The sequence below is a fragment of the Mytilus edulis genome, chromosome 4 (genome assembly GCF_963676685.1).
Source record: "Mytilus edulis chromosome 4, xbMytEdul2.2, whole genome shotgun sequence".
Classification (NCBI taxonomy): domain Eukaryota; kingdom Metazoa; phylum Mollusca; class Bivalvia; order Mytilida; family Mytilidae; genus Mytilus; species Mytilus edulis.
The window spans coordinates 78,516,630-78,588,718 of record NC_092347.1 but is presented as its reverse complement, the minus strand read 5'-3'; the positions used below and the strand labels follow the sequence as shown (position 1 = coordinate 78,588,718).

At 31.7% G+C, this 72,089-nt stretch overlaps 2 protein-coding genes across 4 annotated transcripts; both read right to left on the bottom strand.

The window, feature by feature from the left end:
- Positions 1-28,240: 28,240 nt before the first annotated feature.
- LOC139520645 (acetylcholine receptor subunit alpha-like) lies at positions 28,241-31,268 on the bottom strand. The gene is made up of 2 exons (XM_071313473.1): positions 30,155-31,268; positions 28,241-28,723 (listed from the first exon to the last, which is right to left on the bottom strand). Exons 1-2 carry the CDS (start codon positions 31,157-31,159, stop codon positions 28,544-28,546), a joined length of 1,185 nt encoding a protein of 394 aa, XP_071169574.1. The 5' UTR covers positions 31,160-31,268; the 3' UTR covers positions 28,241-28,543.
- A 9,529-nt stretch (positions 31,269-40,797) lies between these two features.
- LOC139520644 (acetylcholine receptor subunit alpha-like 1) lies at positions 40,798-61,126 on the bottom strand. Of its 3 annotated transcripts, XM_071313472.1 has the most exons (6): positions 60,794-61,116; positions 60,273-60,384; positions 49,798-49,842; positions 48,592-48,701; positions 46,736-47,711; positions 40,798-41,286 (listed from the first exon to the last, which is right to left on the bottom strand). In XM_071313472.1, exons 3-6 carry the CDS (start codon positions 49,822-49,824, stop codon positions 41,101-41,103), a joined length of 1,299 nt encoding a protein of 432 aa, XP_071169573.1. In that variant the 5' UTR covers positions 49,825-49,842; positions 60,273-60,384; positions 60,794-61,116; the 3' UTR covers positions 40,798-41,100. The 3 variants fall into 3 exon arrangements, with proteins under 3 accessions (XP_071169573.1, XP_071169571.1, XP_071169570.1); XM_071313470.1 differs by lacking the exons at positions 48,592-48,701; positions 60,273-60,384 and adding an exon at positions 49,013-49,122 and having other exon boundaries at positions 60,794-61,126; XM_071313469.1 differs by lacking the exon at positions 60,273-60,384 and having other exon boundaries at positions 60,794-61,124.
- Positions 61,127-72,089: the final 10,963 nt, after the last annotated feature.

Below are 72,089 nucleotides of genomic sequence, written 5' to 3'. Positions count from 1 at the left end.
ATTCTAACTTCGCGAGCTGAACTGGAGATCTTGAATATTCAAATTTCAATTTTTATTGTTTATATTGTTTATCTTTTCTATCAATCCCATGCACAAACACAAGCAATATTTCATTATACAATGTCATCCTGTTTATTTTTTTAACTCAAAATTGAAGAACACTGTCAATTTTCTTTTTATAATAAAATGTTTTAAATTGATAATTTTTTCTTTTTCACAAAATTTCATAAAACAACTAGTGTTAAACCAAATGTGGTATATTTGTTTTCTAATTGAATATTTTCCAAAACACAGGAAAGTTTATCTTTGTCATATATACATGTACATGTATCTGTATTATATATAATTATGTATCATTAAATATTGAATCTGATAGGTAAATGATATAACATGATATTCTGTTTTCATAAATTCAAAAGAAACATTCTCAAAGATTAGTTATTGATGTCTTGTAAATGACTTTATGCTTGCAGTTTTTCGCCAAATTCTGTTTTAAGTTGAGACATGGTAAGAATTTCTATTTAATACGATATAGACATTATATGAATAATATACGATATCCATTATATAGAAATTATACTGGCACCATATTTCATTTCATTAAACTATAGAATTTCAAAATTGTTTTACGGTTTCGATTTTGTGAATAAACGGTGAAGATGAATTGGCAACTTCAATAAAAAGAAGGCCTTAAACGTTACTTTAATATCCTTTCAAGAGAGGTTTCTTATAGGAAAAATAAAAATCGTTATCTGTTGAATACAGACAACATTTATACAACATTATAGTTGACACAGAAGCAATTTGCATGAAAATGGCTTCACTATTCAAATTGAAAGATCGGTTATATGCTGAGGTAAAACAAAACCAATTTGTTATCGTTTATCAAATACTGCACATGTTTATGGATAGAAAAGAGATAAAATTAATGATTTCTGTTCACAGATGGCTACACTGTTTAACAATTTTAGTGTTTTGCTGTATACAACATGTAGTTCTAATTGTATAAAGTCTTAGAAGAAGTGTACTACTTGAAAACAGTTTGTTGGCATAAACCAAGTAGAAGTACCTCGCGTAATAAGTATGCCGAAATTCCATAGAAAACAATTGAACTGATTGACGTTGCTACAGCACAATAAAAATATTTTGCAACGAGTTGAATATATGTGTGTTTATATTTTTTTTCAATGTTCAAATTATTCGAATGCATTAATTTGGGAGATAGAATGGATAATTGAAACGGGGAATGTGTCAAAGAGACAACCACCAAACAAAATAGCAGAAAACACCACAAAACTGGCAATTCGTCTTCAACGCAGTCAGTAACCCGCATCAGGAGGTTCGCTTCAAATAGCCCCTAAACAAGACTGTATACTAGTTCAGGATTATGGACGCCACACTAAACTCCGAAATACGTAAACAAACCAAAATGTAACCAAAAACAGTTGTATCTACGTTGTTCATTTTTATAAAACAATGGGCTAATTATTTTACTCGGTCTGTAAGCATGAGTTGATGATGAGAAATACTGCGAAAAGGATGAATAATTAAAAAAATGTTCCAGTTTCACTCTAGATGTATACAGTATGGAACACACGTTGTACATGTTATCCATATTTTATGTCGACTCGTGGTAAAAATTTGGTGAGGCAGTTGAATCTAAATCACAGTCGACGAACTTGTAAACGTTATGATATTGTTATAGAATGCTAATCATTGATTGATATCGACTAAAATATCTCGTTATTTTATCATAAGGAATCGTATTGTATGGTTTTATCCAATTTATTTGTTGGATGCAAAACAAATCTCCTCTGATTAGAGTTTTGATGCACTTCCAACAATATAAAGACTTTTAAATCCACCCCTTCTTCATAAGATTTCTTTCTTTGTAATTATTTATCTAATCAACAGGTTAATTAGGTTATTAACATTCCCCTATGAGATTTTTATTAAGTAGAATTTCATGACTTTGAAGACTTGCGTAATAATTTGTTTTGTTCCAAAATGCTTAAGATGTATGGGATCTTTCTTTTATTCTTTTTAGTTATCTTTGTCGTGGTGCGATGTTGACCAACATATATACATCGAACATATACGATCAAAATTGAAGGCAAATAATAATTTTAACTTTGAACCTTTCTTACATCACTATGTTATGCAAAAGGAGGCTATATGTCTGCATCCCGTTCGTCCCAAGTCGGTCAGTTATTCACGCTATTTTAAAGGAGTGGGGAAGTGTTGGTCCTCTTTGATCTTCAGAAACAATTAATAGATTAACAATACATGTAGATACAAATATACATTTACATATCTGATATATAAACGTTCCTCATGAGAGGTAACAGTTGAATTTTGCATATTCCCCTGGCTCTTTACTCCTCAGATATTCATTTGAATTTTACGGTTTTTCAGTTGTTTTCCAAATCTTTTTGCGTTATCAGTGATCCATGTCTTTGTTTGCTTTTAACCTATCGTTTAGTTTTGTTGCGAGGATTTACATTTCAAATTGGTGTTAATATCCCGTCAAATAAGTTTTCTTAGGGTAAATGTCTTTGAAATAAAAAAACAAATCTCTTCTTTTCGAACTTAAAATTTTTCCCTGCAATTATCCCCGGAGCCTCAGAGATAACATCAGGTGGGATCGGTCGGTCGGTGCCGGTCAGTTTTTGTTTCATGTGTAGTGTTTTATAGGCTTGTTTGTGTTTCAATCATTGTTCTTGTTTTCTCACTGCGTAATCAGTTTCTTTTCGACTTGTGTGCTTTCAATATCTTTTGAGATCTTCGTCCTCTTAATTCTATGCATCAACCTTCGTTTCACAAATACTACATGCAAAGTTGAAATTTAAGTAAAGCTATGATATTTGATGTCCAAAGATTTCCACAGAGATATTGTCCTGCAATTTAAATATTACTTGAATCGTCAAAATTTTACTGGTTTTATGACTTTTAAATATGTTGTTTAATTTTAAAAAAAATTTACATGGGGTATACACATTTGAGTACCTGATGGTTTTTTTCATATTCCAAGTTAATATACATATTTTTCCATTCTGATTTTTTTGTCAGAACGACTAAACCAATTCAACCTAATATCTTTATTTTGTATAATGTCTTTTCAAAATGACTGAAACTGCAATATTTATCAGTGTTGACTTAAACTTTTCATTTTTGAAAATAGTGGTTTCAAAATTATTTACAGCGAAGAAACGGACTTCTTTTCCCACACATATTTTCTTGTTACAGGTACCAAACATACCTGTTGGTACGCGTCTATTTTGAATACTATTGTTTGAGGGGTCGAATCGACACCAATCCTTATCATTAATTAATAAAGCATTACCAATTCACACTCGATCCAAGGCAATTAAAACACACCAACATAAGTACATGCATGTTATGATTTTGATATTAAATAAATTATAAATTTCCCACGACCAATTTCTATACTTTAAAACATTTGATATGTCTTATTTACTTTGCTTTTGATACTTAAAAAAAGTTTATACAATACCGTGAAGTACTAAATGAATTAACTATTTAAAGTAATAGATCACATGCGTTTGTGAATGCTGTCATAACATTCATTACATTCATACATTGTCAATGAAATCTTAGTACTTCATATAATTTCTTCAGAAGAATGTTATAGTATACTCGACAAATATCCCACCATATTTATACAACATGTCATTGAGACCTGAATGACATCCAATCTAAAGTACTGATTCTATATTTACACGATTTAAGGTGTCGTCTGCCTGGAGTACCATGTCTGAATTGTTACGATAATAAGCAGAATGGTACTCCAACCACTCAACTGAAAATAAGGGTACTTCAAATCCGATTAGGAAATATACGCTATGTATCTATTATTGTGTTAAAAAGTATTCGTATGGCTCAGGGTCTACAGAAATACCACACGCTAAGTAAGCAAAAACTCCCCATTGTATTTTTCAATATTAGAAATATCATCTTTTAAATGAAATAAACAGTGATTGTAAACATTAGTAATCTAAATTAAAAATATAAAGATATAAAAATCAAATTAAATTCGTGGTATATCCATGGTACATGGACAATGACACCTGCCTCATATTTTTTCAAAACATCGCATTTTCTAACCTGTACATATTTATTTTGTTGTATTGGGTACATAGGATGTAAAGAATTTAAATAAAACATTATAATAATTTCAATACCACAAGATGTTTTCTGTGTCCATTTTTAGGTCAAGTATAATAAATATAATTTGACCTAATATGTTGTATAATTAATTCGTAGCAAATATCAGTAAACCTGACGTAAAACTCAGTTTACATATATAATTTCCTCTTAATCTAACGACCATTAATGTATCAAAGGTCAATACTATGATTAATCATTCCGATATTTTTTAAATAATAAAGTGTACATCTGAATATGAAATCATAGAATTGATGTACATGTATATATCTAACTGTAGTATAATATTTCATTTTATAATGGATTAATATCACTGATGAGGTTCATTTGTTTTCCAAATAATTTTATTTCAATACGACTTGTTTGACATCTACACGTATATCTGTTATATCTTTTATCACTGACAATATCGTTGCACAACTGATTATACATTTATATTTTTTTTCTGTTAAGTTTGTTGGTTGATTGACATCTCTTTACTCAAATCTGTGATCAAAAATACATATTAAAGAGAAGCAAAAGATAGGAAAGGGACATTCAAACTCATAAGTCTGAATGAACCGACAATGCCAAGGCCAAAATAGAAAAATGTCAGACAGACAAACAACATACAAACAACAGTACACAAAACACAACATAGAAAATAAAGACTGAACATGACACATCTCACCAAAAACTTGGTAAGCAGATCCTGCTCCACATGTACGATCCGTCGTGTTTCTCATGTTTAATATTACGCAACAATATACAAATATAACCTTAAAATTATTAAGCATCTGGTTGTCAATTTTATATTTCTTCCCATTAGTATCTTCAATCTCTTTCTAACAAAATCACTGAATCATGTACAAATAGGAATCGCAAACCATAAACCAGTACGGGATTATATATTTTTCCTTTGTCTCAAAATCGGTAACAATTGATCCTCTAACGGATTTGTTTTAGAACTTGAATTAAGGAATAACAGTACTGTAGTTGAAGAGTTGACACCGTCAATTGTAGATTTGACGGTCGCAAATGCAGTTTTACTGGCGACGCGTAGCGGAGACAGTAAAACGGAGATTTGCGACCGTCAAATCAAAATTGACGGTGGCAACTCTTCAACTACAGTACTGTTAATCCGATTCTAATGCATTACAAAAAGAAATAAGACGATAAAACTTGAAAAAAGGTCTAAATTTGACATATAAAAAAAATCCACGAAACTTTATGAATGATTTTGGCGCAAAGACGTCATGGCTAAACGTGACGTCATACAAATGAAAACTTACAAACTGGAGATTTTTACGTTACCTGTACGATTCAAATTCGGATAAAATTACATTAAAACGGCGAATTCGAGGTAGGTGTTGTTTTATTATCGATTATATAGTAGTAATCGAACATTTGTTGATTCAACAATTCAAAATGGCGGGTCCATCCTTAGTTGCGACTGGTCAACTGTGGATTTGACGGCAACTTTTAGCCAATGAAAAAAATTGTTACATACAAATTGCATTAGAATGTTGATTTTACTCGTTTGTTCTAGAACTAACTGACAAAATGTGCTGTTTCCAAACAGTTATTCACCAGAAACCCTAAATGAGAATGAAATGACCTATAAGTCACTGTACAGCTTTGTAGTGTTGGCGAAGCCATGTATATCAGGGTTATTCTTATAAATATGTAGGATAACCATAACTACTACAAGAAAAAAATTCATTCCCTGCCAAACATAGCCTTCGCATAGCCTCTTTTCCAGTGCAAGTTCAAATTAATGTCTTTCATTCACGTGGATCGACGAGTTAAACATTGCCGAGTTATTGCATTACCGTTTATCCTAATGAACATCTTTGGTGACCCCTTTTGGTTTTATTCAAATTCAATGTAACCAATCTAGTTGCATAGTTGACCTGGGTATTTCACTTCAGTATAATGTTTAGATATATACATAATTGTACTAGGTTAACTTTATGAATTTGGTTTTTTCCAATTTTCAATACATTTCAAAGCAATGTACGGTTTTGGTGGGGATCGTGTTACTTTATCTTTAGCCTACTTGTGTATCTTATTTGTCTTTTCGTTTTCCGTGTTTTATATATTTTTGCAATGACGTCGGATCTCTCGACTTTTTAGTTTTTAGAGTCCCCTTGGTTTCCTCTGCCTATTTTGTGTCCCTTCTTAAATTACTTGTATATTACAATCTGCAAAAACTTTCAGGCTGTACATTATCTTTATCTCTATTGCATTATCTGCAATGTTAAAGATTGGAATTAGGACATTAGTTGATATTAACTTCTAGTAAAACAAATATCGTGCAGCAAACTACCGACTTGAGGTGCCGAGAAAAGTTATATGAATATTTAAATACGGCGTTTTCGAGAAGCAGCTGTGTGATTGTCTCTTTATTGTGCATATTATTAAAACAAAACTCTATGTAGCCTCCTATACTCACCCTTTTAAAAAGTCGAAGACATGGGAAATTAGGAACAATATGTCTGTGTTGACCATGATGAATTGATTAAAACATGTGTTTTGCGAACAACAAATAACTAGACAAGTTTTTCACTCTTTCTGCACTACGACTTCTGCTAATCAGCTTCATCTCTACAAAGGTCGTTGAACAAATGAATTGAGAAATGAACACACATACAATTCCATCACATTTTGTTTAATGCCATGGCTCTGAAGGAAGACTTTAATTAATATCGTGTTACTTCACTTGTAGCACTTTCTTATTAAAGATAGTGTAACCACCTGAGTTTGTCAAGACATCAAAGATACAACGTTTCTACTGACAGCATACAATACAATGATATATCTGACATATGTGGTATCTTTAACAAATATAGGAATTAGATAATTGGAATTTGCTGTAATTTAGATTACAATGATAAATCAAAATCACATGATCACGAAATGTACATTTCATATATTTCTACAAAAAAAAAGGAAAAGATAAAACTAGAAATATTATAGGATCAAGCAACTCAATGTATACAAAGTACCATCACAATCATATAGAACACCGAGGAAAATTCAAAAAGGAAAGTCCTTAAAAAAATGGCAAAAACACTAGTAATTAAAATTGGCATTGTAAGCAATATCATATGTCGCTCCGACTACCAAAGTCAAAATTAATGGCAAATCTTTTAAGTACATGCCAATTTACGTTACCCAAATTTAATTACAGGAACTTGTTATGCCTGTATCAACATTGTGCAATGAATATCTACGTGTAGTCCTGTTTCTTCTATTTTGAAATCAAAGAATAAGACTAGTCATTAAATTTGAATTTACAACGAGTAGCATTGCATTTGAAACTCGTGGTGCAGGATCTGCTTACCCTTTCGAAGCATTCCTGCATTTAGGTGGGTTTATGTTGCTCAGTCCGCAGGTTATTATTAAGTGTGTTGTATACGTTTTTGTCCTTTCGTCGTCTTTCGTTTCTGCTCTTTTCGATGGATTTTTATCAGTTTCTCTCGACTCAAGAGTTTTGAATGGTATTTGGAACAACCGTTATGCCGTTTTTGCAATGTTATTTAAGATCCTGTTTCCATTATTCACAAAATAACACATCATTGCATTTTGAAACCTAATAGTCAAATGCGTTTTGTTAAAATATACTTTTTCACTCTTTTAGTCTTTTGGAAAATTTTGTGTGTGCTGTATTTAGACCCTTCTTCAACGAAATTTGTTTACACGCACACGTATAAAAACTGCGGTTTTTATCCAACGCAATCATAGGTTTGGACGTTGTTTTCAATTTAAACACTAATGAGTGTTATAAAATTAGTTGTTACATTTTGTATATTATTCACGCAATATTTCTCTAAACAAATTAGCTTCTACGGGCGTGTGCATCTATCTAGGTGAAATCGGATGCATGACGAAAAATATCTTTGTAGCTTGAGCTACACAAAATTCGTGTTAAGTTTAACATATAGATTGATGGTTTATATAAAACATATTTTTGCCGTTTATTGTACATAACAATTTTTAAATCTAAACAAATAATTGTTTTAGTTAAATAGAATGGAATTCATGATTTATTCCTTTGGCTTTGGGTAGAACTGTTTTTCATCCCTCTCATTAAGTCCATCAGATTCAAGAGTACGTAGCTGATGCATCCAGAACCTTTCTCTCTGTTTTCTCCTTTCGGAGTCCCAATTTTGGTTTACCTCAATTATTTGAAAGGTGATATTATCAAAAGTATGTCCTGTTCTTAAGAGGTGTATCGTAATTGGACAGTTTCTTCCTTTTCCGGTGATTGTTAAGTCTGATGTCGAATTTAGTTTCTGTTTCACCAACATACTGCAGCTTGCAAGTTCCACAAGTAAGAATATAAATACTATTTTCCGTTTTGCAATTAGATGTAACATAGATGTTGTATCGCTGCTTTGTTACTGTGCTGCTGAAAGGAGAAAACAGAGAGAAAGGTTCTGGATGCATCAGCTACGTACTCTTAAATCTGATGGACTTAATGAGAGGGATGAAAAACAGTTCTACCCAAAACAATTATGCTTCCCTCGCATTTATATATATACAACTCGTCTAAACATCAACCCAACAATGTTAGATCTGTAAAATTTGCCTTTGCATATTTTTTGTTCTTCCCTCGCCAGGATTCGAATCCATGCTACTGAGATATCGTGACACCAAATCGCCTGCACTGTAACCGGCGCGCTAGACCACACGACCACCTGGGATTCAAAATGAAAAGCTATAATAACATCTTCATGCCTTATATATAATGTTCTGTAGTACGACGCTATATTAAAACTGACGTGGAAAGGTAACACCCGGCCACCGAAAGCTTCATTTTGAAGCAAAGGTCGTCGTGTGGTCTAGCGCGCCGGTTACAGTGCAGGCGATTTGGTGTCACGATATCTCAGTAGCATGATTTGGAATCCCGGCGAGGGAAGAACAGGCAATTTGCAAAAGCAAATTTACAGATCTAACATTGTTGGGTTGATGTTTAGACGAGTCGTATATACAGAATGTACACAGCCATGTATCACCATCACTGCTGGTGATCCGATGGATAAATCTGTTGTAGAGTGGTCACTGGTTCAGACGTACTTATAAATATAATTATTTCTGTGACTGTATCTTACATTACGTTGTAGGATCCTTTACTATAGATAATTAAGCTGATCAATAAAAATAACATCTTCATGCCTTATATATCGACGCTAGATTAAAACCGACGTGGAAATGTAACACCCGGTCACCGAAATCTTCATTTTGAAGCAAAGGTCGTCGTGTGGTCTAGCGCGCCGGCTACAGTGCAGGCAGTTTGGTGTCACGATATTTCAGTAGCATGGGTTCGAATCCCGGCGAGGGAAGAAAAACAAATTTGCGAAAGCAAATTTACAGATCTAACATTGTCGGGTTGATGTTTAGACGATTTGTTTATATATATATATGCGAGGGAAGAATAAAATATTTGCGAAAGCAAATTTACAGATCTAACATTGTCGGGTTGATGTTTTGACGAGTTGATATATCATAATGAATAATAAATGTAATAGAAATATACATCATTAAGGTGCAATTCCTTTGTTACACCCAATCATAAACAATCGAAGAATGAATCTATGGACAGGGGAATTGCGAAATGACATAAATTATCGTTATATTTGATCTGTCTTTGAAGCAGTTAATATAAATGTACATATAAATATTTCACTATAAACCATCATACAATATATCTTCTTTACAAGTTATGATTTATATTAATCTTGAAAGAATGGTCTACAGATAATAAACTGACTAATAATTAATTTGTATTGAATGGTAAAATATTGTGATCTGATAAACTGTCAGTTCTACAATAATGCTATTTATCTCAATTTATCCATCAATTGTCTTCATCGCAGATCAGTGGAGATAACTGTGATATCATCAATTTATATGAACAATGTAACTATTCATGTCGATATATTCATGTTTACTAGAAACAGATTATCAATACAGATTTACAGCAGTAATAGAGTTGATAAAGGATATTAGTCTGTATTAACTAATAACTTGTCCAAATGGGATCTTGACCCGGCAAACATCTGTCGTAGATCCAATCCTAGTTGTTTTACAGTAGATAGATTAATATAAACAATTAAATAGAACAAAAGGGGGGGGGGATCGAACAAACATGCAACACTCTATAAAAAGTAAAATAACAATAATAACAAACTCCAAGGAAAATTCAAAACGGAAATTCTGTATCAAATGAAAAGCTCCAACATATGAAACAAATGCAAACAATTGACATATTTCTGATTTGGTACAGACATTTTCTTATTTAGAATTTGGTGGATTGAACCTGGTTGTACAGCTATAGCGAAATAAAGGCAACAATCGTGTATCGCTGTTCAATAGTCGTAAATCGAATAAGCGAAAACAAAACCGGGTCTGAAACTAAAAACGAGGGAAACACATCAACTATAAGAGGAAAATAAAGAAAGAGACATAAGTATGGCCAAGGAAAGAAAAACACACGCTAAGCCATCTGCGACATTGGCATTTAACAAAAGTCCACCAAGGGCATGATGGTTTTTCTTATTCTTTGAAGTCAAAATCAAGGAAAGAAGGACATGATTGTGGGCAAGAAATAAAAACACACGCTAAGCCATTTGCGACATAGAAATTTCACTAAAGTCTACTAAAGTCAAGTCAAGTCAAGAACGGAAGGATATGGTTCAAGATAAGAAAACAAGAATATATCATAAAGTCATCTGCGACATAGCCATTTTCCAAAGTTCCACCAAAGACATGATGGTGTCCGTATTCTGTGAACTTGAACCCAAGGAAAGAAGGATATGAATCAAGCTAAGAAAAGAAGAATACATCATAAAGATATTTGCAACATAGATGTTTTACAAAGGTCCACAAAAGGCATGATGGTTTCACTAATACGTTTGAAAAGACGACTCCAACTTTACTATTTAGAAACCTTCATGTACGGCAACTCAATTTTCACAATCGGCATTTAAAACAAATGTGCTGGTTACCACTACTTTGTTTGTGTTGTATCTTATTAATTATTATTGTAAATGTTCAAATGTACCTTTCTGGATGATAAATTTAACAAGAAGTACTACACGTGCCATTTGTATATAAAATTAATGTATCCATCAAGTTACGTCAACACTTAGTCGTCGTGTTTCTTTTCGTTTACATTACTAACAATTGTTTAAAAAAGAAAATGTTTTCCCAGCATCTCCTCATTAATTTTTAGACAGGTATTTTGTGTAATAACTTTTAATAATATTCTGCGATTTTTTACTATGATTTTGTGTCCTAATTATGGATGTTGGTTCTCTCTCTCATCATGTATGTAATATTTTGTGAGAAGAAATCTATAATTAAGAGGGATTGTTTATTATTTCTGCCACCGCACGCTACATTGCATGATATGCACATTGGATAATATTCACTAATAGGGTTTCCTTTGAATTCATAAATGAAATATTGCTCCAATATATAAATGCACGGAGTCCCTCTAAACTGAACAATATTACAGTGATTTGATACTAACTATTTGGACATTGATATTTAGATTAAATATGTGCAACGTTCCACTAATAAAGGGACTAAAATCTTCAGGCAACCTTAATCTTTGTAATTCTTTTGTTTGGCTTCTTTGAACAGCATCTTGGAATTTTATATAAGATTGTTCAGTATTATGTACATTGTAGATAGGGGTTTGTAGAAAGAGTCGAAGCTTCTGCATGGTCAGTTGAAAGACATTACATTGAAATGTTTACACAATATGATGAATAAAAACGGACGATGACCTTGTATGTATACGGAGTTTTAATTAGAGGACATAAATGAAATTTTTGACAACAGATACAAACCAGAATACTGTTCATCTTGATTTGTTGTCGTTTTAATCCTCTTGTTAAGTACATGCTGTGTAATACAATTACAATCTGTGACCAATTTAGGCTAAGTTCCAGATCGATGGCTCTGTGTTATTTATGAAGGCATTCATTTTATTGTGAAGGTTCAGATCAGATGTTCTTTATAGAGTTATTGAATCTCGTTTGTCTTCGTTTGTTGTCATACTGAAGAAAGACAAATTATACGAGACGTCAAATAGAAAACTGTCTGTATAGTAGAATGCAACAAGATTGTTGTTTTTATGAGAATTCATAACATATCATACATTGAACCCATATAACCTTGTTTTTGGTCTTTTCAATGTAAACACATAAACTGATTGTTGACTGAATTGGAAAGTGATGTTTGTTAACGATCTACAATATCTGAATCAGATGTAGAATCATGAAGACATGTTCGCATTGTAAGTTGCTACAAACAATGCGGTATTAAACGCATGCTTAAAGATCTAGTATTATAACATATTACGACTTTAACGTTCTTTTGAGAATGCAACTAGTTGTAGCATTTTTTGCGAGAAGAAACACTACGAAGAAAAACAATCAAAATTTACCCAATTTTCTTTCGTTGTTTACTTGTTTATTCCAAGAAAAAAAGATGATATCATAGTTATACAATATCCGAAAATAATAATATCATATTTAAATACAGACCAACCCATTGTTTTCTTTTTCCGTCAAAAGGATTGGTATATTGTTACAGCGAGCGTCACTGTCAGTATTTTGTAGACGAAACGCGCGTCTACAGTAGAAAATTATAACTCTGGTGTCTTAAACGAGTTTTTTGATATGTAGTCTAGACAATATTCAAACAAAAGTAAAATAACAAAAAAAATACGAATTGCAAGTGAAATTCAAAACGGAAAGTCCTTAGTTAAATGGCAAAATCAAAAGTTCAAACACATCAAACGAATAGAAAACGATTGTCATATTCCTGACTTGGTGTGTAGAAAATGGTGGATTAAACCTGGTTTTGTAGCTTAAAACCTTAATACAATATCATCTACGATACTGTTCACCTAGTTTTTTTTAAGATAAAATTGAGAATGGAAATGGGGAATGTGTCAAAGAGACAACAACCCGACCAAATAAAAAACAACAGCAGAGGGTCACCAACAGGTCTTCAATGTAGCGAGAAATTCCCGCACCCGGAGGCGTTATTTGTTTTCTTGTGTTATGGGCAGATACGGAATATATCCTTTAAATCAATCTTAAAATAAAAGACAAGTGTTTTGCAGAAAATAAAAATTTACGGTCATATAAGTTTTAATCTGTCTTTCGGTAAAAAAAAAATCTATACATTATCCTTCAACATCTAAATGTCCCACTGCACATTATAACGCGTCCAGTAATTTTATTTGACATCGTAATTTCAAAGTTGACTTATTTCTATGAATCTTAAGTCGTTAGCCTGTAATCAGAAAATGATTTCTTAAATAAAGAAATTTGTATGCAAATACAAACGGACATTTCCATTCCTTATTCCTGACAACAGAATTATATAGTGAATAAAGTGTATAGTAAATAACAAAACCAACTGAACTCGACTTTGTAATTATATTTTGATTAGAACCCTGATAATTGCATATCAATATTTCAGATTCCACTGTGCCTTGTCAGTTACTTCTTATTACAGATTTGTCAGACCTCGGACATTTGTTGCCAGATCTACTGGGCATAGTATTTAAATTGAACATGAATAATAAAGACACATTAATTAGACAACGGGTGACTATATAATTTATACAGTTAGGTCTTCGGAATCTACAGTGCAAGTATATCGAGACAATAGACGCTTCAAATGTAAAATCAGTTTTAAAGGCAATTTCAAAGGATGAAAAGGGTAAAGATATCAATGGGAATTTAAATCATAAATCGAATAAAGACCACAGCATTGCCAACAGATAAAACTTTTAGAAATATATAACAATCTTCAAAGCCCTACACAGAAAACCAAAGATTGAAAAACAATAACCCCACAAAAAACTCTAGGAAGTCGAACTCAGTTACTCCGGAAGGGTTAGTTGATCGAGCTACACTATAATGACTTCGTGTAACTAGATGAAAACCTTGGTCCAATTCAGGGACTTTCCGTTTTGAATTTTCTTCGGATTTCAATATTTTTGTAATTTTACTTTTTCAGGATAATCTTTGATAATATCAGCCGAAGGTTATTTCGAGGCGAGGTCTGAGATATGTTCTACAATATTCATAAGAATACCATTATCTATGTCCTAAGATATATCGTATGCGAGGTCTTTGCATGGATATATAAAAGTTATATCCATTGAATTCTGGTTTTAGTCAAATTGCTGTTAACATATATTTGTATATTGCTTATTGATAAAATTAATCCACAAATGGGATGATTTAATGAACGCATGCATTTTTACAATCTATCAAATTGATAACTCCCAATACTTTTTACTTTGATGTATTTATTAATTTATACTCGTGAGTTGTTTTACACAATATGGTATAATCACTCTTTATTAATAGTTATGTGTGCAATTTTTATTTAAAAGTATCCTTTGGGAATAGCATATACATTAATAAATGTCGCATAAAACACATTAAACAAATGAACAAACAATTGAATTCAGCACAATTGCTCATCAATCAAAATTATTTGTTATTAGATATAAGAAGATGTGGTATGAGTGCCAATGAGACAACTCTCCGTCCAAGTAACACTTTGTAAAAGTAACCCATTATAGGTCAAAGTACGGTATTTTTTGTTTTCCTTTAAAAATTCGTACCCATCAATAAAACATGCTGCAACTACCAAAGATACTCATTAGACAATTATCGTTTTTTTCTAGGCAATTACAATAGGAAAAAATACAATTTAAATTATTTAAGAACAAAGGGAACATACTTGCAGTATTGTATTGCTTTTTTGTTAGTAATAGTTATCAAAGGTACCAGGATTATAATTTAGTACGCCAGACGAGCGGTTCGTCTACATAAGACTCATCAGTGACGCTCATATCAAAATATTTATTAAGACAAACAAGTACGAAGATGAAGAGTAACATCGGAAGCTTTAAAGCTGTAATTTAACTTTCTGCAAATTTCAATACCGTGTGACATATCGCCCTCAATATAGACAGAACTGTCAAAACATGCACTGAAAAACATCTGAATGTATTTAGATGCTACGTCTTGCAAAGAAACTATATCTTTTATTTCATAGCATTTATTATCTTGAGGATAGAAATATATATAGTAATTTTGGGAGGGGTGAATGTACATTCATTCAATTACATCTCCATAAGGTTCTGTGTACTAAACTCAAAACTGACATGTCTGAGGATCTTTCGGGGAGATTTCATCATAATTTTGAAATGCAATATCCATTCCACATATATGTGACAACTGACAGTTTTCATCGTATAACATGTGATTATTCAAGGCTAACGCCATACTTTTTAAGTTGTTTCGTCTTAAATCAAAATCTACAATGTTAGATCTGAAAATTTGCGCTTACAAATTTTAGTTTTTTCCTCAGCGGGATCTGATACATCATGGCAGCACCACTTGCACTTTGTCCAGCACCATATACCACTCGAAGAATTATAGGTTTTGCAGATCAGCTGTTTTTTCTGTCGTAAAGGTTGATTATATGGCCACACAAGGTTGTCAATATAATTGATTTTTACCCGACTGTCATACAAGTGAGAGTTTTCGCTAGCTTTTAAACCAGGTTACAAAGTATATTCACGAATTCTAATTTTCCCTATAAATGAATGCTGAGTCTAGAATATGACAGTTGCTTTCAATCCGTTTGGTGTGTTTGAGCTTTGGATTCTATCAGTTTTTTAAGGACTTCCGAGTTGAATTTCCCTTGAGTTCGGTATTATTGTAATTTAATATTTTGTTACACATATTCTGTATCTGATTGAGGTTTATTTTCTTTGAATAGCAGATCGAATGAAAATCTTGACAAACAGATTGAAAAATTCTTTTTTAGTTTCAAAACGATGGAAAAACCATGGGAAAAGAATTTCATTTTAAGTACGGTGTTATATATATACATCGTGAATAATCTGGAAAAAAATATAAAAATGTGAAAATATAACAGATTATGACAACAAATCGTACGTCTCAATTATATGGTCATTTGGTTTTTTTTAATTTCGAGTTACAAAACTTTCAATTTTTCGAAAAACTAAGGATTTTCTAATCCCAGGAATAGACTACCTTAGCCGTATTTGGCACACCTTTTTGGAATTTTTGGTCCTCAATACTCTTCAACTTTGTACTTGTTTGGCTTTATAACTATTTTGATCTGAGCGTCACTGATGAGTCTTATGTAGACGAAACGCACGTATGGCGTATTAAATTATAACCCTGGTACCTTTGACCACTACAATCGATCACATCTGAATTCTAATATATAAACGTGGGAGGATAGGACACTTCTTTCGTTCTCTTTCAGATAAGCTTTCGATATATTTTGTTATTATACTATCTACAATTCCGTTTTGTCAAAGTAGTAAAAAAAGTATTTCTCGAAAAAAATGGGTATATTTTGCATATCAAATTACATTGAGTTATTTTTCTTTTGCCTTATGTTTGCAAAACACGTATTAGTTTAAATCAGTTGTAAATAGATATATAGATAGAGCAGTATTTTCATTTACTTCCGTTAATAATAAAATCTTTCTACAAATTCTGAAATTTGTTCACAAGGTATTTAAATAACATCGCTCCTTATTTAATTTAGAGGAGTCTTATTGCCAAAGACGACATAGAAATTTATTCTCTATTTCCGGCGTTATTTAGTCTTAGATTAATAATTATTAGCTTTATTGACAGTCACGGATGTAAATAGCACCTTGTTATTTACGCTTGTTTCTCAATCATGTACGTTTGAATAAGTTTCCCGTAGAAAACAACACGTACCGTAAACAAAAAGCACATGTTGAAATTGACAAATAGCTATGAAAGATCGATTTATCGCCAGAAGAACCAATTAGAATGATCAGTATTACTTTACGCCATCTGCAAATCAATTGACTTTCATGAGCAAGTGATGAAACGGTGTTATAAAGCAGCTTTGAAATACAAGCGCGTTGTTTCGACTCAAAATTAACAAAATGTTAGCTTATTGATATTCTAATGTCAAACAATCTTAACGAATTTCTCATTTTGTTGCAATCTAATGACTGATCGTGTTAAAGGGCTTAATCCATAAAAAGCAATAGAAAATTATAACATGCCAGACTGAAAAATAGCTTATTTAAATACGTATCAACTTTTAAATAAATAATGATTTCTTATCGACAGTGCCGTTACATATCTCGGAAAATGTCAATTTTAGTATAACCCTATATAATCATGTATAAATTTAAGGAGAATAGTAATTTAAAGAAACTTTTTATTGAATATTCAAAATATTATGAATTTAATAATAAGCAATGAGTTATACATGTATGTTTATATAATCGTTATGTTTTTATAATTGTAAGAGATATATTACTTGATATGTTATAATGCTCTTTTACTATGATAGTTCATATAATTTATATAAAAGTTCTGTAAATCTTTCTTTAAAATTCTTTTTTCTTCACTTCTCATAGCAAGTATCAATCATCATATCTTATGTAGCAGATGAAATAAATACTGCAAACAAAAAGTGGAAAGGGAGGCAATTCATGTAACCACAACCATTTGAACGTTTTACCGGGCACCCTTTTGATTCTCAACTTCTGAAACTTTGCAACGGATTAACAAATTTTATTCGTAAATAACGAATTAATATTGAATTATGGGCCACTTTGGTTCATCTAGTTATACATGATTTGCATTTTAAAACATGAAATTTACTTAAAACGGAAACTAAATTGTGTGTATGTAGCATTGGTCTAAGTTGTATAATAACTATAAAGATTTATTGTGAATTGTGTTACATTTGCAGGAATAAACACTTGTTGTGAAATCGTTGAAGGTTTTATTTTTAGGATGAGTTACACTTACATATTTGAAGTTTGATCACCGCTACTTATCTATACTTGTCTTTGAGTAAAGTCGTATTCATTCTCTGGATGAATTTTCACGTGATATATGGAGTGTTAATTTGTTTTTTTGTGACGGCTATTTTTTTTAGCAGTAGCGCAAATTAAATGCCAGGAAATTCTGTTCCTTCTTCTCGTCTGTTTAGGTTTGATTGGTATTAAAGTAGAGATCAACTAAGGAATACTATACAGAACTTTAAAAATCTTACTCTATTTTCTTACTTTTAAAAATTATTTTGAAACATCTTATTTGAAAATTGAGGTAATGTTAATATTTCTGCGCTAAAATTCCAAAATATCATTGTAAATATAACGGAATTTGATGTTGTTAAGGGAATATTAAGCTTTTAAATGATCAAAATTAATGTTTGTCAAACTGCTATATAACCAGTGTAATTTTTCTGATAAAATGGTTGGTTCAAATTGTTGAAATTTTTATATTTTTGTCAAAGGGTCAAAGTAAATTCTTTGTCAACATTTTATGAAAATTAAACGAGCCAAATTAATTTTAGTGAGGGTGTTGGGTACCACCTTAAGCCAGTTATGAAAATATTTCGTTTAACAATTTAAAACGCATAAAATTATGTTACTGTGCTTAGATTAATTTCCACTTCCTAGAGCAAAGTTGACCTACAGTTACTATTTTTTACTTTATTCGGCCTTTTTAACTTTATTGGATTCCAGCGTCACTGATGAGTCTTTTGTAGACGAAACGCGCGTCTGGCGTATATACAAAAATTAGTCCTGGTATCTATGATGAGTTTATTGTCTCATTTGGTTTTAATAATCTCAAACTAAAACTAAGTGTGGCTTTCGCACCTACGTAACTTGATAGTTAAGCTATTTTATATAAGCTCGAATTGTGATCACGGAAATGTTATCTTTGGTTGCTTGTTATTTTTTATTAAGAAATAGTTATAACATCTTTGCTAGCCAAGGGTTACGATCCACTCCCGTTCTCTCCACCCTTGGCGGATTGAGATAAAATTTCGGAGACATAAGGTAAGGATTTTTATTGGTTGCAGTCGAAACTCGCTACATCCAATCAAAAAGCGCATATAACATGATCACGTGTAAATATAGAAAGTGTTTGTAAACAATTGCCACGTGTTTATTGTGCAACAAGTCTTTCCATCCCTAAACATACGACTATATTTAGTGACAATTTGAATGTTTTTAATCAACCAATAGAAGTTTCTGTGTATGTTTCATGCACAAATGCATGCATTTTGACGTATATTTTCGTTTCCGGCTTTACCAAGTGTGTAGCATCTAGACGCTACCGTATTTTTACCTCCAAATAGAAGAGTTCGACTGCTACCATTGGTCAAGAATAATATATTCGGAATGGGCGTAACTTTAATTTTCCGATAGATGGCGCAACATTGTTTTCACATATGTTGGCTTAATCTGCCAAGAACGGGAGTGGATCGTAACCTTTGGATAGCGAAGATGTAGTTATAATTGATGGACTCTATATCATTTTTTTACTAGTTTTTTCCTTGTGTGAGCTGTTTTGAAATATGAAATCAGATATCCCCTCATTTCCTTGGGTATTCATTGTACTTTTTATAATCATTATCTAACGATCAGGCAGACTTAATTCACACCTTATTTCTAATTTGCCATATATAGTTGTGTTATTGTCCTGTCTTTCTGCCCTGATTAATTGAGTTTCTCAACATCTTCCTCCTCTTATCCGAATTTTTACATACTGATGTCGCACGAATCATCAGGGAGGCACAAAGTGAAGTTTGATAAATCATTGCCATCTTCCATATGAAGCATCGGTGGGTAATTGGTTTATCTTGTTTAAGTTGAAGACTTGACATATTCTGTAGTCTTATTTTTCTAATACTTTGACTTAACCATACTAAACAGATTTTTCATTGAAAAGTAAATTGTTCAACGTTTGATTATCTTTTCACTATGTCAGATGAATTTCAAATTGCAACACTTCACTTATAAGCGAAGGATTACTATTTATCAATTTTGACAGTAAACGGAAAAGATAAAGGCAGATTTTAAGAGGAAAGGCGATTTTTCTGTCACTCTTTTGGTTTACACAAAAGATCACACGTATGCTTAAAACTATAATATAGTCTGTACTTTTTACAAATCACATTCAGATTCATGACGATTCAAAGTCTTAACAATATCAAACTGCTTGATTTTTAAAACACTGATGTTTTCACACAAAACATGTTATCCAGTGTAGGATTGGTTTTGTAGAGGCAAGTATCAGCGACCCTTTTGCCGGAATCGCTTGAACTTGATGCGACTGTTATACAAGTGAGAGGTTTAGCTAGCTATATAACCAGGTTTAATCCATCATTTTCTACATAAGAAAATGCCTGTACCAAGCCAGGAGTATGACAGTTGTTAATAATTCGTTTGATGTGTTTGAGTTTTGATTTTGTCATTTAATTGGGGATTTTCCGTTTTGATTTTACTAGGAGTTCAGTATTTTTGTGACTTTTCTTTGTTGTAAGTCATGAATAATTCATTATAATTTTCGACCCATTTCAATTTTCATTCGCTAAAAAAGCTGCATTGTTTTTACGAGGTTGTGAAAAAAATCCCTCTTTGTTTTCAATATCAATATCCAATATTCAGTGTAAGAAAACATATACATGCCCCACTTTATTATTGCAACACCTTGATTTTTTAAACTTGAAAAATCAGCCTCTTATTTTTGATGGAATATGATAAAATAATTGTAAAATCATATTGAAACATAGTTACAATGTAATGTTAACATTTGAATCAAAACGAACAAAAAATGTATGAAAAAAATGTTATATCTAACCACAAGTTTCATAACAAAATGAAGTGTTTTTTGTACAAAAAACAGCATTTTACAACTTTTACTGCAGTTGAACTTTACAGTGTCAGATATTTCAAAATTAAGCTTAAGATGATTGTTCACACCATGGTTGATCGTTATACGCCAAAGAATTAGTACTTTGTGCGCAGCCTCCATTCAAACGGATAACCGCCTCTTAACGTCTTCTGATTCCTGCTAAAAGTCGACTTAATTGTTGCTAAGGGAGCAGAAACCATTCCTTAGGTAGGACATTGTTTATCTCATGACGTGCTTGAATTGGGTGTACTTTCGCGCACTGTACGCCCAATTGTGTCCCATATATGCACGATATGATTCAAATCAGGGCTACGATCGAGCCAAGGAAGATAAACAGAATTTCATTGGAACAATAGATCTTCCTCAACGATGCTTATTTCCAACTTTGGCGAGCTCTGCACGACATTGGATACGGGCAACTGTGTGTCTATTCGTAAGCAAATGTCCCCAAAATGGTCGTATCGCACGATAACTAGAAGCGATGAGTCGATCTAGAACAGTGTTTGTTTAAAGGCTCCTGTATTGCCACCACTCTCTTTTTAGGATTGTATTGTTTGCAATGGGTTTACTTCTGACCAGCCTTCATTATGCTTGATTTTCCCTAGCAGATGTTATAGGGGGTCTTCTTGATCTCGGAAGATCTTTAACATCGTGTGTTGCCTGATTTTCATTCTCAAAATGACTTATAATGGAATGATGATGACCAACAATACGTGCAATTGTCACAGTGACATACCTGCTTCTCTCATGCTGATTATCTGCCATCTTGATGCAGTTAAGAGTTTTGGATGACCAATTACAAGTTGTCAATCACATAACTTTATAAACTTGGTTATTTAAAGTGTTGAAAACAATGAGGATAAAAACATCTGTTTTATTGTTTACGGGTACAGTTGCTGCATGTGCAGATAAGAACTTATCGAGTCGATATTTATTGATTAAACTCAGGTGAGATTTAAATAATGTTTAACTAGTTCTAATTCAATAAATTATCTCACAAAACAATAAAGAGTGTTTTTTTAATTTGATTTTCAATTTGGTGTTGCAATACTTTTTTCCATACGTTATATTTTGTGTCAGTGATTACGGACGAAATAAAAAAATGTTATTGATGCTTGATGAATTGTTACTAAGAATAACAATGTGAATTCTAAAATTATGCTCTCCATTGAACTGATGGTCCTTTATTTCTGACGTTATAAGTTTCGAGTTCGCCGTTGCAAAATTGTTAATTAGTTCAGTACCTCAACTTATCAAAGGCATGTAAAGACAACAATAGACCGTGTATTTTCGCTTTTTTTCAATTTAATATTATCATAGGTTCATGTTCATTCATTTGATACATGTCTATTGTGGTAAATACAGGAAATACTGACATACAGAAGAACTTTTCTTTACTCTTTTCGAAGAACATATAAATGAGCTCGATTTTTATTACCGTTTACTTCAGTACTTGCACGATTTATAATACTAGTTATCAAAAGTACCAGGCCTATAATTCAATACGCCAGCCGCGCGTTTCGTCTACATAAGACTCATCAGTGACGCTAAGATCAACATAGTTAAAAAGTCAAACAAGTACAAAGTTGAGGACCCTAAATTCCAAAAAAATTGTGCCAAATACGGATAAGGTAATTTATGCAATGGAAAAGAAAATCCTACGTTTTTCGAAAAAAAATCATACTTTGGTAAACAGGAAATTTATAAAAATAAACTTTTCTAAAACTATATGATGAGGAATTCACTTCCCCCAGGCAAAGTTAACCTTATATTGATTTTACTATTACCTTTTTATGTCATTTGTTTTTAAACAGTTCTTCAACTGATTCGGTTTATATACATTAGTGCTCCAATTATTCGACTTTGAACGCCCTGCAAGGTGCGTTACTTTTGATATGAAAGTAAATTCAGAAAAGCGTTTCGGACGCTCAAAATTTTAAAAAGTGTTGTTTCTAGTTATTAATTTCAAGATTTTTGTTTGAGATTTTAATTTATATGTATCAAAGGACGTTGATTTATACTACATAAAAAAAAGTTTGTACATTTTAACGAACAACACTTACCGTCAACATATGAAGCAAAACACACAGTACAAAAACACTGCACTTTGCAGCGAGAGAGAAGGAGAACATAATACTGGGAAATAACAGAAAAAAGAATTAAATAAACCAGCAAATTGTTTAAAAACATCAGTACATCAGCTAGTTGAGGTTTTGACAAATCATGCTTTCATTTTCTATGGATTAAAACTAATTCAATAATGTCTAACTTAGATTTTTCTTTGTAAAATGAACGAGCGATGTGTTGACATTCATTGTCAAAGAAAGCTCGTTACTGAAAGAAAATGTAATTACTACAATTAGGATAGACCAAAGTTTTAATTTTCACGTTATTGTCAACGTTTATTGTTTGTTTCCTTTCTCAATCAGATTGGCAGATAAGATCCATATTTAATTTTCGTTACAGATTTGTAAAAAAGCAGATTGTAAGCGTCTTATATAAATTGCAGAATAATGCTTTAAATCCTCCGAAATTGACATTAAATGTATTTTATTTATTCTTTTTTATAATCAACACATGGAGAAGCAAAACAAAGCGGAAAATCATCACTCGAGGAAAAAAAGACAAGAACAAGACCAACAAAATAAAAAAAATAATAGAATTATATCAAATCCAAAGATTGGACAACACAAACCGTATCAAAAATATTATATAGAACTTTGTGTCTACAAAAGGTTCAGTTCATGATATTATGTTAAAATGCACCATTGTTAATGTTATAGAGGAGAGACAACTGCCCCGTGTCTTACTTTAGTGCATTGACACGTTTAAAGAGGTATCAAAACGAAAATGGCGATTTGAACTCCTATTTTTTTAGAGACAATTTATAAAATTTGATTGAAGTTTCAACGCCACTTTCAGCACTATTTTTTATTCCATGGCGGTAAGTTTTGAGTGGTTCAGGAAACCACAGAGTACCATCGACCTTCATCAGGAAAACTGGCAATCCTTATCAATTATTGAAGTCAAACGCACCAGATACGTACGGGGTTCCGATTCACAATCACAGTATTGTCAGGCTAGAGATACAGTAACTGAAGTACTTAGACTACTCCATCACACAGGTTCCCAATTCAATTTTGCTGTTAATGGCTCGACTCTTGATTTAAATTCACTTGAGACCGTAGTTGTGATGATTTCTTCTTGAGCATATAGTTATTATTAAAATGATTTGTCAGTTAAATGGAATTTTAGGCGATTGTCATACAAGTAAAAGGTTTAGTTAAATATAAAACCAGGTTTAATCCCTTATTTTCTATTTAAGAAAATGTCTTTAACAAGGCAATAGTATGACGGTTGTTGTCCGTTTGTTTGATGTGTATGAGCTTCTTTTTTTTTGCCATTTGAAAAAAGGCTTTTTTTTGTGAATTTTTTCGGAGTTCAATATTTTTGGCATTTTACTTTTTATTCAGTTAGCATCAAACTTCTTTTTTTTTAATAATAAATTTTGTTTCCAGTTTATTGTTAATTGTTTACCATATTTTGGAAGACTCCTTTTACCATATTTTTGAAATTCCTTGTAATGTATTGGAAAAGTCAAACTTATAATCATATCTATGAAAGTTAATAGCTGGAATTATTTATGGATATTTTCTTCCTTGCTTATAGCAACAACAAAAAAACAAAAACAAAACCACTCACAATCTGTCCTAACTAATATTATACAATTCTTCTCCTTGTAATAATATGAACCAGCTGGTTGATACCACGATCAAAGGATAAGGTCACCTCAAGGCAATTGAATACTATATTGCTTATTGCTTCTCATATGCCTCATATTTTTTGTTGTTGTTTAATATATCAGAAAACCAGCTTTGATTATGCTTTGTTACAGCCAAATGTCAAACGTAGTATTACTGATTGTTTAAATCTGTCACTGAAAAGGATTTACCATCTAGCTTGCAGGTCCTCATGCTGCAATCTGACTGAGTAGGTCTGATGCAAATTGTACTGGGTACATAAAATAAGAATAAATGTAAGGGTGACAAAATATTACAGAATCACTTTTCGATAAAGATTTGAAAAATACGTATATTCTGAAGAATATTTCACTTATTTTTTAGGTTGTAAAACATCCCTAGCCCTGGTCTTTGACATGGTGGATCACAGAGTAAAAAGGACGAATAACTAAAATCGACACTACAAAAGTTTTACAGTCACCATCACACATATGTTTACCGAAAAGATGTGTCTGTATCTCAGCTCACAAGCGACATGTTGTCATTGTCAGCGTCATTGCTATAAGGTTGTTATCAATTCATTGATAAGTTTCAGCTTTTGATTTTGTCATTTGATTAGTGACTTTCCGTCATGAATTTTTCTCGGAGTTCAGTATTTCTGTTATTTTACATTTTAGTTACCAGTACTGTTATTGTCATTTGATCTGTAAATTTACTGATTAAGTCCTTATCCCGATTCTGGCATGCCATTTTTGACTGAGAGTGGATTCGCAAGCATAGTAGTAGACGATTATTATGTGGATGCTCCAGGTACCGTTCCTTTGGTTTGTATACCTTGACATATATTTTTATATATGTGTTTATGAGCTTTGAACTTCGATAAACGACTTTTGCATCAAATTTACACCTTCTAACTCATAACTCAGCTGTTCATGTCGTTTAATGGTTAAACTTACAACTGAATTCTTACACCAATTTGACGTTATGATATGTATAAAAGTATCTTTCGTATCTATAAGAAGATCTCTTACCTCATATGTGAAATATAATTATTTTTGATAACCGGACGCGCCAAACAAAAGTCGTTATGTTTGCAACTTCTAAAAGCAAAATTCATTTAAGGATACGAGTTTAAACTAAATGACTCGGAGTTTTACTAATGTGCTTGTCTGTTTACGGTTACAGGTCTCCATGTGGAATGCTATCTATGGAGCTGACATGTTGAAAACTAATTCAGTGAGGAATTATCTAGTACAAAACAAGATATTTTTATCTGTCATATATTTCTAACCATCAAATATTTGCAAAACCGGTTATACAGCGACTAATCAAACGAACGCCAAATGATGCCCCCAAAATAAGCGTAAACAATAGATCGTAAAAGTAACTTGACATATTTTATATGTTTTTGGCAAAAAAATAATTCTCTAGTATCGTTTAAAGTGATAAGATAAGTGGGGATTTGTCTATACAAACTTATTGAATTCATCATATGTGTTAAAATTCACTAAAAATATAGTTTTAGTGCTTTCCTCAATTTATATAGCATGTTTGTTATAAGACATCAGACAGAGAGAAAACAAATCCTCAAATTCAATTGATAAGATTAGATTATAATAGGGGTAAGTAATGTTTTAGGTAATAACATGTTTAATAACAAGTCTGGGTTTATGCTGTCATTACCTATTCCATAAGATCAAAGGGTTAGTATTACCCCATCACTTACTGTTATAAGTAGTGATCAAAAGATCGGCATGATAATAGCAACCGTTAGTTTGGACCACTTCCACTTTTGCATGGTATTTAACAACAGTCTATCATCTGTGAATGCTGACAGCAGTGATATTTATTTACTGATTTGATAAGATACAGACGAAAAAAAATGATTAAAAAAGAACAACATAATGACTCATGTTTTAATTTTTGTATATTAATTCTTTCCTTGAATTGACGCAAATGGTAAGTTTAAGCATTTTGTATGACGCCTTCTTCATGTAACCGCATCCAGACAATAACGAAATTTTCTTCTTTCTAATATCCTGGTAACTTTGAATGACACTTCTCAACAGCCTAGTATGTAAGTTTACTTCAAAACTGTGTGCAAGTTACCGCAGACAAACACATGTTGTTCAAGGAAAACATATTGACAACACAATAGTTTTTTTTCTATACTGAAGAATAAACAAGTACGAAGCAGCATCTAATAACCCTTTCAGAGCAATTGGGATGACCCTTGGGTTTGTGAAAAAATAGTTTCAGTTGGTCTTGTTTTAGGTTTTTGTGATCTTTGTGCTTTTTAATTTTTCATTTCTGTGTTGTTCAAATCGGTAACATTTTTTTATATCACTTGTAATGAAAAAAACATGTTTCTATTTTAACTTATCTATGATGATTCTAATTATTCTTAGTTCAAGTTTCACGGTAAGAATATGGGCATGCTCCATGGCTCATTAATTTGGTGATGTCTTAGGGTTTGTGTTGCTTAGTTTTTTCTATGTTTTGTTTTGTGTACTGTTTTTCATTTTGTCATATTTCTATTTTGCCTTGACATTGTCAGTTGTTATGGAATATGTTCAAATATCACTTTGGTATCTCTCTTCTCCTTTTTAGCTTTTATTAATTTGTAGCCAGGTACATGCTTGTCTGAAATCTATATATTATATAGCGTTAGTTTCATTTTGTTTTTGTTTATCCTATTTTGACGACTGGGTGTTAAAAAGAGGTGGTCCGTATTTTGAGAGCTTATTGGTTGCAAAGTACATAGTTATTTTTTCCAAACGTTCTATCAGGTCAAAACTAACTTGAAATGAACTACTCTGCAGGCATTCAATGTAAATATGACACTTAATAATTGTCTGATGAGTAATTCCTGAGAATGTTTACTTTTACGTCAGAGAATTTCTTTAAACCAATGTCAAAGGAGCACAAATGTTCTAGATATGTTATTTTAAAATGTGTCTACGATATTTGATGTTAACAAACTGCAAAATATATCCACCACTCTGTCTGTATATTACATTATTTAATAAAAACAGAAGTAATGCGAAACTGCCTGGTCAATCGTTGCTTTTGAACTTAAATATACTGTATACATTTTTGATATACATATATTTTTAATACCTGATGGCGATCGTGAAATTATATCAGATTAATGAGTTATTTATGTGTCCCACATCTATTATTTCTCAAATTAATTCTTATTTTTATTTCTTCCGAGGAGAAAGTAGCCGAAATGGTATTTCATTGCAAATATATCCGTCCCCTTAAAATAATGTTCATTTTACTTGTAAAGCAATATTGAGGTGAACAGTGTTTATGATTATTGTATGAACTCAGAAATAAGGCATTGCGGCAAAATTACGATTGAGACAAATTTCATACAGTGTACATGGCAGTACACAACTTATGTACATGGTGTTTATCTTAGTGGCTTGCACTCACAGAAATTTGATTGTACATAATTATGTACACATACTGATATAAAACACACTTAATATAAGACATTGTAGACGATTCTCTACAGAAGAAAAAGATAAAGTGTCGCTATCACTTCCTCATTTTATAAGTAAAACATACATGTATATTAGATAGAACAATTGTAAAAAAGTAAATATATTTGTATAAGAAAAAATGTGGAATGCATCCATTATCTATCAATGCATGAATTAAGATAAACCTGTTATAGAAAGTTTCTCTTTTAACGAGAGCTGAGCATTTAATATAATTGTTATCACATATAAGGTTTTCAAATCGAAAACTTGCATATTTAAAAAAGGAAAAATTAAAAACATATACTGAAAGACATTCTGAAAGACATAATATCAGCTTTGGAATACAACTGAATTGTACTTAAGTAGGATATGCACAGTAACTTCTGTTGTATAAAAATTCAGAAACTGGAATTCGAGTATCGTAAAGTGTTGGTGCTTGTGCTATAACACCAAAAAATCCAATCAAAGAAGCTACAGTGAAAATTATCAAAAACATTCGGTCAATCACCATGGCAACATATTTCCAGTCTTCTCTAATCTGAAAAAGAAATGTTTATGTAAGAACTTCAATTGATGACATGACGGAAGACGGTCAATCGGACAACTACAAACCAAAGAGATAGATATAAACAACATACTGTCATCGAAAGGACTTGAACAGTGCTCAATCTCATGCCGTACAGTCAGATATGAGACACCTCGTAAAAACAAAATGGGAAACAGCTCATTACAGAAAATCAAGGGCCTCATAATATGATATGTGATACCTCAGGAAATGCAGACATTATCACGTTCTCACAAGAGTTTATGCAAAAGGAAGTTTTATCTCCGAGATAAGGATTAATGTATATGATGGTCACAGTAGTTCCGAGACCACAGTTATTTCGTAGTGCATTTCTTTAAGAAAATAAATAAAAATTTAAAAAATGCCACCTGCTCATTCATTCTAAATAATATCTTTACAGTGTGTTGTATTACTTTTGGGACAAATTATAACAAAACTATAGTAAACTTCATCAGTTTCTAACTCAAAATACTGTCTTCAACAATAGACATTTGTCTCTATAATATATCACGGTATGAAACGTCCATACTCTATAACTGAATGTATATTAATAATACAGAAACACTACAATATTTGCAATTAAAACACTAATCTCCAAAACACAAATCTCAAAAAAACCAAAACAAAACATTATGGTATGACAAACAAAAGCTACCAAAGACGTTTCTTAATAACATGACTTTCTTTATATCCAATCAATCTATTTCATCATGGACATTGACCTAGTCTTGCTTCATTTTACGTTCTGCGTGACGTGCATGTGTTATTTATGCTTATTTTTTTGGTCCATTGTATTGCCGGTTTTTTCTTCGAAAAAATGTCTTTGATTGTTTCCTTAGTGTCTTTCCCCTCCTCTTTTTAAAAATAAATTAATCTGCTTTTTTAAAACCAAAGAACTATATACGATGTTTAGTCAGAAAAAGACTGATTCACATTAAAACAAAAGATGGTATATAAAGGCAACAGTAGTATACCTCTGTTCAAAACTCGTAAATCTATGGACAAAAAACAAAATTGGGGTAAAAACTAAAACTGAGGGAAACGCATTAAATATAAGAGGAGAATAACGACACAACATTAAAATGTAACATACACAGAAATGGACTAAGCATTAGACAAAATCCGATGAGTATGAATCACTAGTCTTATGAACCTTTGTTCCTTTTGTAGTCTGATCCTCTTTTTTTTTAATAATTGATAGAAAATATCGTGGTATGCACTATTTATTTGTCGGAATGGGCATCTGTTGCAGCAAATATTGGTACCCTTTATGTTATAATTGAAATATGCATTGACCGATTTTGATTTTAAAAGACTTGAGTTACATGCAATGCTACTTCAGTTAAATCAATTTTATATGTCTATTTATGTAAGAAATAAATGAAAACATATTAGTACACTTACAGATAGTTCTTCATCTTGTCTTTTCATATGGTCCACGATGCGATCCAGGTTACGAAGGCCAATTATTTTATAGTAGTCTAAATCCTGCGGTGGTAACGATGCATCTGTTTCTACTCCAGATTCAGCGCTGCCCTCACACGACTTCTCTTCTTCTAGAACTAGAAGTCTTGTTCTTATATTGTCCATTTCAGTGTTTTGATTTGCATAATTTGTATTATGTTCAGTTGTCATATTTGATTCTAGCTTTGGACGTTCCATAAACATTAACTTTGGTAAAAGATCTAGAAATATGTATTTCACCGATGTGGACATTTTGTGTGTCGAGGGTGAATGGAAATGTATTCTAATCGTTATAATGGTAGCTAAAATGGATAAAGTGACTGCAGTCATTGTAAACAAAAGATATTTTCCTAGTAGTGGAATCACCAAAGAAGTCGGTGGAATTATTTCTGCCAATAAAAGGAAGAAAACGGTCAGTGACAGCAAAATTGAGATAGAAAGGGTTATTTTTTCACCACTGTCTGATGGCAGATAAAACACAATTACTGTCAAAAAAGATATTGCAACACAAGGCATGATCAGATTTACTGTATGGAATAATGTTTTCCTCTTCATTGTTATCTCAAATGTCACGTCAATATATGGTTCTGGACAGCACGGATATGTTTTGAAATTTTTTATCGCTGTCCCAGACAATACATCCCACTCTACATTAGAATAGAAGTCAGCAAAATTTATACCATTGGTTAATAATACGCCTGCTATATCCTGGTTTTCAGAACATATGTGAACAAGGTCTATTTCATTCCCATCGTACGTCCATGAACCGAACTTCATCTTGCATGACTGTATATCAAACGGGAAATATTCTACGTCTATGATGCATGCACTTTTATATATTACTGGAGGTTCCCATATTATCAGTCCGGTATGATGTATTGTTGCCTTAGTCATCAGAGTAACAACGAAATTTCCATCTGCACTGAAATATCGATATCGAGGCATGATTCATATATCTTATTTTATTTTATTTTTAAATAACGACTTTTATTCTCATTTATCAATTAATGCTGTGACAGAACTAAATTTAAAAAAGAATGTAATTATTAACATTTTATTTTAAAGTTTTGACAAAATAATCAATTGTCAACATTTTTTGTATATATCTTTGGAAATATCAATAGTAATTATTATAATAAATAAGGCACTTAAAATAATAGTGAGATTCAAATTTGCAAGAACAAATACTGATCATCAGTCGTTAAATATTTAGTGAGGGCATACACACTAATTAAATACATTTTCATCTTTGCTAATTAATGTTGAATCTAAATTGAAAAGGCAACATAAACTTATACTAGTACAAAAGACAAACATAAATTTAAAGAAGTACAATGACAAGAAAAAGTAAACTTTCTACAAGGTAATAATAATAACTTTTTCAATACTCAGAATAATATTTGTGTTATCCCAGTAATTTCTTTTTTAATATTAAGAATAAAAAGCTTTGAGATGTAGAAATTTCACATTTAATGGTTAACTGAAAGGAAATTCACTATAATAATTTAAGAGGCCACATTTTGTTTTACCTAAGAATTAAATAAGTCATTCATGTTTTGTATATAAAAAAAAACTGACTGACTGGGGTATAGTAATATGTTCACACATCCAGCAACATAATTAATGCTAACAACGAAGTCCCAATGGCCGTGGCGAATAGATTAATACGAACATACGTCCGGTCAGAATTGGACGTTAAATCGTTGAAGATGGAGTTATGTCTTTCTATTTGACCGTTACAGAGCACTTTCTAAATGTATTCAAGCAACCGGTAATATGCATATTTCGAGGCAAAATATTTTGCCCTACCAAACATGCTTAAACACTCCAGTGGCAGGTTAAGTTGTCACCCTTCACCTTCATCTAAATAGACCCATTTATAGATTGATTATTAATATCTTACAAATCAACAACCAATTATAAAGAAAAATAGAAAATCAACAAGTAATGCACAAATATTTCCTGCATAACATTTTCTAATATTCAAATAGTATATTATAAGTGTTAAATCAGATTATACAACTTACATAAATATACTAAACACCTTAAATTAACTAATGACATTTCACGATCACCATCATATATTCAAATCATCACCTTCAGTTTCTTTTAAAATATGCATTTTTGTTTATTTAAAACCTACTTTTCAAATATGCCTGTTTTGAATAATGCTCTATTTTAGCAGTCCTTATATCCTATGACGGTTAAACAATGCATGGTTTTGTAAATTTAACATTTATTCAACTGTCTTTGTATCAAGTGCGTTGTGAAATTCAACTTTTAAAGAACAAAAAAAAGTGAACAAGAAATGTTTGTCATCCTAAGAATGACAGTTTCAACAAATGCAGAATTATTGTTTAGATTAAATTGTAAAACTAATGATAAAGACTTTTTTTGTTGTAGTAACATTTAAACTGCCATTCCGCTATGCTTTTTGCATTTCAACCAGTGATAACAAAGTTTAAATCAAGCAAACCACTAGTTATACGCTTAGTTCATTCCTGTAGAAGAAAAACACGCTGTTATTCTAATGTAATGTAATATCAATAAAATAAAACCAGATGATTAAATTAACATAAATATAAATAGGAACCTATACTTCACCATCTCTCTGGGAATTTGACGACCGTGATTACTAATTCAATTAGTCAAACTTGGTTGTTTTAAAAGACGTGTTTTTATGTATTTGTAGGAAAATATGCATGTATTAGATAATGAAATATTTCAGCATATTCCGTTTTTCTTTTAACTGATAGAATCAAGCATTTCGTTTTTGTAAAGTTGAGAACAAATATGCACATACAACTCTTCATGCGACTCCAGTTTAGTATCATTTGGGAATAAAGAGACATAAAACACACTATTATTTCTTATAACTACTTTCATAACGGCTACTGGATTGACGCCACTTATTCTGAACTTTCCATCTGCTAGAGTATTACAGGCCAACACATCAGTACGCACTACAGTGTTGACTAAAATAAAATTGAAACGGTCTTTCCGTTTTGAACTTTCATAAGAGTGCGGGTTTTTTTTTTTTGCCATTTTTCTGTGAAGTAAATGATTTCAAAATGTTGAAATCATATTCCAATCACTTACGTTTTTTACACTCTGATTTAATCGATTTAAACAACTTTTTAAAGTTTGATTTACAGAGTTCCTCAACTTTGCAATTAATGTTTTATTCATCTGTTTTGATTCGAGTGCCACTGTTGAATATTACGTAGAAGAAACATGAGTCTGGAGAACTAAACTATTAGACTGGTATATCAGATGAGGTTTTAAACATTTTCTATACAAGTTTATTAGTACCTCGGGAATGGATTACCATGATTGCTTATGGCAAAACTTTTAGGAACTTTTGGTCCTCAATGCTCTTCAACTTCTTACTTTGTTTTTCATTTTTAACTTTTTCGAGCGTAACTGATGAGTCTAATATTGACGAAACGCGCGTCTTGCAAAATTTCAATCCTGGTATCTATGATGAGTTTATTGCTTACCTTTACTAAAATGTCTAGTATATAGTGTTCTGAAATTAAATACAGCTAGAATATTTACAAAATGTTTACCTTATTTCATATGACGTAACCAGACGTTTACTTTCAAGACACTTGCTGTGTCAATTAATTGTACCGAAAGTAAAGTTCAATAGCTTTAATTACAAATGGAAACTTCTCAGCAAAATGTTCCGTGCGCTAGTACTAATGAATTCGCGTTAATTTCAATTATTGTATAATATTTGACACAGCTTAATTAATATTTAAAGTCATTCCATTTAAAGACATTAATTGTATAGTATTAGATAAAATATCCATTAACTGAATATCATATGTCTCGTCAATTTAAGAGGATTCTTGCAGATAGGAAAATGAGTTTATTTGACGAGCATGTAGATCTGCTAAAACCGCTTATTAGCATTCCAAATCAAAACTTGTTTAGAGTGCTCGTAGGTGAATATCCTACACAGAGAAGAAGGGAAATAGAAAAGGTTAATTAGTGATAAAAAAATGGAACAATACAGCAAATAAAAACATAAAAGAAAAGGAAACGATTAACTGCTTGACTTATAAAGCATACACTACACAAAAAATCTACCGTTTCTAAATATCAGAAAATTCATCGAAAGTGTGCACATATCTAATACCAAATAACTTTGTTAAACAGACGTTTGACGGCTTACACTACGCAATCAGGAACTATTTACTTTAAATATACAGGGGATGCCATCCATATTTTTTAACGGATTCATAATATTAAATGTTGTATTTTCCGTGTGACATAATGCAGAATGTCGTTTGTCTTTTAACTTTTGGCTATAGTGTTTTCTGTCTGTATTTCGACTTCTGATTTTTGTTGATGTTTTAAAATCATTTTACTCCTATAACAGTTGTCAGACAAGATCATGTTGTTCACAATATAGTTAATTTCACATTTTGTTTTCTACTTTCAATGGTTTAGGACAGCATAGATTTATTATTCTTACATAATACTTTTTTATTTGTTTATTTTCAACCGGTAAATTCATTTTGGATTTAACTTTACTTAGAATAGACAGTTATATATTAAGTTTATTTTAACTTTATTATTTGTTCTGTTGGTAGGTTGTTGCGGATTTTGTTAATTCTTGTTTTTCTCTTTTATATGATTTTATTTGTTTGGCTGAGGTGTGTTTGGTTTATTTTGAATGTGTCTATGAAAAAAAAACAACAGATAACATACCGCTCCAACTATTTGAACATATGGGGAAAACTATGCTTTATTTGTTTTGTCATTTTTGATGTCGGATCTTTAATAACATTTGGTTATCAACTACATTGTGTACTGGTATCTGTACAAAAGTAGTTGAAATATGTCAAATGGTTTGTTATTATAATGCCTTGTCTCAGCTTTGTGTTCATCAAATGAGTAAAATTTCGGCTGAGATGCTGGATTTATGTCATTATATTATGAACAAAATTTTAACAAACCGCTGGACTTAACCAAATTTCTTCTGATTTGGTGGCATCACAACACAAAGTAAACTGATGGTGTATATAGCTACTGCACCACTGGCTCGTGTTTGAGCACGGGAGACGCGTTAGCACACACATACACAATTGAAGTAGTTAAAACCATGTATCTTTGATAAGATTTTACACCCACAAGATCAATGACATTGCAGGTGGCTGTTTCGTGCCAAGGTTATCAACAGTCCAGTTGTCAGCACTATGTGTTGACATACAACTGTTCCTTAATTTCTGAATTCTTCGAAACACTTAGGTTGTTATCCCCCAGACAAGAGCAGCCTTAACTGTACTTGGCAAAACTTAAATGTTGTTTTAATTTCAAATCTCTTCAAATTTATGTTTGATTTAGCGTGATAACTGTTTTTCTCGAGCGTAGCTGATGTCTCCTTGATGATTTTTTTTAATCCAAAATTATACGTTATGTTCCAAAAGATACGAACATGTAGTCCATTTGTTATCATTTTCGTTTTTTCTTTGTTTACCAGTTTTCGTGTTAGGTAATATACTTACGTGATGATGCTTGATTTTGTAGATTGAGCCACACAACTATTTTGATATCTTACCTTATGGTAAGAATCTTTGCCCATTAATTAAGACTATATGGGGAGTTGTAGATGAGTATATGATAACTTTCTCGTCGTTTCGATGTTTCATTGGTGTTTACCTCAATTAACTAACTCTTACTTCCCGCATGATTTCCTTCTGGATAAACAACTGCAGCAGAAAAAAATGTTCATTTTTTAAACCGTACATAATTGGTTGGTATGGCCGGATATTACGTTTTTTCAAATTAAACTTTTGGTAGTAATCACTTTGATCATATTTATTTCGAAATCTTCAGTTAAATATTAGCAGCAATTGGGAAGACTGACAAAACTCTTTACAAAAGTTTATATGGTTTATTTGACTAAATTTAGAAGAGGTTTTTTTTCTAAACAAATGGTAAATCGTATGTTTACACTAATTCTAATACAAACTGTTACGTAAATAAATTGTTTTATTTAACGTCATTCATACAAATTGCAAAATTAATATTTATATAAATTGTGTTTTACTATTGCGATTGTTATTTACATAGAGTATGTACAATTAACGGTTGACTACGTAAAGTGGTATTATACAAAAATACCGAAAGATGTCCTCCTCCAAATATGGTAAGCTTAATATGATAATAAACCAAAGTATAAAAGTATTTAAATACCTAGTTCCCTAATAGATTGGTCTCATGCTATTCACACTTATGTCTTTTCAACACAAAACGCCTTTGTCTTCTACGTTTAATGTGCCACATCAAAAAGACATTTCAAGAATTGTTAAATTAATGACAGGCACAAAATATAAAAAATTAAAACAATTTTATATTACTGATGATACAATTTGATACATGTTAAGTTTGAAAGTTTATAAATTATCATATTTGTCTGACATATAACTATGAGCAGAAAGACAAAAATGTTGAAAATGGTTTTAGAAAATAAATTTGCAGTTTCCAAGAAGACGGTCCACGAAAAGTGTCAGTAAATAAACTTTGTGTTTCTTTACATGTGACTTATTTTTCGATTTTCCTCTAGATATCAAAATATCAAAATAAGAATCAAGAGTTTTGATTACTATTTTCTTATCAAATTTGCGTACCAGTATTTTTTTTGTTCATATTGAATATGTGACCATTTACAAAATCAAGTATCATCACTTATGTAAAAGATGTATTACTCTCATAGCTATACTTACATAATTCCACAAACTTTGTTCCTGCATTGTTTTACACCGGTGTCGATAACAGATAGAAAGTTTGTGCTACCACATAATTCTACATAATCCGCTGATCTTGTTATCTTTCAATGTCCATCATGGAATTTGGCGTGTACTTGTCAATCTTTGACAATAAACGTTAACCCAACAATTTGCAATTCAAATTGAATAATATAAGTGATGTAAAATGGTTTCTAAGTGTCTTCACCAAAATATAGTCTGTTACTCTATTACTCTAACTCGAGAAGAAAAAGTGTCAAGGTGGATGAGTGGTCTGAATAGTTCCACTTCTGTTTTATTAGCTTGTCAACACTAAGTATGTGAGTTTAAATTCTGCACTTTGCAGGATAAATGAATTGAATAAGATTGGCAGTTTTCATACCGAAGGTTTGTGCTTCTCTATGGGTAATCCGGATTCCTCCACCAATAAAACAATGACCGCTAGAAAGGAGTCAAAATACTGGAAACTGGAGTTACACAGTCCAATAAAACAATCAATCAATCAACCAACCAATATTCATCAAAATATATTCAACAGCTATAACTCATATGATATATGGACAAAATAACGACGTATAAGAACAAAAAGTATCACTCCAATGGAGATATAGGAACGGATCTTAATTCCACCCAAATATTCGAAAAATGTTTACATGATTGGCTTCCATGAACGGATGCAATTAACCGTAGACAACTAAATAATACAACCTTATGGGATTTTCATTGCATTTCAACTTTGTTTTGAAAAGCTACTTTCACATTGACATAATTTTGAAATAAAACCATGAATTTGTTACTTTAACATCTGCAATATTTACTTGTGATAAATCAGTACTATTCATACTTTTTCAGTTACTAGTATTCAAATATAGTTTTATTTGCTATTCTGACATTTCAGTAGTTGTCTTGCATAGCAAAAGGAAAATATCATTTTATAAATTTGATGTGTCCGAATTACTTTTCTGCATTAACATTAAACAGGACTAAATAGTTGTTAATTGATATGTCACTTTAGAGTTGAGAAAACAGAAATAAAAACATTTCAGTTAAAAAATCTCATCTTGTGGTATTCCTCCAATTTCATTTTTATATAGTTGCAATACAATTGAAAAAAAATTAAGAATATTGCAAGATGGTAAAAATTGAATTACACAACGTGTTGTTTAGATAAATATGTAGATAGCTACATTTTACCAATTGTAAAGGTTCATTGACATTAACTACGAAGCTTTAATTAGTGGAAACAATGTATGACTGCCATATGCAAATCGAATGGTATTGCGTGTTTCAAGTATGGAATAAGTTATATCAAAAAATTAAATGAAAACAAGGAACTTTTTAAGTTTTAATTAAATCAAAATTTGAATAAAATTGTGATAGTAATTGATGAAATTACAAACTTTCACGCAACGTTTCCATTCAGAAAATTAATTTAAATCTTATTTATTAGTTATTATACGACTTCCTGTCAATAATAACTAAAAGTTTTATTTGATTGCAGTGACTACCAATCTACAAGTACGCTAAAATTGCTTATTTCAACCTCAAAAACATACTTTTTCTAAGAAGGATGACATTTGTCTTCGAATATTATGAAGAGAAAAAAATATTTTTACATTCTTAATTATGAGCGTTCCTTGGCAAGTTCTAAAATACATTAATACCATAGATCACGGTGTCAACCAAGCATAGAATGTTACTTAAATCAATTAAAAAGTGGGACCACAAAGGCCTTTATTCGGCTTTCAAAATCTTATTTTGTTAGAATATATATATACAAAGAAAGGTATATTAGATGATTGATTTTATGACTATTGTTTATCTTAACAGTGTTAAGAGTTTTTGAAGTATAATATTTTAAAAGTGTGTTGCAAGATTCTATGACAATGTGTTCATGTTATATTCAACAACAAGTCGAGCATCTGAATCAACCAGCATTTCATCCAGACCAATCCTAGAAGGAAAACTCTTATATATGATTTTGTACAGTATGATGGATCAAAATGGAAAAGCCAAAAAATTTAGGAGGCATATTCAATTGAGAGTATTAAGAATAATTATATAAAAGATAAGGAACAACATATAGAAATAAAGACCAGAGATGACAAGGCATAGCAAGATTATGAGCAAATATGATACCAATTAAAAGTTCTAATAAAACTAAACCTATATGAATAGAAAGGTACACAAATGTTCCTGAATCGAACTTTTGGATAAGTGGTTCCACACCGCATAATGTAGAGGTAAAATTCCTCATTAAGAAAGTACCAAATCATACTTTAATTTCAGTTATCCAGATTCTAACAAAAAGAATATTATTCATAGTTGACAATATATTTACAAATGAGAATAGAAATTGGGAATGTGTCATAACCCGACCAAATAGCAGCTGAGGCCACCAATGGGTCTTTAATAAAGCGAGAGAGAAAAACGCATTTAAAGGCGTGCTTCAGCTGTCCCCTTAACTATAAATTCACTAGTTAAATAATGATGCTGAACGTCATACTCCGAAATATAAAATGGACTAAAGCAGGGAATGTGTCAAAGGGAAAACATCCCGACCACAGATCAGAAAACAGATTTTAGTTATCCGTTTAGTGTGTTGTGGCTTCATTTTCTTTATTTAGCATTGACCATTGTGGTGTTTTTTCAATACATTTTTTTTTCAAATTTAATGTTCTATTAAACTAGAATTTGATTTCCCTCTCGAAATTTCACTAAAAGTGGTATAAGTGTTTATTATTAAGCTTGTCATGGCATTATTTTTCTAAATAATGTTTTCTTTAAACCTTAATTTCGAAAAAGAAATATGATTTAATTTTAAAATCATCGTGTTCAATCAAAGCATACCTCCTTATTATTTGAATTACGACTAGATTGATTTAACTATTCTATGCCTCGGGGTATTCGTTTTGCGCTTAATTGGGGCATTGGTCGTGTTCTTTATTTATAGTAATGAAGATGTAATCTTCCTGAGAGTACATCATCTTACATGAAACAGTGACGAAGGCACGATCCAATACTTTTGTATAAATAAAAGGTATGTGGTATATGTCAAAGAGACGACTAGCCTTCGACATAAACACCCAGATTCCTAAGGGTATATATACAAAGGACAGGTGTCCATGTACTATTTTAAATTATAAATGAAACCGAGTCTGTTAAATCTATAAGAAAAAAAAATCTTCGAACATCACGCAATTCTCTTAAGGAAAAACGAAGTCACGAAACAAATGAGAGGTTGTCTTTTTATATGTTGTTAGTATTTGCATTACAGTATTGAGGCGAATAGCGGGTTTTCTGTAGTCTACATTATTTATAACGTTGTTCTGTGGTTGCTTTTTGTCGTAGCTATGATATAAACGCTGCATATTATAATTGTCTATAGAAATTGTCTAACTGATGTGTACCCCAAATTATTTTAAACTCATACCTAGTTATACCTAGTTATAGATTTGTTTGTTTTCTTGTTTCTGAAAGTTTTAATTAAAAAAAATACAGTGGTTGTCATTTCTTTTAGTTGTTAGGAGCGACACATATTCTTACATTTCTAAATAATTTACAATTGTTTTTGAACATTTACAAAATTTATGATATTCCTTTGTATGCCATACAAACATTTCATAATATATCCTGGAATTTAATATCAGATGAAAATGAGTGAAAAATCATTACACATGTTTGCTATTTTAACGAAAAAAAACCATGCACAGTTAATGGTAGTTTTTTTTAAGTTTCATATAGATGAAATTATCTTTGTGTTAACAATTGTTTTATGAAATGCATTTAATTTATTTTTCAAATGTTCATTAAGAAACACGATTGTTTGTAAAATTGTTTTATATCAAATCTCTGTTTCATCATTTTAGTTGTTTTTTTTATCTGTATAAACAACAATGGTAGCGAAATAATATGTTGGTCTGTAGACATAAAGTACTTTATCACTGATACTTTCAGATAGACCATTATATGGGGTCTTTCTTGTGTACCACTGGGATATCTCTATAAAGTTATCAACGACTCGAACTCTATGAAATGTTAAAGTGCTTCTGAAACCGCCAAAGTATCTGATACCTTGTGATGATGCATATCAAGCAGACGTCCAGCTTTCACTAGCTTAAATAGTGTCTAAGTTTGCATGTTAACTAGACAGCTGGCATCGGCAAGATCTAATGGTGTTATTGCCTGTACGTCACTGTATATTGTTGGTGCTTGAAGTATAATACCAAAAGTTCCGACAACACAAGCAGTAGTAAATATCCACAAAAATAGTCTATCGATCACCATGGCAACATATTTCCAATCTTCCTTTATCTGAAACGTAAAATGTGTATTACATAATTTTGGAACAGTATTGTTGTGACAAGTCATTTTAATTTATATGACCTATCTTTGTTATCGTTTTTTCAATTGATAATTTGTTTTCAAACTTAGAAAAGATACCAAACTTATAGTTTGATAACACTTTACGCGCGTTTCGACTACGATAGAATTTTCAGTGGAGTGCGAATAAAAAGAGATGGATTACCGAACTAATAACGTCATCAAATAGCATTGAATACAAAAACGATATCCAATATGTTTGCCAATTTGAATAGGTGAGAATCAAATAGGGAAATGTCTAGTAGAATATTAGTTCATAACCTACTTAATTAATTACAGCAGTCCTAGTACGTTTATAGGCATACATATGTATGATATACAATTTTTAAAGTAAGATCAAACAAAAAATATGTCACACAGTTTTGTTGTATTTCTTCACGTCAACGTCTATAACATTATGTAGCTAACTTGTTGCGTTATTAACTGAATTATTCATATTTGTTTGTGAATGTTCTTATACAGCTCTCATAAAAATCCAGTACTACACATTTGTCAAATTGAAAAGATTTGACTTGACGATACCATTCAAGTCTAACATGGAGTAATAATATCTCAATAACTTGTTTGACCCGGCCATATTAACTTTTTCAAACCGGTGTCACGACCATATTTTATACGCCAAACCAATGTTTTTGGAACAGTTATCTGTAAAATATGATATTTAATTTTCCAGATCTTTCATCATCCAAAGAGTTTATAAAGGCAACAATAGTTTACCGATGTTCAAAGCTTGTTAATCGATTAAGAAGACAAAATCATGGTCCAAACAATAAATGAGAAAATCGTATATGAAGTACAAATGGAGTGCGACCGGATACACAGTCGGTAAAATTACTGATTAGATGTATATTTTGGTATCGAAAGATCAAAGACTGCGATAACATGTCGTTAATAAGATGAGACACAGATATATCGTATCGATCAACCAATTTGTGTAATGTCTATTTCAGTTGTGGTCCCTCATTCCTCTCTTAGAGCAGTTTTTATGCAAAGAGGGCACCCCTACAAATACATTCCGTGTAGTGTGAATATGTACGAGCGATTCGTGTCAATTGATACAAGTAAGCGCCATACGATGGGTTAGAGCGTATGATAATTTTAAGTAGTGTTGATGAGTGAAAAGTGCAAATATGTCATAGATTCTAGTTTTTGAAGTCTACAATCTGTGTCAATATCGAATAATATGTTAACAAATGACACAGACCCTTTTGTTTCGGGAATATTCTTCAGCTAAATTTTCATTGGAACATATAAGAAGCAAGCAAAGTAAACCATTCAAAGGTTATAAGCGTTGTTGCACTCGTACAAACCGACCCTTTATTGTGATCAGTAGCTGATAATTAAGGACACCCAGGAATCTAACTGATTATTCTGATGATTTTGGTTGGCACATAATACGAATAAGAAGCTCGCATGGAACAAGCCCGACCTAATTTGTTTTAAAATATTCAATCGGGTGCTGATTTTTCTATATTTTTACAGCCACGATTAACCTGAACGTCGAACTATGAAAACGCCGCACTCATTACATCAGATTGCCGATGCACAAATTTTCGGTATATTTGGTTTTTAATGATTTTCAACAATGTATCTGATTTTGGCATTCTACCTGTTTTCATTCGAGCGTAGAAAATAAAAACCCTGGTATCTTTTGTTAGTTATTTAGAGGTAGAGGTAGCATTAGGATTGATTATTAGTATCTAATATAAATAAATACACTTTATCGACCGATTTTTTTGTCAGAAAATGACAACAGTAGTTGTTGTTTTATTGACATCGGACAATTTCATATTTGCTATGATTTGTCGTACAATATCAAATAAATAAAACTAATGGCTAAAGGTCTGTAGATGTGTTATTAAGTCAAAATAATTACGACATTATGTTCCTTTGTCATAAAAAAGGTTATTATTGGACATCTTATAATATTAAATGTTTTATTATTTCCAAAGTCATCTTTATTTTCCTGGACAGAAATATTTGTCATATACATGCAAATTATGTAGAATTACTGCTAGTGCAATTATTATATTTGGTCCCTCTTTTAAGTACACCATTTATATGAAGCAAGCTCGTCGGCGTCAATATTTTATTAAAACTATTACTGATTGTTCTTTGCAAACGAAATTGCATGTGATTTACTTGATCGACAGTGCTTTCTTAAACAGTATTCCAGCTGCAAATATCATTCGATTGTGGTTATTTTTTCTCAATTTCATTTTGTTACAGTAAACTGAGTATTAGGAAAAGACTTAACAGTACGAGTCAACAATACTTTTACTGCGGTTTTGAATCTTTTTTCGTTTCTCACCAACAATGTCTTTTCAAAATCATTGATATAAGAAATTTCAAGGAATCAATTTCGATTGTTTGGTTCTTTTGGTTCTATGTTCTTCGATTAATTAAGTAGAACTGGGTTTAAAGACACCAGACGCGCGTTTCGTCAACACAAGACTTATCAGTGACGCTTAGATCAAAATTGTTTAAAAGTCAAACAAGTACAAAGTTGAAGAGCAATGATGACCCAAAATCCCCAAAAATGGTGCTGAATACGGACGGCTATGGTTATCAATGTCTGGGATAAGAAAATCCTTATTATTTCGAATAATTCGTACGTCTGCAAACAGAAAATTTATAAATATAACCATGCAATTGCAAATATGGCGAATATTCACTGACAAAATAAAGTAAAAAAATAGCGAAAGTCTATTTATTTTTATAATGACACTTTTTCTTTAGATTTGCTTAAAGCTTAATTTTTCGAATAAACTATAAAGTGATATCTATTCATAATCCCTATCTGTTCCATTATATCTCTTAATTTCATTTTAAAAAATTGTTTACTATGAACATATTAAAGCTGAAAACTAAAATGAGCAGGTAGGATAAACACATATTTGACCCTTATGTAAATAAAGGCAACAGTAGTATACCGCTGTTCAAAAGTCATAAATCTATTAAGAGAAAACAAACCCGGGCTACGCACTCAAACCACTGGAAACATATTAACTATTAGAAGAAAACAACGGTACAACAGAAACACTGAAGTGCAACAAAAACAAAACAAAAACATTATAACATACATAGAAACGAACTATTTGAAAACAACTGTCATATTCCTGACTTGGTACAGAACATTTTAAGAAAAATGGTGGTTTGAACCTGGTTGTATGGCTAGCAAAACCTCACCCTAATGACAATGTTAAAGATACCGTTAAAATGGCAACATTACATGACAGGAATACCGTACAATTATATGCAAGAACACCCAGGACAAATAAATACCTAAACTAATAATAAAATAGTACATTCAGACATATTAACCACAGAATAACAACGAATACCTTAAAGTAAAAGTTGTCAAACATGTGATCAAATTTTACCAATACATACGTGTACTAAGGTAACGAATGCTTCAAAAATGAAACCAAAGAAAAAAGGGACAAATTTCAAAATGAATACATGTGTATTTGAAAGACAATACAATCTAATGGCTCGATTTTTGGTAATATTAAGGACCAAAACAACCAAAAACCTAGTAAAGGCAGACTTCAAACTACAAACACAACGGAAATGCAGGACCTTGGCTTCTGACAGGCACATAAAGAATGATGTCGAGATAAATAAGTTGAGATCCATCAACATTCCTTCTACCGTGTGAAAGTGGTGCAACAACACGACCTCAGAACCAACTTATAAAAAACAAGTAACACAGCCTTCGGTTTGACTTAACATTTCCACACTATGCGCGCAAAAGTTTACCATAAAACAACAGGATCAAGACAAAAGTGCGCATAACTGTATATAACTGTATGTTAGTACAAAAAAGTCATCTTTAATTATGTTTTAATTTCTTAAAAATTAAAATTGATTTTTAAACTGATGATTACAATATTCAAAGAAATTACTTTATCTAAAGTATATCTACCGTGTCGTTGCACCAGATCTCGCTTCTTTTTGGAGTACATGCGATTCCTCAAGGTTTTTTTTTATTGCAACATTGAATTGTCTCATCTAAATTGATTGACGAGATTTGAACATCGGTAACCTACAGTCGATTCAACTGTTTTTATTTGATCCTTTTTCAGAATAAGTAAGTACATAGGAATAATACGTTAAGCATGTCAAGAGTAGTTTTACAAATTTTACTTAGTGGTTATGGTTAAAAGAGTCATCAAATATAGCTTTTAATTTAACAGGTTAGGACTAATTTTTTCAATAATGGTACGGTTTTGATATTGGTATAAAATCACAAATCAAGACTAGTATATAAAAAAAAAAATCTTTTAACTTCCCCTAATTTTCCCCATGTTTTTGGTTTCTTTATTTCCTATGGCTAACATCCCTTCTTTAAGTAGTAACATGTTTGCTCTAGTCATGCCGTTGACATATAGCTTTACATATTTAAAAAGTTGAACCAATTCTGCATATAACAAGAACGTGTGTAACGTTAGGTCAGGACACTACACCAAAAAGTTATTGATTAAATGTACAATCATCAGTATTTTTTACTCGAATTACGTGGAAAACATGCAATAAAAGAATTACATAATATAGAAATGTTATTCCAAATGTATTGCTTTCTTGTAATTTCATTTTTTATTTGCAATGACGGTAAATGCAATCTGTTTTAATTTTATATCCGATATCATAAAGTTATTCTAATTAATAAAGCCTGTCCAATCGAACCAAAACTTTAAAATTACAAATCTGAATTTGTTCTTCGGTTATTGTTTTCTCTTTTATGTTGTCGTTTGTATCAATTCAATAACAGTTCCACACATTTTAGTGTTTGTTTTTCATTGTAGACTCTGACGGAACTGTTATATTTTTTATAAACTTGATTTTTGCCATTTTGTAAAGACCTAATTATACCTTTGTGGGGTCTTTCACGACACAAAAAGAGTTATTTATGATTGTTTCTGATTGACAATCTCAGTATACCCATAATTTGAGGCTGATCTTGAAAAGTTAAAAAAAAAAGAAAAAAAGAAAACGGTTTCATTCTGATTTACATCTTGTTAATTGGAACCTTTTTATTCCTTTAAAAACAACTACTGGTCGTAGTTATAAACCAATGAATATTCTTTATAAAACATGTTGACATAGGGGTTATATTTTCACACAATCAGTCGGTACTATAACGGGTAATAATTATGCATCCTTTACGACCGATCTGGTTTGGTTTTTACTTCCATATCAAAGAATCCAAACAAAACCTTAAAAGAAATAAACGAACACTACGAAACCCTCGGTTTTGGTTAACTAGTCTTTATCACCTGAATACATTTTTGAGACATGAGCATTGTTTAAGTATCTTTGATTGTGGTATGAATATTAACGGTTAAGCATATACCTAAAAAATGACTTCAACACTTACTGAGTTTTCTCTGTCTGATTTCTTCAGATGGTCAGCGATGAAACAGACACTCTCTACAGCATCCCTAACAGCTTGTGGAACTGGTCGACGAAAGTGTAATCCAGATTCGTCGCTCGAAACAGCTTCTCTGCTAGCTTGTAGGAATCCTCTTTGTAAGTTAAAGTTATGCTGTAATATTTCTCTGCAGGTTTTACTTGGAGGTAGACCATTACAATGCTTTGGTTTATCATTTTTTAATTCTTTGTCTGGTCTTGGACGCCTCATATACAAAAGTCTTGGTAATATACCAAGAAATAAACGCCTCACCCAAGGCGCCATTGTATGTGTATATGGTGACCGGAAGTGAACATTCAAAACAATAACAGTCACAAGAATAGATAAAGTTACTAAAATCATGGTAAATAATAAATATTTCCCTATCAATGGTACTACTATGGACGGTGGAATAATCTCGGCCAAAAGAAGAAAAAACACAGTTAATGAGAGGAGAATAGAAATGCACAAGGTAATTTTCTCGCCACTATCCGATGGTAAATAAAAAACTAAAACGGTAAGGAAAGAGATGGCAACACAAGGAATAATGAGGGTTACTGTGTGGAATAATGTCTTTCTACGCATGGTTATATTAAACGTAATATCCGGTTCTGCACAACACACATCATCTCTATAGTTTTTCTTTGCAGTAGTTTCTAAAATATCCCATTCTACGCTTTGGTAAAATTGTCTCATATCAACACCTTTCTCTATTTCAGCAGTAGATGATTCGTCTTTTGAACAGATATGAACTAAGTCCACTTGATTCCCATCGTAAGTCCAAGAACCAAATCTCATGTCACATGTCTGAACATCAAAGGGGAAGAACTCTACGTCAATTATACATGAGCTTTTGTAAATTGCTGGTGGTTCCCAAACAACTTTTCCGTCCGGATGAAGTGTTGCTTTGGTCATGAGTGTGACCTCATAGTTACCATCTGCACTGAAATTCCAATCATTCATTTAATATTTTATTTAGTCCATGTAAACATTATGCAGATGGCGCCAACAATTCACATATTCTATATTGATTTCGAATTTCATGAGTTCTTAGACTTTTTTCATAAGGGAGTCAACATAAATACAAATAACAGAATCTTCCCAATCCAATGTATGAGCGAAAGAGAATAAATATAAGGGTCATAACAAAACAGTGGTTTAACAAAAGAAAAATTGGTTTTCAATGAAATTCCTTTTAGGTGATTCAAATAGAAATCTAAGGAATTTCAGAGAAAGAGGACTGACGAGAATTGCCTTGTGCTTTCTATTCTTTATAAAATATTCTAACCTGAAAAATAGGTAATACATTAATACAATAAACGCTCATAATTATGAAACATAGTGAGTAAAGCAGTATATAATTATTTAAGAATTCAAATTTAACTTAAGAGTTTTCATGCATTTTCCGAGTAAGAATAAACAATATAAAGACTATTAAAGATGGAAAATCGCACAGTAAAACCCTCATTTGCAACAACACACTATTATAACTATCATATGAATCAGATCATTTTTTGCATTGTAATCAGTTTAAATTATAGGTCATTAGTTTATGCCTTGAAGAATATTTCACTGGTATCGCCAGGTTGTTTCTTCAAGAAAGACCTATTATGATTCTGAAAGAAAATAACTCCAAATTATCAGAAATAATAAATACATTACTCATATTTCTTAAAGTGCAGTAAAATACTACTCAATAAAAAAAAACTACAATGATTTGTACATTTAAAATACTAAAACTGAGATGAGCCATTCAGAAGTAAATAAATACATGAATCTTTGAACAGTGTCATCTATCTTGATAAATAGTTACAAATACTTACTTATTATATAAGACAATATCAGGGTTCCATATGTCTTGAATTGGAACCTCTAAAACCGATAAATTATCATATTCTGATGGGTTCCATGTGAGACTTCGGTCATACCATTCCTTAATGGAGAAAAGTGGCACAACATATAACACAGTGCTTAGCTAAAAACCAAAGATAATTGGCACATTCGATGATAAAAATAATATCAAGATGACCCCGGCAATTCCATTTAATAAAGGTGTACCGGGACTTATCTTTTCATTTTTTTATATGTTACATGAAAGTAAATCTAAACAATTGTGCTCCCCTTTTTTTCTTTAGATCAAACCAATGAACCTAATAATCGAATGCACCAATTTGAAAGATGTGAGTGCAGTCACAAATTCACAACGTCAACTGAGTGGTCTATAAAACAACATAGTTTACTCACTTATTATATAACACTATATCCGGAAGCCATATTTCCTGTGATGGCACGTACAGACGTTTGACGCCGCCATATTCTTTAGGTTCCCATTTAAGTTTAATATCGGACCACTCCTTTTTAGTAAGCATCAGAGACAAGCATAAATATCAATAACTGAATAAAGCATTTTTTACCCTTTCGAACAGGAAAAAAAACACAATGCCGACGAAAGTCCACAAATTAAGAACATACACCATATGTCAAGGCACAATAACACTTATATCTCCCTCAAGTCGGTACATAATTATTAAGATAACAAAAGATTTATTTTTTCATTTTATACATATTTTTCATTTAAACATTTATTTCTTTAATACAATTTTGCCTGTACTAGTCAGAAATATGACATTTATTATCCATTCGTTTGATGTGTTTGAGCAGTTGATTTTGATATTTGATTAGGGACTTTCCTTTTAGAATTTTCCTCGGAGTTCAGTATTTTTTTATTTTACTTTTTGCAACAACACTTTTTTCTGGTTCTTATTACAAACTGGCGACCTTCACTTCAGTTGGTTATATCATGTCAGGTATATTTCAATGATGTTGGATAAATAGTGTAAAATTACTGCTACATCAAAAAAATCTTGTTTCTTTTATAAATGTTTTAAAGAAAATACGTCAACAACAGACTGCTTTAGGCAGATGTTGTAGCGGAACAATAGCTAAAATACTTTCTAGCCAACTCACGCCGCTATACGATGAATACTATTGAGGGCATTGTGTATCAGTAAAATATCTTATTGACATACCTGTCGAAGCCATACATTTGTTGTCATTATCTGATTCTTTTCATCCTGAAAAAGAAAATATGTTTTTCGGTTGTACGTGTCTGTATTATTCATTAAAACATGTGTTAGAAAGGTCAGATAACATAAATGATGGGATACTTTCAACTTGGTTTTGGATGAAGGTCGAAAAGGGTTTCAAAGACAAGCACTTGACGGAAAAGGAGTTCAACTTTTTGCTGCCAAAGTGCGCATTGAAAAATTGAATTTATTCAAAATCAACACGAAAGTATCTCATTCATCACGACCTCTTTACTCGTGTTACTCTTTCTTTAGGTGATTATGACGTGGGACCCCAGAGACAGAATAAGGATAGTGTTAACACGTGTGTTGATTGTTGTTGATTGTGAACCAAAGGGTGTACCGGGTTTACTGCAGATGGTCAACTCAGTTTTACAAAAAAATCGAGGACATTTTAAAAGAAAATAACGTTTCATATAAAAAAATTATGTCGCTTTTCTAAGAAATGAGACGAAAGATAACAAACATGAAAAAAGGACATTCGAATTCATAAGCTGAAAATAAACTGACAACGTCATGTCAAAATAATAAAAGATCAAAAGGCAAACAACAGTATTCAAAACACAAATACTAATTAAAAGCTAAAGACTAAGCAAAACGAATCACCCCAAAAGCTGGGGATACGTGCCGATGCTCCGGAAGAGTAAGCAGATCCTGCTCCACACAAGACAAGCGTCGGACAAACACGGTGATGTCTAATTCGGTAGGTCACATTCGGGAAAAAGGTAAGCGGAATTGTGGTTGCAATCAATGGAACGTATCCGTGGTCATAAGTGAAACAGACATTTCGTAACAATCAACCAAATCCTGATGGCATCCGTAATATGTTCAAAGTGATGTTTCAAAATTCAACACTTTGAACTCTTGGGTAAATAACTTCCTTCTGAGCAGCAACCCTCTATCAAGAAAATTGCCTTTACTTTTTTGAGATTGAGAAGAAGATCCGAAGAATAAATGTGATATCGGTGCGATTCTAAATTAATTGTAGAAAAAAAGAAGAAAAAACTAATAAAACTCGGTTAGGTAAAATTAATAAATTATATACAGTACAGTTATTGATGAAATTAATCCACGCAGCCCCAAAACACGTGCAAAAACTCATACAAGTGGATAATAAAATAACAACAGACGTCAGAATTACTATGAACGATGTGCATTCCTCACGCCAGCTGTTTTATTAATAATCACCAAGGAAAACTATTATTAATTACATTGGAGCGAATCAAAGGATCTATTAAGACTTTGTATATTGTAAGAGAAACATATCTGCGTTGATATTCATTACTAAGTAAACGTAATTTATTGACTAATTGCTTACGAATGTCTGGCAGTTAATTAGTTGATTAATTAATAAACATTAGGTGTAAGAATTAATTATTTCACCGCCTTCTAAAATAAAAAGCATATGATTTTGACTGAAGTGTTATACTTTGTAAAAGAAATGGATAAATATATCAATGTTGTTGTTAGATATAATAATAACAATTGGTGTAAACGTAGCAGACACGTGTTAATATGTTTTGTGTATGAAACCGATTCTGTAAGAATGATACATGTTTCTAGATTTAACTAATTAGGCATACGTACCTAGGTATGCAGGCGAAAACAAGTTTTGGAAGACAATCATAGCATGGTGTACCTAGGTTTACTCGTGAACAAAAGTTTGGGAAGACAATTATAGCATGAATTATCTACACTGTAGATACGCCTGCGTTTGTGATCAGAAGTTTTAGAAGACAATCCTGGCATTGGTGTATCTAGGTACGCTGTCGACCAAAAGTTTGGGAAGGCAATCGTGAAATGGTGTACTAAGGAACGATAGCGACCAAATGTTTGGGTAAACAATCTTAACAAGTAGGAACGCTGTCGACCAAACGTTTTGAAAGACAATTATGGCATAGTGTATCTACAGTATATCCACAATACGACTTGGATGACAATCATGACACCTACATAAGAAAATGCCTGTACCAAGTCAGAAACATGACAGTTGTTATTCATTCGTGTGATGTGTTTGAGCATTTGATTTTGCCATTTGATTAGGGACTTCCCTTAAAGAATTTTCCTCGGAGTTCAGTATTTTTGTGATTTTACTTTTTCTAGTAGGTACGATCGTGACAAAAAGTTTGAGAATATCATAGTGGCATTATGTTATTACATGTTGGTAACATCGAGATAAAAAAAACTGTGAAAACAAGCATGGCGTGGTGTATCTACATGTAGGTAAGCTCACGACCAAAAGTCTTGGAAAACAATCATAGCATCTGTATCTAAGTACGCTTGCAACAAAATATTTAGGAAAAGACATTTAAATAACATTTAAGAAGATAAACTTGGAATAGAACTGAGGCCATGTGAGGCTTATACAGAAATATAACAATGCAAGCAAAACATATCAATTTTGCCAAACTTTCCCAAAGGTTTTTAAAACAGTAGCACAATATATATCCCAATGCAACGTACCATTTTACATAAAACATATTTAAATTTGAATAAAGACAACACAACAACAGATTTAACAATACGAGATACATGTAATATTGTTTTACAAAGAAAATGAATGGTTTGATAAAAAGGACAAACAACTTTTAACTTTACAGTAACCTGCTGACAATTAAATCCCTTCAAACCCTTTAATGTTGACCGCATAACTTCTTATTCGATTCAAGTTTACAATAAATAGATGGCTGTTAAAACTGCCCTATCATTCTCTCATTAAAATATCAATTAGTAATTCCAACATTGTATGTTTAAGTCTTATTTCATTTGTGATCGTCAGGGCAACCTAATACTACATACTCCTACATAAATGCAATGATTGAGTGAATTCATAACCTGAATAAGTGGGGATGAAATTTTATATCTTGTCATGAACTTAAGTGCATTTCATTTGTATTATAAATATTAACTGTAATTTTACGGAGTTTATTAATATATATGTAAACTTTTGCGTTTGAAATTTATGCTTAGTTTGTGAATAACAGTTATCTCCACCCAATAAAATTGAAATGCTTATTGTTACCGTTTTGTGAATAAATTCTTGCGTTTAGAAAAGTCTTTACAGCCGGTGTAAAAAATAAATACCTATACCAGTCTAGAAATAAACAGTAACTGTAGATGATGATGGGAATCGTATTATTTCCAAAGAAATAAAATTGAGAATGGAAATGGGGAATATGTCAAAGAGACAACAACCCGACCATGGAACAAACAACAGCAGAAGGTGACCAATATGTCTTCAATGCAGCGAGATATTCCCGCACCCGGAGGCGTCCTTCAGCTGGCTTCTAAACAAATACATATACTAGTTCAGTGATAATGAACGCCATACTAAACTCCAAATTATACACAAAAAAACAAAAATTAAAAATAATACAAGTCTAACAAAGGCCAGAGGCACCCGACTTGGGACAGGCGCAGATATGTGCGTCAACGGGCGGCAAGGGTTTTCTGCTTTGCACACATCACCTGTCATACAACTACAAAACTATATTCAGTAGTCATGAAACAAATATTGAAAGTGGTCGTAGAATTGAGATATTTTTAACCATTCTCTTATAACCTTACTGTTATAGTAGGTATGATCATTGGACAAATTCAAATTATAATAATATGCTCTGGATACATCTATAAGCTTGCTATAAACGCTGATTGATTGTTGATTGAATATTTCATGTATTTCAAAGACAAGTACATTTGAAATTGCAACAATTTTTAAATTAACATATTGAATAGATACTTGTCCGTTTATTAAAAACTGTATATTTCCCTTTAAATGTCGGTTCGTTTATTTAATTAAACGGTAGGTTTTCTTTTATTTACTTATATGCATTTGTAAATATAGAAGATGTGATATATGTATGAAAAAGAAGATGTGGTATGATTGCCAATGAGACAACTCTCCATAGAAGACCAAAATAACACCACAGAAATTAACAGCTATAGATCACCAAACAGCCTTTAACAATAAGCAAAGCCCATACCGCATAGTCAGCTATACAAGCCACCAAAATGACAATGTAAAACAATTCAAACGAGAAAATTAAAGGCCAGGGGTCGAAATTGACGCTGGTCCCGTTGTCCGAGACCAGTATAACTTGTGTCGGACCAGTAGATTTTGTCAGCTGATGGTCCGGCGACCAGTAATTTCTTTTCGTTAAAATCCATGATTGCATCTCTATCTCGGTTTGTTCACAAAAAATTAAACCCGAGAAATTAATTTTAGGGTACTGGGGGTACAATTTTTAAAGTATTTAATTATTATCTCAGGAGAGCGCACTACACAACAACACACAATGTGGAAATTTTGGGATGGAGTTAAAACGCCGGGCAAAACAAATTAATTAATTAAGCGACATTCAAAGGGAAGATTTTTCAAACCGACAAAAGAAAACGTAAATATAAAATATCCTGGAAAAACGATCTCGAATAGGTAAAAATTGTAAAGTCGATCGTAATGTAATGCATTGTTAAACATGTGAACAATTTGCAGTGACATACATTAATGAGAAATGTATTTTTGTAACGGGATCTTCAAATTTTAAGTAAGATTTTGTACTTACTCATGAACAAACAGAACAGAACAAACATCTACTGGAATACAGAAGAGGAAAGCAGCTGGGGAAAATAGAACTAAACATTTGTCATATCTTTTAGTGGTTATCAAAAATGAATGTCATTTTTGCAGGACCAGTAGATTTTAAGTCCACTGGTCCGGCTGGACAGTACACTAAAAAGCTTAAATTCGACCCCTGCTAACGGCTTTATTTAAGTACAAGAAATGAACGAAAAACACATATTAACACATAAACAAACGACAACCACTGAATTACAGGCTCCTGACTTGGGACAGGCACATACGTACATTATGCGGCGGGGTTAAACATGTCAGCGGGATCTCAACCCTCCCCTAACATGGGACAGTGGTATAACAGTACAACATTCATGTAAAACGAACCATAAAAAAAGGCTTAACTCATCAGATGGACAAATATTCAAGTGGACGTGGCCGAGTACTTGTACATCCCAACAACAAAAAGACACTAGGTTCAGATCTGAGAGTACTCACAGTTAACTGACAGCTAGATCAAAGCCACTAAAAACTAATAAAAAAATATAACAACTCTCCATCCAAATCACAATTAGTAAAAGAAAAATACCAGTAAGTTTTAAAGCAAGGCTTTAAGCAAATTGTTTACGGACAGCAAAAAGTATACTCTAATTAGATATCAACCCTACAACACAAACCAAAAGGCATCTATAACCAAGGTAAACAATCTGTATTTTATGAAATTTAATCTAAACTGATTGTTTTTCTTCCTTATAATTTGTTTGTTTCGAAATTGTTCACCGCTTTAAATTCATTCCTAATACATGTATTCGGTAAATATCCAAAGTTCAAGCGTTAAAAGTGTGATTTTGAAAATTGAAAAATAATCCTAGTAAGCTAACTCTCAAATTTTCACAATACTATCTTTAACTAATTATTCAATTGACTCTTATTTCACGAATTCAATAGATTGATTCGAATCCCTATAGATTGGTATGACTTGTTAATTGATATTTTCATAGCTATTAGTCAGAATTATTATACAATAAAGTTTTACAACAATATATCGCTGTCATTTTACGAAAATTGTTTCATTACAATAAACACTCTAATAAATGTTTCGTTAGTTTGTATTATATATCAATACTCCTCCGTGTATTATGATTAGTGTAGGTTGAAAACTAATGTTTATCATTTAAGATTATATACATAGTATTTTCATATATTGAAAGAATTCTGCAGATTGACAGTGCATAAAATTGCTTATTTTGAATTATTCCATTTTTTATTTCCATAGTGTTGCAAAGTTTGTATGAAAAAAAGAATTAAAATTTGGAACTAGTTTTTTTTCTACAATAATTAAGTTTTAAAGTGCTGTTCACGGCTGTTATTGCATATCACTGTCACCAAGACAAAATGGAAAAGAATTTAAATTAAAAGCAACATCAAATGTTTGAATACTCCAGATCTCGATATGTTACGAATAGTACGAAAGCCCACCTTAGATGGTTCTCGATACTGACCTACATGAGCACACCAATAACCACTAAGAAATTCCCCCAAAAATACCAACTATTTTATTTTGAAATAGTAACATACCAAGAATGGAAATGTTTAAATAGTTTGGTTCTGAATTAGCACGATATTGAAGAGTGACATTTTGCAAAAATAATAACATCAGGAATTAAAAAAAACACGTTTGGATGGAATTTATTAAGGAGTAAACGAAGATGTGGAGTTTATTTCAATAAGACAGTATCAAAGGACTACGAGAGACACCTTCAGGTCAACACATGACCTCAATTAAAAGAACAGTGGCTATACCAAGCTCTTACATAGTCAAGATAAGTTCTGCATGAATTTACGACAAAAGTGTACCCTTGGTTTGCCATCAACACCTTAATCTTTATACGACAAAAAAACAAGAATAGAACAAAAGAAAAGAAATTGTAACATGCTTGATACAAGTTTATAGTTACACAATTAATTCCGAAATTATAGCTCACGTGGTTAACAAAACCGCAATTTATTGTGCTAAGGACTTTTTCAAACGCCCTGTTGCATTCTAATATTGATCACTGTATTTGCAATTACATTTTATACTGTAACGGTCTTTTGTAATGGCCAAAACGAGCTTTGAACACAGAATTTCTAAAACAGAAAATAAATTAATAATATTTTTTTTTAAATCTGTATGTTATAAGCTGTAACAAACTAAATCGATATACAACTAGAAGAACTCCAAGCAAAGGTCGTTCAATGATAATCTTCCTTTTTTATTCCTTGACCTTATAGGCAGTCATTCCAACCTATTGTCAACACTTATTCTGGTTGTGGGCGATACTATTATCAAGCGCCAATAATATCCTGCAAATCATTCTGAACTTCTGAGTAGAACACTATCATGACTATTTTATGTTTAAGCAAATGGTTCTGAGTTTTTTTGACGGACGCTACATCCTATAATTAATCTTGGAACTTAAAGTTGAACTACATATGTAAGTCTGTGACCTTAGTTCAACTCCTTACATATAAAACAGTAGATGTGCAATACATGTTTTAAAAGGTTTGAACAACTGTGTGACCATGTGTTTTATAGGCAGAAATTAAAATTTTATTCGAGATACATAATGCATTGTACTACCAAGTAAACTGTGTATCTACAAAGCTTCCGAAAGTTCTCAACTGGATACTTGCATAGACAGATCAAGATGGACATACCATTGGACAAAACAAACCCCTGGTCATGTGAAGTTGTTAAAAAATACAGTGGCCACATAGCATACAACATGGGCTACTAGTGTAATTGTGTATTAGGAATTATTTGAAATAATGTTTTTGTTTTCAAAGTTTTAAAAAGTCTATTTGCCAAAATTTACTTGAGATCTTCAAAAACATTATAAAAATTATGGATCACAGAGCTTTTTTAACTTACAAAATTGTCAGATTTCGTAAAATTAAACGATGGAATTTAAAGATTGAATATTTGAGATATAGTTCTTGATTATAATGAGATTTCATAAAATAAATAGAAGAATTATGGTCACTGGACCAGTATTTCGCTAAAAACACTATTAAGATTAAAAAAAACAACACAAAAAATACTCATTATTTCATAAAAATTAAGCTTTCTCCACTTTTCAGCCATAGTTGAAAAAATCATCGTTACATAAAAAGTCTGCACTTTATAACAGTCGTATTAGTAAGATAAAACACATAATTGCCATAAATGTCTTCAATGTAATAAAAGTCCACAAGTGAAATACAATTCCTTTCTCAATATTTGAACGTTTTATTTACAAGCTAGTTCCCATTCAACTCTGCTATTTTACAATATACGATGATAGTAGACGTCCGATCTACCTTACCACAGGACATTTGATAAACCAAACATATAATGTGTGAAATAACTCATATTAAGTTGACTAAAAACTTAAAATTCATGTACAACTTGTTGAAACTCAGAAAATCTAAAGCTTGACAAATGATATTGTATCTTTTCAAACCTTGAGAAACTTGAATTGGCTTGTCGATTGCAATCGTTCCCACTTAAATTGTATTGTAAAGGTCTAAACAATATCCCCTATATCTTATCTATAGGTATAAGAAGATGTTGTATGAGAGCCAATGAGACAACTCTCCATCTAAGTCACAATTTATCAAAGTACGGTCTTCAACGCAGAGCCTTGGCTCACACCGAACAGTAATCTATAAAGGTCCCCAAAATGACTAGTGCTAAACCATTCAAACAGAAAAACCAACGGTCTAATCTATTTTAAAAAACGAGAAAATTGAAACACTTATATATGAACCACATCAGCAAACGACATTCACAACTACTGAACATCAGGTTCCTCACTTAGGACAGGTAAAAACAAATGCAGTGGGTTTAAACGTTTTAATAGGTTCCAACCTATTTCTATTTACGGCATCCCTTTGTGTATACTAAATGTTTGTTTTAAATCATTTATGAAAGTCTACATGTTAATGTTATATTTTACAGATATAGTGAAATAAAATGTAGAATGGAAATGGGCAATTTTTCGAAGAGATAACAACCCGACCAAAGAGCAAAAACAACTGAATATCACAAATTAGAAGTCTACATTCACAGATAAAATGAATGTCTACATTTCAATGTTATATCTTACAGATAAAGTGAAAGGTCTACATTTCAATGTTATATTTTACAGATAAAGTGAAAGTTCTACATTTCAATGTTATATTTTACAGATAAAGTGAAAGGTCTACATTTTAATATTACATTTCAAAGATAAAGTACAAACTATTATTGACTACAGATTGATGGAAGATCCAAAGGACACAATCTAATTAAAACAATTTTAAAAAGAAGTTTTCAGATCTTAAATAAATATTTAAACAAGAAGGTAACCAAAAATCGAAGCTTATGACATAAAATCAATTGAAAATATAATGTTAAAGGTACTAATAACTTGGTTTGTGCATACAAGTACATGTAATCTTTTTATTCTAGAAAAAATACAATAAGACGTAATGCCGGTAACGAGTACAGTGCATTTCACTAGGGATTTGGTCTTGCTCAAACGCCAAAAAAAAACATTTTAATATTTATTTTTAAATTTTAAAAAAGTAAGTAGCATAACAAAAGAAATGAAATATATACCTTAAGTATATAGTTTAAAATCAACAAGCAAACAAAAATGATGGTAAACAAACAGACAAAAAAGAAATTGATGATACATGTATTTTCCTTTTTTTTAAAAACAACTTTTGTTGTCTTTAAATTAATAAATGTCTTTAACAATTCATCCTGTTTGATCTCTTTGAGATAACACACAGTCTTTATTTCCACACCTGACAGCAGTTCAATTGTGTAGAGGTTTACAAAACTTTAATAGACACATACATAGTAGTTCCCTGAAGGTTGTAATTCTTACTTAGTATCAAAAGCTACCCGTCTCCAACCTTTTCCATTTCAAAATTTTGAAAATATTAATTTTGATATTTTTCTATTCTCGATAACAATTGCACTTGGATTTAGCGTATTTTATGTTCACATCATAATGTCATAAGATTTATTTGAATATACCGCGTTTATCATGCTTTACCATGAGATCAGATTAAATTGCTGAAATACCTCCTTCCTAAATTATTGAAAGCCATCATTTTGAATTTACCACAATACTCATGGTGTAAATTGGATACACTCAATCGGTGTCTTGAAGGTATCTATCTAATACAACGATTGAAAAAAGTTTCTTGTTTGCTAGATAAAGAAATCAGGTGAGAGACCTGGGATAGTATACTCGTCATGATTATTCATGAAATATTTGCCATTGGACATAAAGCAATCAACAATCATTCAATTGGATAGTATAACTCATAAACGTTTGATACACACTTAAGGGCGCACATGTCCTTGAATTATCTTCATTTAATGTTTGAGTCCATAAGTTTTGGGACCAAGTTCATAAAACGACCCAAAATGGTTTGCATATACATATAGAACAGTTAGACCAACTGAGAGTCAACCATTTTGAGAATCAAATAAATTCTGATTTTATTTTGTGGGAGGAATCCACACCAAAAAAGTGTAATTGTCTCTTCCAGTCCTAAACAAATTATTCCTAAAGGCGGATTGGTCCATATACATTCTGTTAGATAATTCGTGTTTCAGATATGCCATAAAACGAGATATAGAGGGCAAGCAATTCGTATCTTGCGCGAGAAGGGCCAATTATTGGTAAATTAAATTAATGTCTAAGGTCTAAATGTCTATACAAATGGTCATAGGTCCAAGATACAGTAGTAACTTTTGTAATGTAATTACTGGAACCTGTCACCAGCACCAAGCTCTCATACAAAAATAGCAGTAGCACCTACTTACTAGTTTCTTTAGTTAGGATGGTATACATTAAAATATCATCTGGCAAGGCTTGACTTTGGCTTTATAAAACCCGCTGCTTTTTTGGACCATATTTGCGTTTTTCCTGATCCAACTGCAAGGCAGAGGAAGAGAAATTCCTATTTATGTCAGGCGCATTTCAATTATACATATTATAAGATGATATGCCTTATGTGTCTGTAAATAATTATGGGTCCTTTCATAAAGAACCAAATTAAAACCTCAGTAGAAGGATTTCTGCAATTGTTTTCTATAATTGAGCATCCTTATTAACAATTAATAAGAAAATAAGAATTTTTAGAATGATAGTTCAAGATTTTTCATACAAAAATTATACGGGTTTTCTATTTTAGTCAAATTTAAAAACACATATAGCGTACATGCAAGATGAAAATAACTTGTACAAAAATCTATAAATTGTAAAATGTCATAAAAATGGAAAACTACAACAAATTGCAAATATTAAGAAATTCTGTTGAATTACAATAGTTATGAGTACTTACTATATCTATCAACTGTGACAATCGTATTCCCATTCTGACTGTGAGTTTATCTGAACTGTTTCCTACGGGACGTATCAACTTGTTGTACTTTCGTCCCTTTAGAAGGTCGTAATACAGTCTTCTAGCATCATCGCTTCCATAGCTTACACGGACAATAAAAATGCAAAGAAGATTTAAATAAAATAAAAACGAAACATCCCTCATATTCTATGAAATGTACACAATGTTGAGAAATTGATCTGTTTTGAAATGTTACACGGCTGTTACATTATTGTATACAGCGTGATGAATACTATGCCAAGTTAGTTGATTAGTGAAGTCGTCGTGCGCCATCTGGTGGAATAATCTGGTAGATAGTAGTAATATTTAGAGAGTCGATAAAAAAAAAATAAGTGTGTTACGTTCAATATTATAATGAAGTTTTATTAATAATTTTCTTTCGATTTCGATTTAATAAATACTCTTAAGTAAATATTTAAAAACGTTTAAAAATATTTTGGCAATGAAGTGAAAGGAAATAACAACAAAGAATAATACTTTAAGTGTTAGTTTCAATATTTAATTAACAGATTTTTATTATGTCAAATATCTAAAAATCGGATAATAAAGATTTTTTTCTTCAGTAATTTAAAATCACGCATACAAATAAATCTTAACAGAAAAAAATCTTAATATTAAGTAGATATGTTGTATCATTTTATTTGTCATTTAGAAAGAAAATCGGCAAATGTCTTTTCATCTTTTACTAAAAGAAAAGCATGATACAAAAACAGAGACATAAAAGACCACTTAAAATTGCACGAAGATGTCCACAAGGCGTGAAAAGGGTAGTAATATTTCTTTTAATAATGTTTTTACGTTTCTTTCATTTAGTTGGGCAAAGTTCAGGCGATGTTGCCTTTATGTCTCGTCAACGATATCAATTTGATGTGTGCAAATGTGGTTCTCACATTGTTCAGCTGACTTAAGGGCGTATAAAAGCATGCAGTGACGGCTCTGTATAACCGCAACGTCGACTATACAATGGAAAAAAAACATATTTCACAGAGTCGTTAGACGTTAAAAAAGTTAAAAAACAAAAACACACCTTTTTTTTAATTTTCAAAACTGGTAAGAGTAATATCATTATCAAGGTTGGCTTTTCCCATCTATGACGCAAAAGTGTACAATCTGGCAATTTGTTTTCAAACCAGGAACTTTTCATTTAAAATCTTTAACTTGAGAGAATAACGATAACAAATTCATACTGTGAAGTAAAAACAGATAAATATATAATTATAAAACGCCATAAAGACAACCATTCATCGTTTATATTTAGAAAAAAAAATGTTTATAAATGGGACAGAGATGATGTCCCCTTAACGTGTCATACCTACAGAGACATTTCTAAAACCCGTCGAAATACGAAACCGAGATTTGTTTCATCAGTCCAAGCAACGCAAACTTTTAATAACTTACCGTACGGAATTGTAGCTCCGGAACCCATTTTTGCCTACCAAGGAAATTATTTCTGATACGGCATTCGATATAGGAACTTCTGACGTACGTGCAGACAGACGAAGGATAATCAAGTGATCCGATCGCAAAACGGCGAAGACATACAAATATAGTAGAATTAATCAACTATACGATAGTTTTTTTTTCACTCTTTAATCAATGACGTAATCAACTTTTGATTAAAAAAGACGGATGGACGTTTGGTCTCTGATGGAAAGTTGCAAAGTTGTCGCATTGGCAATGATAACATATCTTCTTATTTTCATGAACTTCAATACAATGATAAATGAAACTTCAGACGAAGTGTTCATATCGTTTGACTAAAATGATATATACCTGCGGTATCACCCTGAAATTGAGACAACTGTCATTCAAGTGGAAGGTTTGGCTAGCTATGCAAACAGATTTATTCCACCAGTTTCTTTAGAAAGTATACCTGTACCAAGTCAGGAATATGACAGTTGTTTTCCATTCGTTTCGTCGGTTGATAAAGTGGAGTTATATTTTGTCAGGTTTCTTGGACTTCCACCTTTTAAGGGCATACGATACAGTTTTGATCCAATATTAAAAATGTATTGAAAATTTGCATAAAATACAGCTTCATGTGCTACTTTTTGAGTAAAATGAGGTCGCAATTTCAGATATTTGCTCAAAAATCGGATTTGTGGACGTATGTATCCTTCCGACAGAAATGCACAACTTTTTTGTTTTAAAAGATAAACACAAGCTGTTAAATTATTTATAATTTCTCTTTTATATGAGTATCCTATAAATTTTTGATTTTTGTTTTGTTTAGAAATAACTAAAAATTATCAAATGTTCTTGAATGTAGAAAAAAACGTAATTTTTGCTGTATATCTATCAAATTAAATTTTTTTTTACATATGGTATATAATGCAAGTTTTGTCTATTATTTCGAAAACCGCTATACATATAGAAACAGGAATGTGTCCAAAGTAAACGGATGCCCCACTTGCACTATCCTTTTCCATGTTCCATGGACTGTAAAAATTGGGTAATAATCTAATTTGGCATTAAAATTAGAAAGATTATACTATATGGAACATATGTACTAAGTTTCAAGTTGATTGGACTTCAATTTCATCAAAAACTACCTTGACCAAAAACTTTAACCTGAAACTCCCCCATTTATTTTCTATGTTCAGTGGACCGTGAAATTGGAGTCAAAAGTCTAATTTGGCTTTAAAATTAGAAAGATCATATCATAAGCAACAAGTGTACTAAGTTTCAAGTTGACTGGACTTCAGCTTCATCAAAAACTACCTTGACCAAAAACTTTAACCTGAAACTCCCCAATTTATTTTCTATGTTCAGTGGACCGTGAAATAGGGGTCAAAAGTCTAATTTGGCTTTAAAATCAGAAAGATCATATCATAAGCAACAAGTGTACTAAGTTTCACGTTGATTGGACATCAGCTTCATCAAAAACTACCTTGACCAAAAACTTTAACCTGAACGGACGTACAGACGAACGGACGGACGAACGAACGCACGAACGGAGCTACAGACCAGAAAACATAATGCCCCTCTACTATGGTAGGTGGGGCATAAAAATGGATAGGGGAAGAAACGTTAAAATGCTTAGATGAAACTTTGAATAGCAAAGATGATCAGCATGACTAGGTCCACAAAATTTCAATTTTTGCCGAAAAGTTAGTAAACACTTTATAGGAGTGATTGCATTTAAACGAAGATTTGTTGACCCTTTTTGTGTTTTGGTCAAAACTGAAGAAGATAGAGAGAAACTGTAAACAGAAAAAATATCAGCAATACAGGATCAACATAAAGAAATTTTTGTCATGAATTGTATTCTTGTCAACAAAGTTGGAGGATTTACATATTGTTGAAAATGCACATAGACCTCGATGAGTCTCTAGTTTGAATTTTTATTGATTGTATTTTTGTCTTTTTGTTAATGCTTTATTTTTATAATACAAATTTTGCCAGGTTAATGCGAGGGAGACATTCTACTCTTCGCTATGGCTATAATTCTATATACTGGTACCCGTCCGTTATTTTACAGTTTTCGTATAGACGTATAAGATCACGAGGTTCAATGTAATCAGTATTTCTATCTTCATTGTTACATTAATCAGATGATATTTGATGAAATATTATTTTAACATCGAAAATAAAATCTATTTATGGAACAATGTAAATCAGAAAATAGCAATTAATCTGCAAAACAAATAATTTTACATCATAATTGAAGAGAAATGAGTCACAATATGACCCAACTACCGTTTACTTGAAATGAAAAGTGCATATGAACACAAATTAGTACTAGAATTTAAAAGATTGAATAAATCTATGCATAAAAAAATGTAACTTACAAAATTGTGAAAGTTACATCCACAATGAAACATTAGGAAAGTTATTTCAAATAGTTAGATGTAAATATTTCATCTGTTAAAGAAAGACGAAAGATACCAAAGGGGCATTCAAAGTCTTTATTAAAACTAAATGAGACTCTTCCAAACATTTAGCTTGTGGAACATGTGTCTTATGGAACATACAGATGTTCCCTCTCAAAAAAGACTGAATGACCGAAAATAACTTTTCAAATATTTACTACCTATATTTTTCTGCAATTGTAATTGAATTTTGAGGTTTTTACATCAGCACATAAATTCATAATCTTAAATACAGATTGCGCTGGAACCTCCATAATTTTGGGGATACAAGATTTATCAAGTTCGCAAGCAAAAATAAATGAGGGTACATCAGGTGCTCATTATTTGAATCTCCTCAAATTGAGTTAGTGTCTGATGTTTATTTATCAAGTAAGGACCCCATGTCGACTAATAAATAAGACAAGTCCAGACGATCGTAAATTAAATATACAATCAAATTAGCTTATAACATTGACCACAAATCTAAGCAAAAGTAACCGTCTCTTACTTTTTCATTTGTGATTGATTGATTGATCAAATGATGTTAAACACTCGTTAGCACAAAAGTGTGTTGTGGCTGCGAACATAATTTTTGTCAATAGTCAAATTTCAAGAAGGTAAAAAATGTATCAACAGAATCTTAGTTAAAACAATTTTATTATTATATATTCGAATATAAAAGAATACAAATATGAAGAAACGTCAAAAACATAAAACAAATATCAAATCAGGAAAAAATATTCGATTTTAAGAAAAAATACAAATTTCTTTTAAAAATTGATCAATTAGTGTCATTTGATGTTGGGGAAACTGAATCCAACATATAATTACTATTGAAATTTTCTTTGCCGATATCTGTAAAATGTAAACCTACAATTAAAATATGTTTAATTGTATGAAATTACGGAAGGAAAAGTTACAATCAGGTTGCAGTATATCGTTTTTACAATCACCTCTGTAATAAAAGGAATAGGAAAATAATGATGCATAATAATTTGTGTGTCATATTCTAAATACCAAGGCTCCGTTTTGAAGGCCGTAATTTGACCTATAATTGTTAATCTTTTTATACATTGTAAATTGTGGATTGAGAGTTGTCTTATTAGCATTCATACCGCATCTTCCAATCAATATTAACTCCGCCTCATCCTTATGTGCCCGTGCCAAGTCAGGAGCCTGTAGTTTAGTGGTTGTTGTTGGTTCATCTCTGTCAAATTTGTTTTTCGAAACCTGTTTGTTATAAATAAGGCCGTAATTTGTCTTGTTTTAATAATTCAATTGGTTCAAATTTTTCATGTCGGGGCTTATACGAATTGGTGTTTCCTATACTGAAGGCTGTTTTCTTACATCCATTTCATTTTAAATCTGTTGAATAGTTATCTCACTGAGAATCATACCATATCTTTCTCTTTTGATTATAAATCAAAATACTGTGTTGTCTTTTGCTACAACTACAATTAAAGTTATCAGTCTTTACATTTTACTTAATACTTACTAGTACTTTAACTACTGACACATGATGAACGCTCGGGCTAGAAAAAAGTAAAATAAACAAGAATGTGTCCACAGTACACGGATGCCCCACTCGCACTATCATTTTCTATGTTTAAAGGACTGTGAAATTGGAATAAATTCTCTAATTTGGCATTAAAATTAGAATGATTTTATCAAAGGGAACATGTATACTAAGTTTCAAGTTGATTGGACTTATACTTTATCAAAAACTACCTTGACCAAAAACTTTAACCTGAAATTTGCACTATCATTTTCTATGTTCAGTGAACCGTAAAATTGGGGTCAAAACTCTAATTTGGCATTTAAATTAGAAAGATCATATCATAGGGCACATGTATACTAAGTTTCAAGTTGATTGGACTTCAACTTCATCAAAAACTACCTTGACCAAAAACTTTAACCTGAAGCCAAAAACTTTAACCTGAAATTTGCACTATCATTTTCTATGTTCAGTGAACCGTAAAATTGGGGTCAAAACTCTAATTTGGCATTTAAATTAGAAAGATCATATCATAGGGCACATGTATACTAAGTTTCAAGTTGATTGGACTTCAACTTCATCAAAAACTACCTTGACCAAAAACTTTAACCTGAAGCGGGACAGACGGACGAACGAACAGACGAACGAACGAACGAACAGACGGACGGACGAACGAACGAACGGACGCACAGACCAGAAAACATAATGCCCCTCTACTATCGTAGGTGGGGCATAAAAACTAGGAAAATACAAAACGGACAGTCTGTTATCAAAAAATCAAAATCAGAAGCTGAAACATATCAAACAAATTGATAATAACTTTCATATCCCTGACTTGGTACAGGCATTGTTTTAAGTAGAACATGCTGGGTTTAACCGAGTTTTATAGCTATCTAAACCTCTCACTTTTATGACAGTCGAATAAAATTCAATTTTATTGACAACGATGTGTGAACAACATAAGCAGACATAATAGGTAACAAGAATGTGTACACGAATGCCCCACTTGCACTATCATTTTCTATGTTCAGTGGACCGTGAAATTAGGGTAAAAACTCTAATTTGGCATTAAGCGTAGAAAGATCATTTCATAGGGTACATATATACTAAGTTTCAAGTTGATTGGGCTTCAACTTCATCCAAAACTACCTTGACCAAAAACTTAACCCGAAACGGAACAGACGGACGAACAGAATAGAAAACATAAAATCTAAAATAATCGTTTTCTTTCCAGCACGATTTTTTTTAAGGGATTGCGATAAAAAAAAAATACACAGCAGGTAAGTTACCCGTAAACACGCACACACACATACCTTTGTTATGCCATAGTGATGTCTAAAATGCTGATACAATGCCATGTAATTAGAAATGTCACTTGCATAATATTATGCATGTATACAGAGTTGAATTAAAATTTTATATATGCATTACAGGAACTTGCATGGGAGAAGATGCTTACCCATTCTACTCAAAATTTTTGGTTTCCTAGAAAAAAAATGTTTGCATAACAGTTTGTATTTCCTCTTTTTTCCCCCATGAACAGTATGTTTAATATAATTGATTGTTGGTTGCTTAACGTCCAGTGACAAATAATTCATGCATGTTCAGGACGATAGTATGTTTAATAGAACATTAGTCTACATGTTTACTTTGTGTTGTCAGTTAATTTTAAAATAAAACTTTACTTGCATTGCAAATAGCTTTTATATTTTTATCTTCCACAAAATGTCCAAACTTGTTTTAATAGTTAAAAAAAGAAATAGGCATCGTAAAAATTCGTTCATTATTCAAAAATTGTTCTTTTGATCTTTATAATTTCAGTGTGGTGTCATTGTACAAATATGATTTTGTTTTAAAAGTAAGCAAGCATGGCTCTGTAAATAGAGGAAATTTGAGTTTCATTTCTACTTAGAATGAGAAATTCAATCAAGTTTTATTTGCATAATGCTTAAAGCAAGTGTTTAACATTTGTCACTACCAGGTACAGCTTTAATAGTAGGACCGTACAAAGTCTCTTTGAGTACACTTCCAATTACAATTGTTTGCTAATTAGTTAAAATATCTTTAAATAATTATTCATATCAAACTTGAAACCATTGTCTCATTTTACTTGTTATACAGAAATTGGATTAAAACAGAACAAACACAATTTTCTACTTGTAAAACTTAATTGGGATTGATGAATAATGAATTCAGCTAATTTGAGTTGAATGCTGTGTCTCTAATGCGCGCGTTGTTATTTTTTGTTTGTGTTAGGCAGCAACCATTTGATTTTTTTCTCCAAAAACTGGAAACAAACTTTTTTTTTTCCAAAAAAAATCCATAAGCTCCCCCCCCCCCGCGGTAGCTATATCAAATTCATTTTGTGTGTCTGTTCGTCCGTCTGTCTTTCCATTCATCAAACAATTTTCTGTCACACATATTGCGGGTACTACTTCAAAGAAATACTTCGTATTAGTCAACAGCTAACAAAAATATGAGTTGTAACGTGGAAACGCGGGAGCAGTATTTGATTTGTCAGATACCTACTTCTTTAGATTTTCAATATACATGTATTGATTAAATTTTACAAAACAAATTTCAAACTTTCAAGACAACTCTTTCCGTTTCCTGATACCCAAATCGTAATGCAAAGTATCAGAAAACAGACATTAGGTAAATTGTATATGACAGATCTGAAAAGCTCTTATACGTCCAACACATCAATGCCAAGCTGCTGACTAAACATACAGTTCTTTTGTCAGCAGCTTGGCAAACTTCTTGTTTATATTGCAAGATACAATGTATGCAAATTCAGATAAAAAATACATTTTTATATTAACTGTTTGCTTAAGACAATTTTATTTTCTCAAGTATGACCAGTTAATACTTGAGAACGTAAGGATGACATCATGTGTGGTATTATGCACCTGAGCTGGTTGATATTGTCAGCTATATTTATATAATTGATCATGAAATTAATTGTAAAGAAAATAAATGAACTTATATTTCATCAAATGGAAAGGCCAATGATAACCCTGTGTAAATCTTCCGTTACCTTAAAATGCAACATCAGACCCTCAAATAGTTGGTACAGGGCATTGCCGATTTAATGTCCCCATTATATCGTTATGACTGCGTATTTATTATCCATCCCGCAAAACAAAATGGGCGCTCCTCTCTAGCATGTGTTTGCACAACGGGTGACAGAAGTCCATCGATAACCACATTCCTATACAGAAAAAAAATGGAAATCATGTCTAATTTTGGAAAATGTAATATAAGCGCAAAGAATATTAAAGAGAACACGAAAATTGTGGATAGTCGTACAGTTTTGAAAAAGTCTTACATATAGTAACACTATGACATATAAGCTAATCGGAAGTGGTGATATCAACAAATACTTATAAAATGCAAATTCCAAGTTAGAAGCATGTAAATCAGTGGTAGTATGTCAGTCTTCTATCATATTTGTTTTATTGTTGTTGTTTTCCATTCCCTTCAGTGGCAAATGTTTTTTGGCTATTTAAGAAGATATCCCTGCACAGCCAACCCGACATGGTTCAATAGCTTTAGGTAAACTGATTTATTGTATTAGCCAAAGATCACTGTATGTCTTTACCAGTGGTCTATATCTATTCAATCATTGTAGATCAAGAACAGAGGAAAAACTTGTCTAATTTTAGAAAAAAAGAACAAAAAGAACAAATAGAAACAAGTGCATTTAGAACTCATTTAATGTATTAGCTATTCGATAGATTGAACTACGGATGTCTTTTAAAAGTATAGATTCTTTACTTGTTTTGCATAAATGTTTTTTTATTTTTATATGGCATGTGAAATATATGAGTTACGGTTCTTTTCTCGGTAATACAGTGATAGATTTTAAAGAAACTAAGAATTACGGCTTTCATCGACAAAACATCTATGTTGATTGTTTGTTAAAGCACAAGTGGACTTTTGTTCAATTCAAATCAACAATGAATCAAATACGTACACATATATTATACAAGTTGCGACGAGTGTTATAAAGGGCGGTTGGACGGTTGCAATGGTAGATTTGGGACAAAATTGGGATCGCAGTTGATCATCATGAACTTCAAAGAGATGTTGCAATGTTTTTTAATGTGCAAATAATGGAAACTTTCTCCCTTCACGAGGCATCGGATTTACGGGACGTGGCTGCGTATTTATACATCCAACACAGTCAAACGGACACCCCAATTTAGCATTGTTTATTTCCGGATGGGAGGTCCATAATGTTCATACATAACCCCTTTAGCCATTAGGATGAAACCCTATATAAAAATATATTCGTGATTTTCAGCCTTTAGTCTTTAATATAATGTGTTTTGTAGAGAGTTGTTTGTCTTTTTGTCATTAATAACAAAAATACAAAAAGTAACTGTTCTTTTGACGAGAAAACTAATTTTATTGTCAATGAACTACTGATAGAGGCGTCAACGACAAACTGCGTCAATTAATATGTTTACATACTCAAAGTAAGGAAAATATTAGGGGACCCAAACAATCTACCAATTTTAATCACCACCGAAACATCTGGAAAATCAAAAAAGGAAAATATAACCATAGGACCCATACTACAGATACTTATTTACATGACGATTTAAAAACTTTAATCAGAGGCAACAGTTATCTCTTTATAGTAATAATAATGAATTGCGATGGCGAAGAAAGAAAAGACAAACAAACGAAAAAGGAAGAAAGAGAATCATAAACATCAAATATATGCTATCATCAGTTTCAATAAAATTCATTTAATAGATATATTTTGGACTGAAAAGTGTGTGTGTTTGGGATGATTTTATGTGCTCCGGAAGGGTAAGTAGAGCCTAATCCACATGTGGCACCCGTCGTGTTGCTCATATTAGTACAAAACCGGTTATAAGTCTTTAATGAGTGGAACACATTCGTGGAATATTTGATTATGTTACAGTCTGGTAAGTTGGTAGTACCAATGATGGAAATATAGCCAATGCCGGTTTATCTACCCATATCTTCACCTGGAACACAGTCTGTTAAAATTTGTTGTTCTGATGAGTTAAAATATTCTAATGCGAAAGGTTTTTGTACTTTGTTTAGTCTTATATATATGTGTCTTTTTTGCAAGGTAAATTAAGCCTTCGTATCATCAGAGACATCTGGTATCATTTTTATTAGTTGTCTTTGAATTATATGTAGTCCTATATAATTCATCAACACTAAATACATACAGAAATAGTAGCAGTTCTTTCACAATTTTGCACTTTTCTGGCAAGCTTTTGTCAAAATGTAGAGGTTCAGGTGCTTCTTAAAACGGTTTTCATATTTTCATAGCAATGTCTTAGTTTTTATCGTCTACTCGCTTAAAGAAACGTAATGAAAATTGTTTTAAAATCAGACTTCGTCAAATGCAACTCATTGGTCTGAAATATCTGTTAAAATTAAATGAAAAGAATGGATGAAATTTGTATCCACAATTTTCCGTTTATTTATTCAAAAATCTGAAATAGAGAATCGCTTAACGCCCTTCGACAAATATAATTTATTTAGTCAGAGGAGACTGTGTTTATTAAAAAGACTTTTAACTATTATAAAAAAAAAAAACCAAATAGGCGGATAATCTTTAAATCTATATACGGTCGATTTCCTTATAATGTTTCGTAGGAGTATTAAACTTTATGAATAATTATAATTCAGTTTTAAAATAAATCCAACGTGAAAAATTTGACTTTAAGTGAACCATGTAATATTCACAGCAATAAAGGAGAAAATTATCATATAAAAATAGTACAAAATTCTTGACACTTTTTCGATCAATTGCTTTCTATGAATAAATAGAAAATTTTCTCTTTTCTGTCATTCACGAAAGATCTATAATGGTGTTGCATATTTCTCTCTTCATTTGCAA

What these genes read in the sequence shown, in the direction of transcription:
- LOC139520645 (XM_071313473.1), bottom strand. Translation starts at nt 31,159, where the DNA reads ATGCCTCGATATCGATATTTCAGTGCAGATGGAAATTTCGTTGTTACT. An exon ending in GACAAGATGAAGAACTATCT is followed by an intron (nt 28,724 to 30,154) that starts GTAAGTGTACTA and finishes TTTCTTTTTCAG; the next exon opens with ATTAGAGAAGACTGGAAATA.
- LOC139520644 (XM_071313470.1), bottom strand. Translation starts at nt 60,997, where the DNA reads ATGAGGGATGTTTCGTTTTTATTTTATTTAAATCTTCTTTGCATTTTT. An exon ending in CAAATGTATGGCTTCGACAG is followed by an intron (nt 49,123 to 49,797) that starts GTATGTCAATAA and finishes CTTACTAAAAAG; the next exon opens with GAGTGGTCCGATATTAAACT. An exon ending in AATCAGACAGAGAAAACTCA is followed by an intron (nt 41,287 to 46,735) that starts GTAAGTGTTGAA and finishes TTTACGTTTCAG; the next exon opens with ATAAAGGAAGATTGGAAATA.